Below are 72,089 nucleotides of genomic sequence, written 5' to 3'. Positions count from 1 at the left end.
GGCTTTGGAAATAGGCAACAGATGGAGGCTTGAGAAGTGTAGGGGGGGGTCTGTTGGAAATGGCTGAAGGAATGGCAAAAACAGAACATAGCAAAAAAATCAAACCAAAACAGCAGCAGCAGCAACAACAAAAACTATTGGCAAAGGCTAGAAATAGGTTTGGGAAATTATTAGTAGCAGGAAAAATAGCAGCCCATATTTTGTAATAGCAAAACACTTGGCAAACCTGTCACATGCGATTACATAGAAGCTAAAATTATACCTGATGAAATGCTAGCTCTGGCTAAGGAGACTTTTTGCCATAATGTTACAAGTGTCAGTTGGCTTCTTTTTCATGCATATATCAATGCATAGTAAGACAGACATGCTAAAGAGATGACTAGTTAGTTTATAAGAGGAAATTAGGCATGAAGTGGTGGACATTTAAGGGTTGGAAAACAAAATGACCACATTTCCAGATTTTCCAGGTCGAAAACTATTCTCAGCATGGTAAATAGCCTCAGGGAAAAAAAATCAAATCAAGATTATGGATATAAGACCTCTCTTAAAAAGTTTATTTTATCCAACTTATTTATTATTTATTTTGCAGATGGGGTCTCATCTGTTGTGGAGAGAAGAGAAAGGAAGGAACCAGTCAGGCAGGCAGGTAGGGTGGGTTCTCCGTTGAATTCTTTCAAACCAAAGAACAGCCTGCAGGCACAGATAAGAGAACTTGCTTGGAGGCTTGCCTAAGACATGCCCACACCCACAGAGATAAGAAAGTCTAGAGAGGTAACTTGCCCAAACATACCCTAAAATGGAAAATTCCATCCTCTGACATATGCACAGTAAGGGGAACAAAGCAACAATATGGAGTAACTCATGCTAAGGGCTAATGCTCATTGGGAGGATGGGGTGGAGCTACCAGAAATTTGCACGTTATGCAAATGAGACACACAGCCCTCTTCAGTTTTCTATAAAAGTCTTTGCATTCAACTGCAAAATGGCAACCCTCTTCTGGTTCCCGTCTCCACAGTGGAGAGCTTTCTTCTTTTGCTTATTAAACTTTCACTCCAACCTCACCCTTGGTGTCCATGCTCCTTAACTTTCTTGGTCATGAGACAAAGGACTCTGGGTACTCAGGCAATAAGACTGCTACACTGTGGTGCACTGGTGACACTGTCACACTGCCTAGGACGGAATGCAGTGGCAAAACCATAGCTCACTACAGACTCTACCTCTTGTGCTCAAGCAATCCTTCCACCTCATCCTCCTGAGTAGCTAGGACTAAGGCACATGCCACCATACCCCATTATTTATATTTTGTAAAGACAAGGTCTTGCTATATTACCCAAGCTGGTTTCAAACTCCTGACCTCAAGGGATCCTCTTACATTGGCCTCCCAAAGTACCAGGAGGCCTGTGAATGAACCATTGCACATAGTCCTCTTTTTAAGATCTCAGAAAAATCAAAAGTGATTTTTAGTAGACTCTCTCAGCTTGACAAATGGGCTTCTAGAAATTTTAAAAACATTATCCCATAGCATACTGACATGCCCAAATTAGAGTGAAGTTTATCTTTTTTTTTTTTTTTTTTTGAGACGGAGTCTCGCTCTGTCGCCCAGGCTGGAGTGCAGTGGCCGGATCTCAGCTCACTGCAAGCTCCGCCTCCCGGGTTTACGCCATTCTCCCGCCTCAGCCTCCCGAGTAGCTGGGACTACTACAGGCGCCCGCCACCTCGCCCGGCTAGTTTTTTGTATTTATTTTAGTAGAGACGGGGTTTCACCGTGTTAGCCAGGATGGTCTCGATCTCCTGACCTCGTGATCCGCCCGTCTCGGCCTCCCAAAGTGCTGGGATTACAGGCTTGAGCCACCGCGCCCGGCCGAAGTTTATCTTAAAAAAGAGTTACATATGTGAATCCCAGTCACACAAGAAATCATTAGAATTTTTCAGGTAGTTGTATCAGTTTGGATTAAAAAGAAGAGAGGTTAAAATAAAAAGAGATCTCTGGGACTTCATCTTTTCATATACAGCAAACTGGCTGACAAAATTACTCAGCTATTATATTTCTTAAAAATAAACTCTAAGGGAACTGAGCCAAGAGCCCACTGGGAAGAACCAAGGCCCATGGGCAACAATAGATTAGAAAACAACTTCAGAAGAGCAGAACCAGCCTTAATTAAGGAGCATTCCCTGCCCCCAAGTAAGGATTCCTAAAAACATAGGCTCAGTTAGATGTCAGAATCATTATGGACCAGTGATTGCTGTAAATTTCCAATTTATTGCCTTTCTAAACGAGAACATCTATTGTGGCTATACTGTTCCTGTTCCACTATTCTGTGCTGGATCTGTGGGGGAAGGAGGAGCAGATAACTTGTCTTTTTGTTCATGGGTCTCTGGATCAACAGAAGCTGATTGTATTAGAAGTCCTCACCCCATGGCTTCATATCTTTGGCATTAAGATTTCATTCAAGGTGGCAAACACTCATTGATATTTACTGTGATTCAGAGCAAGTGCTAAACTTTGCATCAGACACCAGGATCAAAAAACTACATCTGAGGATCATTTTCTGTTTTCAGATGTATTGTACAAAATCATAGTCTTTGAGCCTGAATGGACTCCAACCTAAAATCATTAGAGCCAGCCAGGTAGCTCATGCCTGCAATCCCGGAACTTTGGGAGGCCAGGCTGGGAGGATCTACAGAATTTTTTAAAACTGGCTCGTTGTGGTGGCATGCATCTACAACCCCAGCTACTTGGGAAGCTTAGGTGGGAGGATTGCTGGGGTCCAGGTGGTCGAAGCTACAATGAGCTGTGATTGCACCACTGTATTCCAGCTTGGGTGACAGAATGAGACCCTGTCTCAAAAAAAAAAAAAAAAAAGTCATTAGGACCAAATAGACTTCTCTGGACTTGGCTATGTGATTTTTTGGCTTTTCTTTCCTTTTAAATTTCTTTCTTTTTTTTTTTTTTTTTTTAAATTTTGGGGGTCTTTTTTTAGTTTGCTTTTGTTTTTTTGCTGGTGGAATACCAACAAATATGACATAAGCAGGAGAATAATAAGTACTTGTATATTTGAACTCCTTTTTGTTCAAATATATAATGGTCATGTTGTCTTGACCATTATGTGACGTCTGGTCTGGACTCATTAAAAGTGAAAGAACATGCTGAGACAATGTCCCAACTGTACCAGCCACCCTGGTGGGTCTCGGCACACAGAAAACCCACAGCTGAATGCCGCTTCGTGAGAAACTCAGGCAAGCCCCGCAGAACAACTGCCCAGCCAGCCCATAAAACTGAGAAAACAAAACCAAGTTAAAAAAAAAAAAAAACACAACTCATTATTTAAGATGACTAAGATATGAGATGGTATGTTATATAACAGACAAAAGAGTTCCTTATTCTACTTACCATCTCCCTTTGGCTCCTTGGAATGTAATCTTCATTTCTTAGTTTATTTTTCTTTTTTCCCCTATATTTTTCCAAGATTGATTTCATCTCCTTCTGTTATTTAGCTTTGATGGCAGGCCTTCTCTTCCCTGAGTTCTTTACTTCTGCTGAGTATTTTCCTTCTTAACTACCGTTGATAGTTTAAGATTCTTCATTTGATATTTTAAGATTTTTATTGGAATATCAAGTAACACATTTCTTTCTGCTTTCCGGCCACATTTTGCCTTAAGTGTGTTGTTTTGTTTCTTTATTTTTCTTTTGGTAGGGAAACTTTTATTGCTATTTTACACATTTTTCTTATAACATATTTGTATAGCTGTTAAACTGGTTCCTTTAATTTAGAATACCAATAAGTTAGATTCTCACTGGAACAGTTACTTTCAAGAGATAAGGGATAATGCAGGGAAGGGAAGGGTCACCCCTACTGGCTGCTACAGAAACAATCTCTTTTGTATATCTCTTTTATATATAAATAATTTCATTATATGAAGCCAGCATCATATAAATAAATTTTGGTATCAAAATCTGGCATAAATGCAATGAAGAAAAAAAACTTCAGGTGAATATCCCTAATGAACATAGATGCAAAAATTACTAACAAAATACTAGCAAACTGAATCCAGTAGCACATCAAAAACTCAATCCACCACAATCAAGTAGGCTGAGAACCAAACCAAGAACTCAATCTCATTTACAATAGCTACAAATAAAATGAAATATCTAGGAATCCATCTAACTAAGGAGGTGAAACATCTCTACAAGGAGAACTATAACATACTGCTGAAAGCAATCAGAGAGGACACAAATAGAAACATATTCCATGCTCATGGACTGGAAGAATCAATATTGTTAAAATGGCCATACGGCCCAAAGCACTTTACATATTCAATGTTATCACTATCAAAAGTTTCAGAGAATTAGAAACATCTATTCTAAATTTCATTTAGAACCAAAACAGTGCCCAAATAGCCACAAATTCTAAGTAAAAAGAATAAAGCTGGAGTCATCACATTACTTTACTTCAAACTATAAGGCTATAGTAACCAAAACATCATGGTACTGGTATGAAAACAGACATGTAGATCAATGAAATAGAATTGAGAACCCAGAAATAAACCCACACACATACAACCATCTGATCTCTGGTAAATTTGACAAAAAATAAGCAATGGGAAAAGGACTTCCTATTCAATAAATGGTGCTGAGATAACTGGTTAGCCATATGCAGAAGAATGAATTTGGACCACCACCTCTCACATTACACAGAAATTAACTACAGATGGATTAAAGACTTAAACATAAGTCCTCAAACTATAAAAATCCTAGAAGAAAACCTAGGTAATACCCTTTTTGACATAGGATTTGGTAAAGAATTTTTGGCTAAGTCCCCAAAAGGAATTGGAACAAAAATGAAAAAAGACAAGCAGGATCTAATTTAATTAAAGAGCTCCCGCACAGCAAAAGCTAATATCAACAGAGTAGACAAACAGCCTACAGTATGGGAGAAAATATATGCAAACTATGCACCTGATAAAGGCCTAATACCCAGAATCTACAAGAAACTTAAATCAATCAGCAAAAAACAAAAAATCAAATTAAAAACTGGGCAAAGGACATGAACAGACACATTTCAAAAGAAGATATACAAATGGCCAACAAACATAGAAAAACTGCTCATCACTAATAATCAGATAATTGCAAATCAAAACCACAATGAGATATCATTTTGCACCAGTCAGAATGGTGATTATTAAAGTGTGCCACCATTTTAAAATATTACTTTCTTAGGTCTCTATCATTAATCCTATGGTTCACTTATTGTTGTTAAATTCAATACCAGTTGTAGTCACTAAAATACACTGCTCCTGGATTTTAAATGAGCCATTAATTTACAATGTTTATATATTATTTTAATGATGTTGTTTGAGATCTGCTACTTCTTTTTCCATTTTGTGTAGCACAAAAATCTCATTTGATCAGCCTGGGCATGGTGGCTTGTGCCTGTAATCCCAGCAGTTTGGGAGGCTGAGACGGTTCGATCACTTGGGGCCAGGAGTTCGAGACCAACCTGGTCAACATGGCAAAACCCCATCTCTACTAAAATACAAAAACATTACCATGATCATTTCAGAAGCCTTCTCCTATCTTTTTTTGTTGTTGTTGTTTTTCCCTAATTCAATTCAACATACCAAACACTCATTGATACTTACTGTGATTCATAGCTTATGCTTTGCATCAGATACCAGAATAAAGCCTAATTAAAGTCATCTAGGACATCAGAGTCCAGAACTAAAATGTGACAGAGGTACATATATTTGCAAATAGGTGCAATGTCAGTTGAAAAATTCTCAGCCGCCAGGTATAAGAAAAGACTCTTGATCCATGTAAAATTATACAATTGGTGAATATTTGATAATAAACAAATTAAAACATAAGATTATACTCTGCATGACTGGAGAACATAGAATCACTAACATTGCATTATTTTGACGCCTAGTATGTCTTCTCATTGTTAGGAATCAATAAAAACATACCCTGTCTTTACAACTATGGTTATTAGCTTTGTTGTTAACAAGTATGTCTTAAGTTAGAAATACTGTTCATTTCTCATTTTTAATCAGAATCTTGGTGTATTAGGACATAAAAATGATGGTAGTTTTCACAAGGCAACTTTTCAGCAGAGGAAGCATAGAGCATATAAATCTAAAATATTGCTGTACTTTCTTCTATCTAAAAGAGGAAGAAGACAGTTTACATCTTTTCCATGAACTCCAACCTGGATTGTAAGAAGTTGAAATGTACTGATACTCAAGTTTCTGCAACACAAATTTTTATCTTGAAACAGTCTAGAAGATCTCTTACCACATTGCCAAGCCAAACAAATGAATATTGAAGTTTATTAAAACCACATGCCCTAGAAATTTTGGAGCTGTCTCTTGGGTCAGAATGAAGAAAGCTGAGTCAGCTCTTCCATGGTTGTTCAGAATCAGTGATATCCTTTCAAAACCATGTAGCAGGTACTGGAAGACTGGCAGCCACACTGTCCATGATTACTACACAACTGATAAAAACTATGGATGATTCTAAGGGCAGCAAGTCCCTGGTTTTAATATATCAAGAGGTCTTTTTGAAAACTGAACAGGCTGTTGAGATCTTTAAATTATGGAAAATATTCCTTGCCAACTAGACTCCAACTGGCAGAAAAATTTCATTTATTGGAGCACATATGGAGCAACTTCAGTTATTGACAGCAATGCAGTGTTATTATGTTGGAAGAAGAATGGAGTCATATAATTCACCTTGACTCACTGCTTCATATATCAGTATTCAGCGTGCACAAAATCTCTCCCATAGTCCTAGTAGAATTAGTGAGTAAGCCCATGCAGGTTGATGAGATTTATCAAAGCCAGGGTCTTAAATTACTGACTATTTACAGGCTTTTTTTTTTTTTTTTTTTTTTTTTTTTTAAGTCAAAACCCCATACTAAGTTACTCTCTACTACACAGAATTGTACTGGCTTCTTAGGGGAAAAAAATACTTAGAGTACTTCATTGAACTTCAGGAAATTTTTTTTTGCTTTTTTGTGAGTGAAGGGAAAGCCCATTTTCAGAACACTTATGAGAGAGAGAGATTTATTCATAGAAGCCTTGGAAGATATTTTTGGCCATATGAATGAGGCAGATCTTCTGAATCAAGGGCTTGAATTAACTATTTTGAAAGATACTAAAACTCTGTGAACAATTCTGGATAAACTGCCATTTTAGAAGAGGGGTTTAGATGCAAACAACTTTACAAACTTTGAAATGTGGGAGGAAGAACTTCTGAGGACTGGTGTCCGGAATAACTGAGCATGCAGATTTTTCTGCAGTCAAAAATCTGCAAAACATTTTACAAGTTTTAAAGGCAGTTCTGTTCAGACACCTTTTAAATTTCCTTTCTTACTATCAAATATTCCCATATTTTGCAGTATTTTAATTTTTTAAAAAATATTTAAGGCTTTAGATCCTTTGGAAATTATTTTGCTATATTATGTGAGGAAGGGATCTAATTTTCTTCGATATAGTAAATATTCTGTATTTTATTTGTGAGTACCTGCCTTTTTGTTTTCAGAGGCTTCTTTTAAAAATTACATATCAAGTTATTATATGGTAAAGGCATTTTACCACATAATGGTAAATTTCTGATAGGAAAGAACAGGAGGAAAGAAAGAAGGATAAAAGGAGAAACAGGAGAAAGGAAAGAAAGGGTGGATGAAGAAAGAAAAGAAAGAACATTGGAGGCATTATGCTAAGGGATTTTGCATAAACTGTATATAACTTTTTAAAATGAACCCAGTTTTATTTATTTTTATGAACATCTTTTACAAATTAAAAAAATGAAGTTCAGAAAAGTTATCAGCCAATTTGGGCAGAGATATGTAGGGAGACGTGCTCTAATAAATTATTATTGAAAACTAAACCATTGTGATGGGATATTGGATGTAACATATAGGCCTATGTATTTACTCTGATGTTAAAAAACCTTGAAATTTCATAGAAACAATGATTTAATATGAGCTTGTATTAACTCAAGTAAGTAACACAGAGTTAGTGCATCATTAAAAATACATTCAACGATTTCAGCTTTGCCCTTACTCATCTTGTCTTTGTTGCTATCCGTGGGTTATTGGATGCCTCTCTCTCAAAGACATTGGCTAAAGATATGCCCATCACCACCATAGTTCCCATAGCCTAGACCTGTAACCTTCTGGAGATTGAAGAACTGTCATTTCTTGGTGCTCTGATACCTCAATCTTTCAAATAAATATAGTCATGCTGATGGCATATTTTTAAAGAATCAAAGTTATCTCTCAAAATTTGTATTATTTTATTTGAAATAAAGTAAAATTTGTTGAAAATTTTTGTTTTTGAAAATTCATTAATTAAACCTTCAATAGTTGTTTAGTGAAACTTCATTAAACATCAACCATTATCTTTTTCCAAACTACTACTTAGACAAAGCTTCTTCAAGAATATTTTCTTCTCTCAGCCATGTGGAAAACACTCATTTGGGGAAAAAAGTCAAGAGTCTATCACTTCATTCAATATATATATTTGACTTTACATCGTATATGTAGATCTCCTATATGAAAATACTGGGTTATTTTATATATATATATATATATATTTTTTTTTTTTTTTTTTTTTTTGAGACGGAGTCTTGCACTGTTGCCTAGGCTGGAGTGCAGTGGCCGGATCTCAGCTCACTGTAACCTCCGCCTCCCGGGTTCACGCCATTCTCCTGCCTCAGCCTCCCGAGTAGCTGGGACCACAGGCACCCGCCACCTCGCCCGGCTAATTTTTTGTATTTTTAGTAAAGATGGGATTTCACCGTGTTAGCCAGGATGGTCTCGGCCTCCCAAAGTGCTGGGATTACAGGCTTGAGCCACCACGCCCGGCCTATTCTACATATTTTATTTGACATTTTTAAACAATGCTATATTAATATCATAAAAATATTTTATATAATCATTCAACAACAAAATTATCTATTTCTCATTATGAAAATTGAAAACCCATATGCAATAGATATAAAGGCATAATAAATCCATATCTACCTATCATCTAATTTCAATAATTATCAATATTTAGCCAATTGTGTTTTGTCTACATCCCCATCAGCCTTCCCACTCCCCACACTGGGCTCTTGGAAAGCAGATTCTAGGCATTATATTACCTCACTAGCAAATACTTCAGTATGTGTTTCTAAAAGATGACTTTTTTTGTTTTGTTTTTTGAGACAGAGACTTGCTCTGTCGCCCAGGCTGGAGTACAGTGGTGCAATCTCGGCTCACTGCAAGCTCCACCTCCCGGGTTCATGCCATTCTCCTGCCTCAGCCTCCCGAGTAGCTGGGACTATAGGCACCTGCCACCACGCTCGGCTAATTTTTTTGTATTTGTAGTAAAGATGGGGTTTCACCGTGTTAGCCAGGATGGTCTCGATCTCCTGACCTCCTGATCCGCCCACCTCGGCCTCCCAAAGCGCTGGGATTACAGGCATGAGCCACCGTGCACGGCCTAAAAGATGACCTTTTTAAAGGCACATGTCATAATGCTATTATCAGACCAGAATATTTAAAATAATTCCTTAACATAATAAAATGTCCAGTCAGTGAATAAATTTTCCTGATTGCCTCATAGTGATTGTTTTAGAGCTGGTTTGTTAAGTCAGTATCCAAAGTCTTAATATGGAACATGGTTGATTTTTTTCTTAAATCTCTTGTAATCAGCCCATCTTGTTTTATTTCTCCCCCCATCATTATTGTATAGCAGCATTTCAAAGAGTTCACCGTATTTTCACTCTGCAGATATAACACAATTTATTCAAACATTTCTTTATTATTGAGCATTTAGCTTATTTCCAACTTTTCTTCTATTAAACAATGTTTCAATGAATATGCATATAGATAAATATTTGAGCACACCTAGAATTATCCTATTAGGATAAATTCTTAGAAGTGGAATGCCTCATGGGTTTTTTTTTTTTAAGCTTTTGATACAGCTTGTCAAATTACTCTTCAAAATGATTGAACTAATTTACACTCCTACCAGCAGTATGAGCGTATCTATGCCCCTACACCCTCATCAACACTGCATAATATCTTCATTTTAAATATTTGCCAATTTGATAGACCAAAAAGATAGCTTGCTGTTTTAATTTGCATTTTTTGGATTGATAGTAAGAAAGAGTGCCCTGAATCTTTGAATCCTTGTTCAGTGCTTACTGAGGCCATAAAACCACTTTCTGATAAGTCCACAAAGGAGATATATGTTTAAAGGGTAAGGCCAGGAAAATGTAGACTTTCATTACCAGCCTTAAGCAGAAATTCTGGCACTGGTGAGACTATAAACCAAAGAGCTTTTTTTTAATATATCTTTATTTTCTTTGTTATAAGTTAAGTTTAGGTCCTTTTAAAAATAGTCTTTCCTTGGCCAGGCGTGGTGGCTCATGCCTGTAATCCTAGCACTTTGGGAGGCTGAGGCAGGTGGATCAGGAGGTCAGGAGATCGAGACCATCCTAACATGGCGAAACCCCGTCTCTACTAAAAATACAAAAAATTAGCCGGGCGTGGTGGTGGGCATCGGTAGTCCCAGCTACTCGGGAGGCTGAGGCAGGAGAATGGCGTCAATCCAGGAAGTGGAGCTTGCAGTGAGCCGAGATTGCGCCACTGCACTCCAGCCTGGGTGACAAGACTCCGTCTCAAAAAACAAATAAATCAAAACAAAAATAGTCTTTCCTTTACTTAGTCTCCCTAGAATGATGACACCTTCCAGTTGGGTTGCAGTTCTACACTCTGCATATTGCATCAGACACATCACTCCAAAAATGGATGGCTCCTAACTATCCTTTAATGTTTTTGTCACACACACCTTCCTCCTGCCCTCCCCATCCACACCCACACCCACACCACCCTCAGTATTATGGCCAAATTGTCATTTCCAATGTTCCAGCTCAGAAACAATGTTTCTCCTTCCCTAAGGTAGAAGTGGTCAGGAGTGGGAGTAAGATAGGATGGTACAGATTGTGGTAGGAAAGAACTGACTTCTACCAGAATATAGGATGTGCAGTCAACAGTAAGGCTAAACTTCTTGTCTGTATGTGCTCTGGTCATTAGGGTTTGTCTTTTGTGAAGCACCTGTTCATTTTCCTTGCCTATCAATGAATGATGAACAAATGAAAGGATGAATAATCACATTTTGGGTATAGTCTTTCAACCAGTTACAAATCAACCAAATTGCACTGTCTTTTAGCCCATATTTCATTCTCTTGTCAGCTTTTATTGCAAGATATATCCAGTTGGTAGCCATCCATTTTATGTCTTACTTCTTTCTCAAAATTCTTTAAGGCAACTCAGATAGTCAGAGTCTTATCTCTGGGTACTATTTAAATGACGCCAGGCAAGATCCTACTGGTCTAAACAGCAATACACCAAAGATCACAGAATTACTGACCATGGTTTTGCTTTCTTCAATGTTGTGTATATATAAAAGGGTTCCTCCTTTGGAGAATAACCTAACGGTATAGATCATCCACGTATATCCACTTCATTTCCCCTCATCCAAGCTCTCCCCCTACCAGTAATTTCCTTTCTGTTGGGTAATCAATCTCACTCCAAGGAGAACTGCAATAATAAAGCCCTTTATCCCATCTTTTCACAATTGACTTAAATATGAAACACTTTGTTGTTTCTTATAGTACTTAATTTGTTCAAGGAAGTAGTGTTCTGTAGAAAATGTAGACTTGAAATATTACTATGGGCTGGCAAATCATCTTTTTACACAAATCATATTGTACACTATCAACAGAATTTATATGATAGGTAGGTATGACAGATACGATTTTTATGGCCTATAGAACAACATTTCCTAAACTGAGCTCCACAGAGCCCTAGAACTCTTAGATTATTAATCTACATGCTCAAAACTGCTTTTTTATGGTGATATGTGTTTTGGAAATGTTTCTTGAATTTATTTCACTTAACATTTGTAATGTAAATAATACTAGTATATTAAACTCTGAGAAATTTTGCATTGAAGGAACCTCACCTCATTTAACCAGATTTTCCTACTTTAACTACAGAATTAAGTATTTTAAGTTTTAACTTCATTTGATTTTATTGGATTATGCATTAATATTTTCTGCAGAATTGTTTGGGACACACTAGTATAACATAAGTGAACATATTTGGAATGACATATGAGAAAATGTTCTAGACTCAGCATAGTTTTTTTTGTCATTTTTCTTACCTCCTTATTACTCTCCATGGAGAGTTTGGGATACAGCAATAAGGAGGTAAGAAAGCACAAGTGGGTGCCCTATCTTCCTTCATATCAAAGACCTTATGTCTCCTGGAACACAATTTGTTCTATAATACTCTGAAGTATTTTTACATGCTGTCTACTGTCTCTAAAACATTCTCCCTCAATTTCAACTGTAAATTCCCACCACATTCTTTAACACCCTAGATCATACGACAGTTATTCCACACAACTTGCCATGATACCAAAATATACTCTTTTCATCTTGGACACCATAGAATTAAATAGATCCCTTTATAATATTCTATCAACACTACATTCTCTACACATTTGTCTGTTTCCCACTCTAGACTATTTCTTATTTTTCCTGAAGTTCAGGGATCACATACTATTTTATACCAATTGACCAATGGCATGCCTCACCATAGAAGGTAATCCATGTCTGTTTTATAAGTTACATTTTGCTTACTTAAGAATTTTTTTTCACTGAGTTATATCATGTATTCTATTCTCCATGTTCGTCTCCTTGCACTATCTCAAGATTGCATTGTGCTGTCTTAATAGAAGGCAAAAATAGTTTCTTTTCTGTGAAAATGATGAAAAGCCTGTTTCCCTAAATGTCTGGGTCTTCTTTAAGTTGCGGGGTACATGTGCAGGATGTACAAGTTTGTTACACAGGTAAACGTGTGCTATGGTGGCTTGCTGTGCCTATCAACCCATCGCCTAGGTATTGAGCCCAACATGCATCAGCTATGTTTCCTAATGCTCTTCCTTTATCCTGCCCCCCAAACAGGGCCCAGTGTGTGTTGTTCCTCACCCTGTGTCCATGTGTTCTCATTGTTCAACTCCCGCTTATAAATGAGAACATGTGGTGTTTGGTTTTCTGTGCTTGCATTAGTTTGCTGAGGATAATGGCTTCCAGGTCTATTCATGTTCCTGGAGTTCCCAAAGTACAAGAACTCATTGCTTTTTATGGTTGCATAGTATTCCTTGGTGTATCTGCACCACCAATCAATTTGGATTGATTCCATGTCTTTGCTATTGTAAATAGTGCTGCAATTAACGTACGTGTGCATGTCTTCTGCACAACAAAATAAACTGTCATCCGAATGAACAGGGAACCTACAGAGTGGGAGAAATAAATTGCAATCTATCCAAATGTCTGGGTATTCTGTTAGGTTGGCTGTTATTGGAGCCAGGGAACTACGAACTCTCAGAATTAGAAGAGCTATTCAAGCCATGTAGTTCTTCTGCTCTTGTCTCTTCATTTATTGCAGTGCTTACTTGGATTTTTGTTGTCTTTTAAAGAAAATATTTTCAAATGTAAGTTTTATTGTGGATTTTTACATCCATAGAAATACATACAAACAACTATGAAACAAACTGACAATCACAAGTTCATGAACCTCAAGGTCTCTTCAAGATTACTGACACCATTTAGAAATTGTTCTCTATCTTTAATATTCGTTGAGGACTGAGGTCAGCAGTAAACCCAAGTGTGTTGGTGGGGATACTGTTAAATGTGGCTCTAACAGTAGTTTAAATCGTCTTCTGTTTTTAAGTTACTCCTTAATAAGGGATACTGCAAGCTGGAGAATGATGAAGAAAATTATCCAATGTACAGTCTTTTAGTCACCCTGTTATTAAGGGCTAATTTATCTGATAAGCCACAAGGAAATCAGTAGTTTTTGTTTAAGCATTTGAAAAAAACAATCTCTCTGCTATCATTATCAACTCAGATATTCAGAAATCTGAATCCCATCCAGAGAACCTCATTTTTAATGTTTCTATGTTTAATTTTAGGCATTGTACTTAAATAAAATGTCACATATCATGTGAATTATTTGCATTATGTCAGCCTGGAATCAACAACCAGATGCAAGAATTTCATGAAGTTAGAGTGAATGATACTCTTCAAGGGTACTGGGCATAATCTATGCTATATATTTTAATTTAATTTATTAATCTAGTATAATACTAATAGCTAATGCCCACTGTTTGTTCCCATGCATTAATTGATTCATCACTGCATTCAATTATACAGTAAAATAGGCACTGAACACTTATTATGGGCATGATGGTGTAAAAGGCACATGTTACTTACCAACCATCATCCTTAACGTTAAGGTTTCTGAGGTTCTGCAGAGGTCAAGGGCACATTAGTGGAAAATTTGTTCCCTGAGTTTATATGTAAGATACTGGTATGATCTCATTATGTGTTCCCACCCAAATCGCATCTTGAATTGTAATCCAAATTATAATCCCATGTTGCAGGAGGGACTTCTTGGGAAGTGACTGAATTATGGGGGCAGGTACCCTGTACTGTTCTCCTGATAGTGAGTTCTCACGAGATCTGATGGTTTTATGAGGGACTTTAACCCACTTCGCTTTACAGATCTCTCATTCTTCTCCATCCTGCTGCCATGTGAAGGAGGACATGTTTGCTTGCTCTTATGCCATGACTGTAGTTTTCTGGGGACTCCCCAGCCCTGTGGAACTGTCAGTCAATTAAAACTCTTTCCTGTATAAATTACCCAATCTTGGGTATTTCTTCATAGGAGCATGAGAAGGAATTAATGCATATACAAACACTGGATGATTGTATATCTGTATTGTCCAACAGGGTAGTGACTAGCCACAAGTCAATGTTGAATGCTTGAAATGTGGCTAGTTTTAATTGAGGTGAGTTGTACGTGTACAACATACATGTAATTCTGAAGACAGTGTAAAAATAGCATAAAGTAGGCCATTTCTAATTTTAAATGTTAAAATAAGGTTTGAGACATATTGAATTAAGTAAAACATTATCACAATTGATTGTCTTTCTTTCCTTTTCTCACGTGGCTATCAGACCATTTTTTAAACTCTTATTTTAGGTTTGAGGTTACATGCAAAGGTTTGTTACATAGGTAAATATGTATCATGGGGGTGTGTTGTACAGATTATTTCCTCACTCAGGTTTTAAGCCCAGAACCCAATAATCATCTTTTCTGCTCCTCTTCCTCTTCCCACCCTTCCCTTCAAGTAGACCCCAGTGTCTATTGTTTCCTCATATATATGGTTTGCATTATAGTGCTATTGGCCAGCAACTGTAGAGATTTGTATCCATAGCAGATATCGTGGGTTTGCTCACACGTCTATTCCTATGATATATTCCTATAATGTAAAAGCTAAAACTAAATCTACTATCTCTAAAATTTCTTGCAGCTGTGGTTTCAGAGATGATGTATCCCCATGAATCACAAGCACAAGCAAGAGGCTGAGATTAGGACTACAGAGGAGAAATACAGACTATGGACACCCACTTTTTTGGTCCAAATCATAAAAATAGTGACAGGGTTCTGAGCTAGCAGCTGCATCAATGGATTGCCAATCCCACAGGCAAATGTCCGGATTATGGCAGAATAATCAACCTCCTTCATGGCTCATTTCTATTGTATAACTCCAGGAATTACTTTTAGAATGTCCTTTTAGCCTTGTCAACAATTGTATAAGTCATTTAAGAACCTTTAAAAATCCTATGTCTTCTTAAATTAGCTAAAGTTGACTCTATTCTCTGCAAATTGAGCACTTCCCAAAGCAGCATTAGTGGAATAGGCATTATTCAACTAACACTAAATATGCAAGTTAAAGCACACATACATATAAATCACTTGTTAATATCTGTTTCTCTGTTGTCTCTTACAGGCACAGACAGGTACAGAAGAGCATTTAATAAGCACTGAATGCATTTATATAAAATAAAGAAATATAATCAAGCAAATGACCTGTTATAATTTTAGTATGACTTCTTTATTACTAAAGTTTAAGTCATGATCAAATAAACTCTCAAGTATTGCAAAAATCACATTATTTTCTATAATGTGTATACCGATATATTTTTTCTTAAGAAGTAAGTCATCAGCTGGGCTTTGAGTATGCTTCCTTATATCAGAAGTATAGTTTGTTGTCTCTTTCCATTTTAATGACTATACACATCGCCTTTGATATGACAGAACTAATTCAAACCTTTTAGAAATGGCGGCAGATTTACAGATAAGGACATGACCCTGATTTATCTACCTAAGGGCTTGGAACCTTGGTTTATCATTTAGTTCATGGCTTGGCACATTATCAAGAAAATCAGAAAATATTCTGTGAAAGTCCCATAAAGTTCTCATAAAGCTAAATCTAGCCTTGATCAAGCATTTGTAGGTGAAACAGAGGGCAAATGTGTTAAGTATGGAGCTGGACTGCTCTCCTGCTGGCCAAAGTCTAAGCCACAACTTCCTTGGGACCCTAAGTGCTGCAGGTCGAGAAAAGCACCAGACGATGCTGTACAATCAAAAACAACAATGCCAGCTCTGAAGGGTTGTCTAGTTTAATGTTCCCAGATAATTAGCTCTAAAAGAGGACTCTGAATTTTCTGTGCTTTTTCAGCATGTAAATTTTTAGCTTTCCAAATCAGTGGTAATCATACTAATAACTACTTTGTGAAAATGGAAGAGATGTACTTCTGTAACCACTTGCAGTCTCAGTCTGGCTACTTTTCTGCATAACTCTTTTCTATTTTTACCTACTATTCCAATTGTGATGTCATCGCCCCACTCCTCACACATTTACTGCCTACCCTCCATGAAGTAGAAAGAGTGAGCAGAAGAACTGCAAAAATGTCAGTGTGCAGATTTTCTTGCTTTTAAGAGGTCTGACTTTATAAAGGGGAAGAGCAACAGAGTGGCTAGAAGAAGATGCAGTATTAAGTGAGAGATTTTTGGTGAGTCCCTGAGTGTGAGTTCACATGCATGTACATGTTAAGATCAGAGATAAACAAGTACATAAGATTGATAAGAATGACCCAAAAGAAAGATAGTATGAAGATGCAGAAGAGAGGAAATGAAGCTTTGGGGAATTGAGTTTGACCACACTTAAGTCATTGTCCTCACCGTAGGCAATGCTGCTATAAGGCTCTGTTTAACTCAGAGAGATAAAACTTTATGAAACAGAATTTTATAAAAGCCGTTTATATCTACAGAGACCTAACTCAGCCCTTAGGCATGATTAATACTCCGGTGGACCTGACCCAAAGTGAAACCATGAAAGCCAATATGGTTCATATGTTGGAATGATTCATTCCTACAGGAAATAGAGGAATAAGGAGAATTATATAAATAAAATGATCAATCCAAAAGAGGAACTGGAAAGTTTAAAACTCATCTTTAGCTGCCAGTGGAGGCTATCTATTGATCTTAGCATATATAGCACTGATATCAATTAATCTGTTAATGGAGAGCAATACTTCTCTCTGATCTCATAGATCTAGTCCCTACCTGGATTCAATGAGGCTGTGAGAAAGCACCTCAGCTTTAATAGCAGCTCACAGAGGCATAACAACTGCCAGGAAAGTCCTCGGAGACCTCTCGCCTTATTGCCATTACTCATCCTGAGTAGACGGGCCGTGTGAAGCATCTCTTCTTTCATGGCAGATTTTAAAAGCATAATATTTTGATTTTGTTTTTTGGGGGGTTGTTTTTGACTCTCAACTCACACCTCATGTCCCTCTTTTGGGTCCTCTGGAGTCTTCACTAATCTCCAAAAGGTCAGCATACTGGGAAAACCTCCAGATCACTTTAAAATATCTATTCAATTAGGATTGCCCCACCCACCTCGTAACGACGGATATTTTATCCCTTTACAAACCAAAGTCCCATTCATTATTGCAGTGGCTTGAAACTGATGTTAGGAAGAAAGTAGTGTTTTGAAATCTTTTTGCAGTATGGCTGATTTTTAAGGAAATTTTGTCTGCCACTGGACATTCTCAGAGACTTGAACATTTTTGATTATAAATGCTGTAAAAGGGATTCCTATTCTTGGTGGGAGGTTGGACTAGACCCCTGAGGTCTTTTCAATCTCTAAAATTGGAAGTTATGAGTAACCTGTGGACCACTCAACTTTCTCAGTGTAATACATGTTTTTAAAGAGAAGGCTGAGATGATGAATATAGAGTTAGGTTTCAGGGGCCCATTCCCAGCTCAGAAACTGTTGGAGGGAAGACAGATCATATTTCTATTGCTATTTCCACACCTGACTTAACACCAGCCCCAGGAAGACAATAATATATCATCTTTTTACTCAGTCAGGGTCAGATAAAGTCTATAAAGTTCAACAAAATGCCAGAGCTATCGTCATTTTTCTCTTCTCAATGTACTACCCAAGTCTCTGGGATTTTGACTCAATTACAATATAATTTAGGGTCAGGAGAAGAGAACAGGACTGTTGTTAGTCCTGAAATTGGAATAGAGTTGTTCTATGAGATATTAGCAATTGTGGACAGTTAAACCATTTTAAGTTAACATGTCTATCTCCCTGGCGTTTAGCTGTTGGTAGAACGTGTTCTATTGTAGCAACAGCTGCAGCAGCTGTGAGGAAATCACAGCCACCAACCAACCACTGGATAAATCAAGGACCGAAACTGGGATGAAGAAGTAAGTACTGAACAGCTCTGGACTCAACAGGTGTCCTTAAGACGGACTAGAAGGAAGAAGGAGCAATGTTACAGAGGAAGTCACAAGAAAATGGGTAAGCCTTTACATAATCGCGCTAATAAGATTTCCTTCTTCAGAAAACATGTAATTTGCTTTCCTTTTCCAGACAAGGTACTTGAGATATCTTATCCATTATTATCCAAGGCCATTTCTTTAGCAGATGAGAAAGGACATATCTCAGTTTGACTCAAGATCACTCAACCCAGCATTATGAACAATTCCTTATGTTTTCTGAGCATAATTATTTCCTGTGGAGATGCAATAAGCAGCAGCTTTCAGAAATAACTCAGTCCTAACTCAAGCCTGCATGGGGTGGGTGATACTGGCGCTCTCCAGTGTAATTTGAAATTTAAAATAATCTCACTTGGGCCTGGATTTCTGTAACTATTATAAGAATGTATTTTGGTTCATGTGGCTTAGAATTTGAAAACTTGGTCAAGAGACTGGAAAATCTCAGAGAGAGTGTTCACACTTGGACCCTTCCCATTCTGTCTCACCAGTGAATTTCCTTATAGAAAGATATTAACAAGAATACAGAGCACTTAGAGTTGTATTGGGTTCTCCTAGAAACTGAGCAGGGGAGCCAGAGAGAAAGGTAGAGTGGGTCAGTAGGTGTAATATAGTAACTTGAATAAATGTGAAAACCTGTGAATGTTTTGGGTAGCATTTTTCCAGAGTGTGCTGGTGGAAATCCCACCTGAGAAAAATCAATCACATAAAACACATGAATAATAGCAGCATTTATAAATATCCTCTAGATTATTAGTAAAAATAACTCTATTGAGCAAGCTTAAAGGAGAAACAAAAGCAATATATTTCTTCAGTGAACAGAGAACCACTTAAGTGCCCAGTAAGGCCAGTGTACCTGGAATGCTGACTTCCTCCTTGGCTGATGCCTCTAGGATGGCCCCCCTGTGATCTGAATTCCTACCTTATTTTTCCTTTTCTCCTACTCCAACAAGATCAGTGTACTTTACTATCATAATCATGCATCAAGTAACAGGGCAAGGCCATGTGCAGAGGGGACCATCTCTGGCAGGTAGGATTGGCAGGAGGCACTGTACTTAAGCATGGACAAAAAATATTGCTAAAGTTTTTAGTGAAAATCGCACACTCTATACAACAATTTCTTTCTAATATGGATTGAGAATGTTGAAATGTAAGGGAATTTTCAGAACCACAGATAGTAAATTAGGTTGCTTAAATTTTGGCTAAGATTCTCAAAGATAATGGATATCTTCTGGCAGATTCACAGGCAGTATAGAAAATGATTTGTTTCACCCCTTCTAATGATCTATTAGTTCCATTCTCTATCTTTACAGTATGTACCTTCTTGAGATCTAAGACATTGTTTCTAACAGCCTAACAAATGTATTACAGCAAACATTAGGAGAAAACAAGATCAGGTATTTATGTTTTAAAGAAAATAAGTTTAAGGACTTTGCTCTTTTGTCATATTTCATCCAAAGCAGAGGTTGGAGTTAAGCTTTTTTCTTTTTGGTAGTCAGAGACATTTAGAATTAAACTCAGAATCTCTTTCAAGAACAGATTTGATTTCAAACATGCTGCACAGCCTCTATTTTATTAAATGTGATCTTGCAAGCACCTGCAAACTTCTGAAAAATTACTATACCTCAAATCTCCCAAATCCAGTGTGCCTTTACAAAAAGAGAGAGAGAGAGATTAAGGACACTCTAAGTACTACATTCCCAGCAAAACACATAAGAGTGAAAGAGCATCACCTAAAGCCAGTCTGGTCATGGTTGAATTGCCACCCCAAATTAGTATTCATGAGGGTCTCCCTGACAAATGGAGTTATTATCCACAGATGCTGTAAACATAAATCACGAGGATATCATCAATAATGTTGTATTCTCTTTGTCCTCATTGTGTTTACAGATCTTGCTTTGAACAGCACATAAATACTTGGAGCATATTGTGGGAAACATGCCACTCATCTTATTAGGTTTCTCTGGCTCCAAGCTCTGACGCTGATCATCCCGACAGTGTTTGCCAACAACAAAAGAAGCCTATTGATCACATTACTTCTCTCTTTGGCAGCCTTTCTGCCCACGATTACCTTGCATCACTTGCCTTAAGCCAAATGTCATGGAACAACTTACCAGGGATGTATCTATCTAATACAGCAAAATAAATTACTATGAGTATAATTAGAGGAAAATCTTTTGGTATTGTGAATTGTTTACAATTCATAATTTTATTTCTTGGCATTAATGAACAGTCAAAATCAAAACTTACTTTGGAAGCTCCAGATCCGTAAAATTGTACTCATTTACAATTTATTTTCTGAACAGTTTGCAGTGTCTCAAATATCTTGGAAACTGACCCATCAATCATTCTCAGAATCATTCTGTGTATGAACAGTTTTCTCTGCTGGTATTTTCATTCTATAACAGAGTATCTCTATTGAAGTTTCCTGATAATTTTTCATCTGTGTCATAGCCTTCATTTCTCTTTAACTTATTTTGGATACTATGAAAGGATACATTACTTTTTGTTTAAGTTGAAAATAATACTTTGCAGACTGAGAATTTAGGAATGTAACTAGGATATACATACTCAATGTGAAAAATAGAAAGGCTGTTGTGAGATTATTTGGCAGGGAAAATAATATTTGTATTGCAGTATTATAGAGCACAGGTGCTCACATGTAAAGACAGTCATTCCATAACTGGTCTTCCTGACACATTATATTCTTTATCCTGTTACCTATAATTTCGAGGGTGTTAGACTCTCCAGAGGAACTGGCTGTCTATATCTGTCTTAATATGGAGCAATTCTCCTTCACTGAAGCATATGCCATATTCGGCTGTTAGTGTGCACTTTCAGGTCTATATCCACCAAACACAAATCATGAAGAATGCAGGAACTCAGTCCTGTTTGTGGCTGATCTTTGCCTGATCCTTGTGGCCATCCTTGGGCACATCTTGAACCTTCGACTACTTTATCTGTTCTGTTTTGGTTGACTTGACTCTGCTACCTAGCTTAGTATTCAATCCAAGTATCTGTACTCAACTATCTACATACCCCCATGTGATGTCGTCTCTGAAAGAAAAAAAAAAAGGGTGGGCTTAATAGTATCAAACCAAGAGAAGTCTTCCTGACAGCAAGGGCTTTGATTGAAATCAGAAAATGAAGAGCTGTATTCCTATGTGCCATATTTAACTAAAAAGACTTAGTCACCTCAAAGTCATAAATATGGCAGAAATGAAAATCATGAAAGAAACTACTGCATAACCTGCTGAGTGCAAGCTGGAGGAGACACTCTGGGAAACATGGATCCCTTTGAACTCTCCTGGAAGCTACTGAGACTCCATACTCTAAAGACAAAATAGTTGCATTGGTGTCATTTTAGAAAAGACATAGCTAAGACATGTGTAAGCCTCTATGTTATTTAGTAAGTGCCTACTACGTGCTTGACAATTTTCCTTCATTATCTCATATTCACTGCTCAGATTTTTTCTTATGGCTTTAAACAAGTAAAGCAATTTCCCACTTGTTTTTCCTGATACTGTCTTTGAGCTCTTTCTCTTCCAAGAAGCCCTTTCTAAACTATCATGTCAGCCAGTTTGAACATTAATCATTTTGTTATTGATTCATATCTGATATATCTGGTCTGGACTCCCGGACCACTGCTTTCATATGGACTTTTTCTGTCAAAATCTGAGTCCATATTATTCATTGATTTATTAAATTTTTTATTAAGTTATTCCTTCATTTAGAAAATGAGAGATAAGCGTGAGCAAGACCATAACCTGGAATCTTTTAGTCAGCAACGAAAAATAATAAATTGTAGCATAATCTCTAGTATTATCATCTTTTTTCCTTTTCTTTGCAACCAGGGCTTCAGATCCTGAGGATGCAATAGTATCAAGACTGTAGCTCCAATCCTGAAAAGAATGTATACTACACTGTTCCCTGCAAAACTCAACTTTTTCAATCTACCTCCTTTTTTTTCCTAAGGATATTTGGTGAATAATTGAAATAATTGCAGAGATAGATATTGAAAGGCTTTTTGTAAATCCAGGGTATTATTGTCTCTATAATTAGGCCATGCACAGTACATAGAAATCTTGATTAGAGCATTGCTTTTTCAAAAGCTAATTAGCTTGCACAACAATCTGTTTCCTGGATGTGTTTTAGAGGATTGTTTCATATTTTCTTTTCACTCCTGTCTCCAGAGCAAATGAATTGAAGTGTCCTCAAAGGAAGACTCAGAGCCCTGAAGGGTAAAACCTGCTGAGTGAGGCTGATGAGGGGACATTTCCCTGAGGTGGCTTAGAATGAAGTATATAGAGTATATAGCTCCTGAGCTGAGGCACACAGATGACTAGGCTATGGGGGGCTGTTGGCTCGCCAGCGACTGTGTCAGAGGCAGGGAACCACCATGTTCCATGGTTTTACCTGCAGAATACCTTTGGGAATTTTCTGTCCAAAAAAAAAAAAGAAAAACCTTTTTATTTTGTTCAAATGTCTTAAATCCTCCTCTGATTTTTCAGGGACTCTGTGCCCCCATAGCATTTATTTTACTTATCTGGTGATTATTTGTTTGATATGTCTCTCTCCCCTTCTAGACAAGGATCTTGTTAAAGGAAGGGATTATTTCATTTTCCAATCTCTATGCCTAGTTGAAAGAAAACAAGAAAATATTTTGCTTGAATTTTAAGTCAGTAATCCTTGAACCGTCTGGATCTCAGACTCAGGTGAGTCTATTGATTCCTTCCTAAATGAAGTGCGTGTATTAAAAATTCATAAAATTGTAGGAAGCACATAGACTATTCTTGCTCCTCAAAACAGATACACTTACTCCAGAAGAATCGTTTTACTTTTTCTCCTCTGCTCTCATTCGGCAAAATAGTCATCAGATTCTGATACAAGCCAACCAATTGAAGGTAATCTTGGTCTTGCATTTGAGTTCCACTGTAGTACAGCAAAATCTTGTTGTGTTTTGTATCTCTTAAGAAAATGATCACTATTGTCTTCAGGTTGCAAATATTTACTTCTGAAATTCACAGGAAAAGAACACATGAGCTACTCCAGTACTCAGAGCCACTGTGTGAACCCCACACACGTATGTAGATAAATGTTGGATGTGAGCGTTTAAGACCATTGCTTAAATTCAAATCACTTCTGCATGAAATTCACCTTAGTAGCTTGAATCAATGTATTGCTATCGCACCACCAATGCACTCATCACAGACCTCTCCACTGTTAACACAGAATGATTCTCAACTGCTATTAAAGGTGGAGAATAATAACAAAGTCACTCAGTAGGCTTTTATCACAGTACATATACCCCATTTTCTTTTTTTTTTTTTTTTTTTTTTTTTTTTTTTTTTTTTGTTGAGACGGAGTCTCGCTCTGTCGCCCAGGCTGGAGTGCAGTGGCCGGATCTCAGCTCACTGCAAGCTCCGCCTCCCGGGTTTACGCCATTCTCTCGCCTCAGCCTCCCGAGTAGCTGGGACTACAGGCGCCCGCCATCTTGCCCGGCTAATTTTTTTTTGTATTTTTTTTTTTAGTAGAGACGGGGTTTCACCGTGTTAGCCAGGATGGTCTCGATCTCCTGACCTCGTGATCCGCCCGTCTCGGCCTCCCAAAGTGCTGGGATTACAGGCTTGAGCCACCGCGCCCGGCCCCCCATTTTCTTCTTCCATGAGAAAGGGACATTCAAGGAATGCGTATTGCTATATTGAAAGAAGTGACTTTCCAGGGCTAGGGAATACTGAGCTGTTTTCTTCAGATGGGTGGGCATTTATAACTAAAATAATTTCACAAAATTAAGTTACAGAAATTTATGGAGAACTTTATACATGCAAGGCATTATTCTTAGTCCTTTATTTTTATCATGCTTAGTACAATCATTTTATGACATAAATATAATTGTCTTCCATACTGGGCCAATAAGGAAACAGAACCTGAAAGCTCACACAGCAAAGTGGCAAACCCAGATGTCTCATCATGGAGCACGTGCTTGGAATCTTCATGCTACCCGAATCTCTGTGTAATGATTTCCCCACCCCCATCTTCAGGCAGGTGAGAATCACTATGATAGGATTCTAGCTTTGGAAAGTAGCAAAGCATCCATCCACCCCCAAGAAACAGCCCCATCTTCTGAAACTCCCAATTATCTTTCACCCTCCCTGCCCCCTCTGCCACTTCCTCAAACATTGCCCATGACTAGAAAATACAGATCCTCATTAAAGGCCATCCCTCCATCCTATTTGTACAAATTAAAACTAGCAGTGGCCCATGCAGTGAACTCAGTAGGATCCTAACTAATCATTTTTGCAAATTGAAAAATAGGCTTTTTCTTCATAAGCACCATCTGTACCCTCAGGACATTCTTATTAACACTTTCTGTCCCGGGCTATCCTTCTACTGAAAACTACTGAAATAAAGGTTGCAGAGTTTCCCATTGATCTGGCCCCTGAGACCTTTCTAAAGGGCTTCAGGCAACCAGAGGCTTATCTGGCCATTACAGCAACATGGTGAACCCTTGTAAGCTGTGTGCTACTATTTCCAAATTACAGATGAGCCTGCAAAGGCCCAGAGACTTGAAAATGATATGTCCATTCACCGAGTAAAGGTTTTGAGTGTTCACCACATATCAGGCATTATCCAAGGTTCTTCAGGTATGGCACTGAGCAAAACAGAGAAAACTCTGACTTCATGGAAAATAATTCCAGTGGAAAAAACCTTATGTCATAAATGGGGCTCCTTTCTCACCTAACACAGCTACAAAGAAGCAAAGGTTACCTCCTTCAAGTCCAGTCTCGTGCCAGAGTCTATGATCCTAACCACCATTTTATCCCATACATTGTCATGCAGCTGGCTAGTAGAAATGGATTCAGGACACATCTCCTGAATTTTGGTCCAGGTTTTCAACACAAGACTAACTTTCTGAGAGAAAAGACAAGCGTACCAATTTCTTTGGCTCTATCCAAAAAGGTTTTGTGTATTCTCCATTTTCCCATTTGAGTAGTGGCCAAGTGTGTTGAGCTTCTGGTCATATTAAGATATGGCTCAAATGCACTCTTGCCCTACTAAGTAACTGAGTGTCCCGGATAAGCCCAAACCCTCCAAGCCATTCTTAAATGGAGCCTCCACCTCACAAGTCTGTTTTAACTATTAAATTATGTATGTAAAATACTGGCAGTGTTTAGTAGAGAATAAGCACTCAAAATATTGTAATTATTACATTTCATATTAAGTGATAGATCTTTAGACTTCTCCAATGACTTCCTGTTCTCCAACTGCCTCCCCTTTTGTTTAAGAGAGGCTAGGACCACAAGGAAGCTGTGTCAACACCAGAACAAAGGGCTTCAGCCTCTACATCAGGGTGTCCAATCTTTTGGCTTCTCTGGGCCACATAGAAGAATTGTCTTGGGCTACACGTAAAATGCACTAACACTGATGATAGCTAATAAGTCAAAAATATCACAAAAAATCTCATAGCATTTTATTGAAGTTTACAAATTTGTTTTGGGTGGCATTCAAAGCTGCCCTGGAGTGCATGCAGCGCATGGGCCACAGGTTGGACAAGCTTCCTCTTTACAATACAGCAGCTAACTTCACTGATGATTCTGAGGAACACAAGGATCACCTGGAGGTCTGAAATTTCTACCCAGCAGCTCGTGCTACTGCTTAGGGTTCAACTACTCCATCATCAACTTTCACCATGTCTTCAAACCATGAGCAAAACCAATTGATTTGAATTTGATTAAATAAATTGATTCAGCAAAACTATTTTCGGAGATCTATTCTGTGAAGGACATAATGCTAAAGAAAGAAGAAGAAGAAGAAGGAGGAAGAAGAGGAGGAGGAAGAAGAAGAGGAGGAAGAAGAAGAGGAGGAAGAAGAAGAGGAAGAAGAGGAGGAGGAAGAAGAGGAGGAGGAAGAAGAGGAGGAGGAGGAAGAAGAGGAGGAGGAGGAAGAAGAGGAGGAGGAAGAAGAAGAAGAGGAGGAGGAGGAGGAAGAAGAAGAAAGAAGAAGAAAGAAGAAGAAAGAAGAAGAAAGAAGAAGAAGAAGAAGAAAGGTATGGTTTTTGGAGCATCTACTGTGTACCAGACACAATAACGTTGCTTCACCTTCACTATTTCATTGGATGCCAACAATATTCCTGCAATATAATTCTAATTCTGCAGATGAAGAAAACAGGGTTTAAGAGTGACAAGTCCTGGGTTCAAGATCACACAATAATAAGTAACATAACCTGGACTGAATCCTTAGACTATCCAACTACAAAGTCTCTAGGTTTTTCTTGCTTGTTTGAGATCTGGTAACTGATCTCTGATAAACTATTTCATATAGATACTTCTCTGCCACCCAAGCCAGGGCAGATATCAGCAGGGCATAGGATGCTGAGTTCAAAATAGACAAAGGTACTGAAGAAGCTCAGAAAATGAAAAAGGCAAACTTGCCTTTGACATCTTGGGAAGAGACCTGCAAATGTGCAAAATGCAAGTCTGGGAAAATGTATTTTGAGAATTACATGGAGCTTAGAACATTCTTCACTGTTTCTCACACCTCGGATTGTTGGGAATATTGACTCTTTCTCCGCCCCTTTTGTAAGGGGATGGTGAGTGGCAAATGCCACTGCTGTCCCACTCCATAGACCCTCAGCTTACCTGTCAGTCCACCTACACTCTGGGGGACTTTTCAAACATGCAAAGAGCTGCCTACTCCAAACACACACAGATCTCAGGTCCTCTGCTTGAGGGCCCTCTCTGAAGCCAGGACCTTGCAGTCCAGAGTGCTAGGAGAGTCCCCTCTCTAAAGGTAAGCCTTAATCAACAAGAGATGGAAATCCATACATGTGCATTTCAGTGCCTTGTTCCTTAGTGAGACAATACTGACAATACTGAATTTCAGTCTACGCAATTTTTCAGAGGATCCCCGGAGAGATGGAATCCTCATTGGTAACCTGCTTATTAAGGCACCCTTGATTGGCTTTGTACCCTGCCCTGTCACCTTTGCCCCTCCCTCATCTAGGGATTACCACTTAAAGAAAGTACCCGCTCTCAAGTTCTTGTCTCAGCATCTGATTTTGAGGCCAGCCTGCCTAAGACAAGGTGAGAGAGATTCCAGATTAAGGACATCTGCCATTTCTTTTGGTGACGTTATTAGAGAAGTTCCTATACTTAACACATCTAACTTTTCAAAATTTACAGCTTTACTATGTATTAACTCTGGCCAATTAAGCCGCCAACATCAACCCAGTTGCTGGTGGCACTGAGGCTAGTGCTGCCAGCAGGCAGTGAAAGAAATGTCACACCCTGCGCCTGTCCAGGAGAGGTTTATAGTCTGCAGGGAGAAAAGGGTGACTCTCGTGCTCCAATTAAAAAATAAAAAGACAGCATATAATCAGGTACAAGTCTAAGAGACAGCTGCTCTGCATGCTTGAAGACTTTAGAGACAGTAGGGAAGAATAGAGGCTCTAAATAATGCAAGTCTCTCCAGATGTGCCATAAGGGGGGTGTCCAGTGTTCTATGGTTTACAAGATGTAAATTGCCTCTGCTCTTCAGTTTCCATCAACTCCAGTCACAGCAAGTTAAGCACAGCAAACAGAGGCATGGGAAGTCAGGAAAAGATTAATGAAGCACACCCAATAAGAGTTTCAGATATCCTCAGGGGAGCTCAAACCCCCCTTCTACAGAAGGGAGCTGACATCCTGGGACACACAGGAAGCACCCCCCTCAGGCTGCCCCTGAGGGGCAGGACCACACGTCACACACCACACATCACACACACAGAGCCGCTGTGCAGGGCTGAAACCAAGTAAATCCCAAACTTTGCTCGGCCCAGATTTCCCAGTCGAGTTACATGGGATGTGACTTTGGTCTCTGACAAATTAATGGAAATGGGATTTATATTGAAAACACAACGATGAGCAAACGAGGAAACTCGCATTTGATTTAAGTCACATAGGCTGTGAATTGGTTGTGAATCTGGCTCTGTGGGCAAAAGGACTGAATGAAGAGGGTCAGGTGTCTGAGCTGATGTGTGAAGTTTTTAGGTTAGTTTTGATCCAGCGCTCATCAAATAATCTATAGTAGGATCCGGGTACAAAATAAAGTGTTTCACATTTCTACTCTAATTCTTGCAACAAACTCATCAAATAATTCTACATGCATTTGAGTTTAAAAAAAAAAAAAAACATGCTCAGAATGGTCAGAAAAGGCAGAGCCAAGACTTTAGATAGTCATCCCAGACTGGCTCCTAACCACTCTTCTAATTATAATCAGCAAATAAGTAACATTGGACATTTGTGCACATACATGTTAATGTGGATGTAAGCTTTGATACATGTAAAATGCATTCTACACACATACATTAATGTACATATCATAATACAGTTAGCTGATAGAAAAGTTAACTTTCTCATTTGTGAACTTGCACACTTTTGCTTAAAAATTCCTTGTCTATTGCAGGAGATATGGTTGTCCTCTTTCATGTTTGAAAAGTGAATGAATGAAAGATTTAAAGTTAACTTTCCTTTCCAATTCCAAGGCCTTTTCATTTCATTTGCACTAACCCAAATGCATACTCTTGTTCAAAGCACTATATGTTTGTCTCTCTTGCTGTGCTTTTTTGCAATTGCAGCAGTGTAACTCGGGCAACACTTCCAAGTAGCTATTGAATAAGTAAAAGGGATAACACTTCATAAAATTAATGAAGTTTTTTTTTGTGAGTTCCCTAAGTTTTCTTTTCTGCTACAAACATCTCTTATAAGGATGCTTATTTATACTGATTTTACCTTTTTTAAAAGCAGTTTCACATAGATTTTTGCACAATAGTGATGTAAAGTTGGTAGGGGATTATAATGCCCATTTATAGCTAGGAAAATTGAGACTCAAAGGATTCACAAATCATCTGAATACTACTCAGCCGGTACTGGAGGCGAGTCTTTACTTCACAATGTATGTATGTGTATGTATTTGTGGTTATGCATGTTTTAATGTTGGTCAATACACATTTTTTGAACACTCACAGTATACCAGGAAATGTATAGAGAAGCAATGCATGAGTTGTGGATTTTGCACTCAAAAATTAAGCAGAAAACCAGGTAAGAAATCATTATAGTCACCTGTATTGTAAGAGAGATGTAAATAAAGTGTGACAAGATTGTAGACAAGGGAGAGGCTAACAGTGCCTAGGGCTGAAAACTTAGGTAAATCTTTTTAGAGGTATTTTAGTTAGCCCTGGGAGAAGAAGATAATTTGTACAGGTAGAAAAATTAGGGAGAAAGAATTATATGCAAAGAACACCAGATAAGGACAATAAGGATATCTGGAAGACAGAGAGTGTTGTAAGATGGCTGGAGTCCAGAATGCAAGAAGGAAACTGTGAGGAGTAGCGATGGAAAGCAAAAGTGTGGCAATGTAACTAGTGCCTCTTAAAGGCATGCCAAAGAGTTCGGACTTTATTTTTTTTTTTATTTTTTTATTTTTTTTATTTTTTTTGAGGCGGAGTCTCGCTCTGTCGCCCGGACTGGAGTGCAGTGGCCAGATCTCAGCTCACTGCAAGCTCCGCCTCCCGGGTTTACGCCATTCTCCTGCCTCAGCCTCCCGAGTAGCTGGGACTACAGGCGCCCGCCACCTCGCCCGGCTAGTTTTTGTATTTTTAGTAGAGATGGGGTTTCACCGTGTTAGCCAGGATGGTCTCGATCTCCTGACCTCGTGATCCGCCCGTCTCGGCCTCCCAAAGTGCTGGGATTACAGGCTTGAGCCACCGCGCCCGGCCCGGACTTTATTTTACAGAAGTTGTAGAGGTTTTACAATTTCCAAGTGAAATGGAAAAAAAAAAATCCCATGAGAGGAGTAGAGAAGAAATTGGAATGGATTGGTGGAGATGTCATGAGTGACTGAGAAAATATCCCTTCCTCTGTGAATCATCCTTCCACTCCCCCAGGTGAGGGCAGTGCTTTGTCCTCAGAATCAACAGTACCTTGCCCTTGTGCCTAGAACAGCACTTAGTATATGTGTTTTAGGTTTCTTGTAGCTAGATCTGCCTTAATTTTGTCTTCCCACTTCCTCTGCTCCACACAAATCAAATAGAGAACAACTGGACAGAGTTTCTGCCATTCGCACACAATTAATCTTTATACCCAAGGATGCTGCACATTGATTGGCTCATGGTACGTGCTCAAATAAAGGTTTATTAGATTTCATTGAATGGAATCCACAGGCAAGGAGACAAGGACAGACGAAAATATCAATGAATTTTAGGTAGAATGAAAGTAAAAAAAAATCATGGCTGAGGGTCATTATTTTCTCAGTGTGATAGGAAGCAAGTCATCTGTTGTAGGGGAGAGAAACAAATGATGCAGATTTCTTAAGGAAGTCAGTAAAGGTTTGGCTTCAGAGGATACAAAAAGAAATCGAAAATAGAAAAGGGGGAAAGGGCATTTAAAATTGCTCTGTACATACATATGGGAAGAGAAAGCATTGCTGTAGGGTATTTACCTCTGATTTTATGACTTATTTCCAAAGAAGATGGTCTGATGGCCCCAGCTTGGGGATCTATCACATGCTCAGGTTCAAGGAGTCGAAAGATCTGAGGATTTTGGAGAAGGACTGGTTATAATATCATAAATGGATGGAGAAGAAGGGTAAGAGAATGTGGAGTGGAACATTCCACTAAGAAATTTTAAGAGATTGACTCCAGGAAAAAATGAAGAGTGTGAATACTCAGTAAATAAAGTAGAAAGACTGATTTTTAAGACAAGTGAAAAAGCAGATACTTGGGAGCCAAATAGACAGTGATTTTAACTCCAGATCTACTACCACGTATTAGCTGTGACCTGGCCTGAATTTACTAATCATTCAGAAGCTTAATTTTCACAAAAGCAAATAGCTACTATCACACGATTCGGAAACAGAAGTCTTCTGTGCTTCCAAGTCAGAGCTGAGAACAAAAGGATCCCAGGGAATCACCAAAAGTCGGAATCAGTGTGTCCAGGTAAGAAGTGCTTCTAATAGAAATGACAGGCACCAGCAAACCCGTCATTCACTGAAGTCGAAAGAAAGAATATCCAAGTATTGGTGAAGAGAGATCATTATCCCCTCCTTGGCTGAGGTGAGTATCCCCTGCTTGTACATCAGATCCTCCCATGCTGAGGTGGGCATCCTCTGCTTGTGTACATCAGACCCTACCTCCACAGTCCTTCACTCAGCTCAAGGCTCTGAGATGGTGGCATCTGTGAATTGCAACACCAGGATCCCTTGCCCTCTAGATTCTGGTTGTTTTCTGCCACTGTGAGACACCAGCAGGAAACTGAAGGGCAAAGAAGAGAGAGGTCAAAGTAGTTATCCCCCTGGCTGACTTCCTGCCAGGTCACTAGTTGCTAGTGACAGTGTTTCTACAACTAGACTTCCTACTGGGCAGAGCCTTCCATAGGTACAACTCTTTTTATTCACATCCCTGCTGAGTAAGGAGACTATAATGGACAATATCTAATATTTCTTTATTGATCAGTTGACTATCTTGCATATTCTTAAGGGCATCATTTTGAGGATCATTTTTTACTGCTCAAGGCACAAAAATCATAGAATATTTCATTGAAATGTACCTGCCAGGCTACATCAATTATTTCAATGTGGATGCGGATGTATATCGTGTGGTGTTGTATTATGTTGAACCAAATTGGGCATTTTTTGCCAAGACTTTCTCTTCATCCCAAAATGGGTATATAGCTAAAGGCAAAAGCAAAGCCACTGAACTGAAAGTTCTGTTTTATTTAATTCTGGTTAATTGAGGTTGTCAAAAATAAAACATCTTCCATGAAGTTCTGCCTAACAAAAATAATAGGAGTTACAAATAATGCCTGGAAAAAAGCAGCCTGCAGGACCTGGAGAATATCAAGCATTAAGTTTTCCTTGACTCTGAGACATATTTTAGAGAAGAAAATTCCCTGGGCTTCTGAGCTACTCTTGATGCCATTATGAGACCCTTCTGCACAGTAAGCACAGAGAATGCAGCCAGGACTTCCTGATGGTGCCTTTGTTCTAAGTGCAACTGCGGAAAGTGGGCCCAGCAAGCCCTTTGCAGCTCACCTCACAGTGGCTATAGTCTATAGTGCTAAGCAGCACACAGAAAGCCTAAAAATAAAATCTGTCACCTCCAAGTCTACTTTCCTATTCACATTTCACTCAGGTTAGTTTCCCACTGCTCTCTACTTGCTAAGGATGACAATGGCAGAGCAGTCATTAATTAGTTATTAATAAAAAGCATTTTATAATCTCTATCACAAATATCAAATATTCATCAGCTCTACACAGACAGCCAGATTCCTCTCTGGGAGCAGGCAGTGGCTGAGTTAGAGTTTACTTAACTTTTGAAACGGGAGAATAGTAATTATGATTTTTTTAAAAAATTATAATCATCTTTCGATAAAGCAATTTTTCAAATTATAAATCATATTTATGTGGAAGAGACTGGCTTAGATTGAGCTCTAAGCATTTATGTCTACCCTGATCCAACTACACACAAATCACATGAAAGAGTAGAAAATGTGCTTCTAAAATAAATGACTATCCCAGTGCTGTTAACAAACCAGAAAGTTTCAGGACTTCGTAAGAGATAGATGGCAAGCAGAATTGGATCTATGTAAAAGCAAACCCAGAGAAACTATAGCCAAACTCATAGAGGAATACTGTTGCAGAGCCGATGGCAGTTCTGAGGAACTTTAAACCCAGGCTTAATAGAATCCAGGGCAGTAAGGGAAGGATAGAACTTAAATAGTGGATGATTTGGAGAACTTGACAGCCAAGCCAGCTGGATTTTTCTGGATTGAGTGCAGCACAGGGATGCAGAGAGATTTCCACCTTTACCAAGGCAAGAAGAATGGTGCTCCAGGAACAGAGCATTGTCCCTGAAAGGTCCTAATCTCCAGAGAGGTGTCAGCATGAAAAGTAGTTGGGTGATCACTATCCACTATCTCTGGCAAGCTCCTCCTTCCCTTGGAGTCACTGAAGACAGACAAGGAATTTCAAAATTAACCCTCACTCATCATAAAAGCAGAAGTGAGAAGACAACCAGAGATGTCTTTTCCTGTATTTGGGGAGTAATTGACTCTATTTTTAAAATCTTTAGGGAATTCTTTTTGTTTCAATAGTGAAAAAAGTCTATATTCCTGAGTTCCCAATTTGACATACCTTTATACTAAAATAGCATCAAATTAAAGTGGAGATAATTGCTTTAATAGTTTGTATTAGCTATTGATACATAAAATAACAATGCATTTTTCTTGTATTTTAGTCTATAATCTAGCTGGTTACTTACTTTCAGTAAACACTTGTGTAGATACTAGATACTGTACACTTAAATACTAAAAAAACATTTGACCCATGGAGCACAGTGGCAGCTATTCAGGAGGCTGAGGCAGGAGGATTAGTTGAGGCAAGGAATTTGAGGTTGCAGTGAGCTATGATTGTGCCACTGCACTCCATGCTGGGTGACAGAGGGAGGCCTCTGTCTCTAAAACAAAAAACAAGGAAAAAACATTTTACCCAATGTTTGTGAAGTCACCCTTTCATTTAAAATCTGAATCAATTTCTAAAGTACAAAATGAATCAACAGAAATAATATAAATTATATCACACTTTTAAAGAGTTTTGTATTATAATGATCATTCTGCATGAAATTACCATCACAGGAAATTGTGAAAATTTGAGTATTCTTAGTCAAGCACAAAATATAACACACAACAACTATAAAGCTGAGATCCTTTTATGGTAATCAGATACTCATGAAGTCTACACAATTCAAATGCAAAGCAATACTCTTTAGCCGAGCTTTGAGAATTCTTGACAGTCATATTGGTGTACATTGGGGTATCACTATACATGACTTCCATAATCAGAGTCACGACACTCAGGCTAAGAAGCAGAATGTACACAGATACAAAGAAAATTAGTTACTGGGAAGATATAGCCAAGGGATTCACCTCAATTCTCCAATTATGCATACAAGGAAAAGTAGGTGGAAAGTCTGAGAGTGAAATTTAAGAGACATGAAGGAGAGATTCAGAAATTCCAGTTAAAGAGAACAGAAAATAGAATAAGAAAGCATCAAAAAATAACTGAAGAAAGATACAAATCTTCCGATTTAAAGGTCAAGCAAGATTTTTTTTAAAGATCATATGCAGATACTTCAATGTCTTGAAAATGAAGGTTTAGAGAAAGATATGCCAAGCAAAAGATAAGGGGAAAAAGGATGATATGATAGAGTTAGGCCGAGACGGGCGGATCACGAGGTCAGGAGATCGAGACCATCCCGGCTAACACGGTGAAACCCCGTCTCTACTAAAAATACAAAAACTAGCCGGGCGAGGTGGCCGGCGCCTGTAGTCCCAGCTACTCGGGAGGCTGAGGCAGGAGAATGGCGTAAACCCGGGAGGCGGAGCTTGCAGTGAGCTGAGATCTGGCCACTGCACTCCAGTCCGGGCGACAGAGCGAGACTCTGCCTCAAAAAAAAAAAAAAAAAAAAAAAAGGATGATATGATAGAGTTAAAATAAGTTTAAATAGAATGCAAAGGAATAGAGGGTTGTAAACTAGACAAAATAAAACATACAAATGGATTCACCCAAAAAGCTATAATATTTTAAGATATTTTAAAATTGCTATTATAGCTTTGAAATATTTAAAGCAATGTCATAAAAATACACAAAAAGAGAATGAGAAATCCATAATCAATACTAAAGAATTTAGTGTCATCTCCCTGTATTGGACAAAACAAATAGATAAATAAAAGTAAATAAGGGTATCAATAATTAAAACAACAGAATCGCAAATAGACAGTCTTACCCTGAAAATAAAGCGCCATACCCTGGCAAATGGAAAATAAACATTTCTTCGAATACACATGAAACATATTCTCATATATGATAGCTTAAAAAAGAGCTCAGTAAATTATAACCATATTCTTCAAGTGCAGGCCACCAAAAAAATATAAATTAAAATATATATTAGACTACCATAGAATCTATTAACTTGGGAAGTTTTACACTGTCTTTTAAATAACTATTGAGTTGAAAAGGCAATATAAAAAGCAATCTGGTTAGAAAGGGAGCTTCAAAACTCTATTTGTAAAGCACTTTAAGAAGGAGAAAAGTCTCTGCCTCTGTCAAATAGCAGGTTTGAAGACCCTGATGGGGTTTATGGGAATCTCTTTCCATCACATATGCTCTAAAACCAAACAAATAACCAAACAAAAAACTAACCTCTGATAATCAACTACTGACCAGCTTTGAAGAAAGGAACACTTTCATGCACTAATAAGACTTTACATTGTTAATTCTTTAAGAAGGGCAACTTTTTCGTACTGGTAATAATTGAAAGTGTGCATACCTTTTGATCTAACACTCTTTGGAAACTAACAAAAACAGTACTCACACGTGTATAAATATTTTATAATTAAGAATATTATTTACAGCACTACTTTTACTAGTCAATAGGAAACAAAGAACTAGAAATCAATGGAGAAATGGTTACATAAATGATGTTTAACCCCTTCTATGACATATGAGGCAGATTTTGTTCTATTTTATTAAATAAGGATAACTATATGTTTCAATGCGGAAGTAAATCCCAGACTTATTATCAAGTGAAAAATGCAAGTTTTATAATAGTGCGTATCATGTGAGCTCATTGAAAAGATGTGTATTTGTGTACATACAGATATTTAGAAAAACATAAGACGATGACATGATAGACATATTTAAAGGCATGGGGAAAATCCCCTGCACAATTTACAGTGAAATGTGAACATCTGAACTTCCTGACACGGGTATCTTAAGGAGAGTCTTAGGAAGCATTTTCATCTCTTGAATATTTAAGTAGTACCTGGACCTTAAACAGTGAAAAATGTATTGACATATTATAGTTGAATAAGCACACGAAATTATTACACTATAATAGTCAATTGGTATCCATGGGTTCCACATCTATTTGGAGTCAATCGATTGTGAATTGAAAATATTAAGAAATATGGATGGTTGCATCTGTACTGAACATGTACAGACATTTTTTCTTGTCATTACTCCTGAAACAATACAGTATAACAACTATTTACCCAGCATTTAGATTGTATTAGGCATTTTGAGTAACCTTGAGATGACTTAGAATATGAGATTATGTCACAGTTTATGCAAATACTACACCATTTTATACAAGGGACTTGAGAACCCATAGATTTTGCTATCACTGGGAGTCCTGGAAAATGCAAAGTAGCAAAAAAGCAGGAAAAAATCACCAAAATTACACAAAGTTTACTGGTAGCAAGCACAGTGCACCGTATGTATACTGTTTAATTTGAAAATTTTGAAATTAAGCACTGTGGTTCTATTTGTCCAGAGTCTCCGTCTTGCATATCTCACGTCAGAGGCCTGAATAGTGACAACTGATATTCAGAATAATGATAACAACGACTCGCAAGAGCATCGGGCAGAAAAGAAATACTCAATTTCTTCATTATACTCCACTTAATAAAGCATAGATTAAGACATTTTAAAAGACTTTCTGTGAAAGTTAATATGTACAAAATATTAGTGTATCTCTATTATCAAAAAAAGTTCAAGAATACCATTGAATTATTTCCATTTGTGCAGCAAACTTCTTCCCCAAGTCTCACACTTCAAACAAATAGCTCCAATTTAGTATCACCTTTCTTTCATTCAATAAGGAGTCCTCTTTCCCTCACATTCCACGTCCAATTCAAATTCCATGGCTCTTCTCTGAAAATATATTCTGAGCTGATCCTTTTCTTACCATATCTATTAAATGCCCCATAAAAAAACACCAATATTCTTCCAAGACTTCAGCCGTCGTCTCTGTAGTCTACTTTCTCCAAGATCTTTTCTTCATAAAGGACCCAGCCTTTATCCTGTTTGATTTTCCCCACATCAAGTAGCTTACCTGGTTTAAAGGTAACACAAGCACATGCTAGTTGTCAATCTAACTAAAAGGTAGGCTCTTTCAGACCAGGGATCTTGTCTTGTTCAGCACTTTGGTCTATATTGTGCCAAAAAGAGTGACACGCACATATAATATAATTCTGGAATTCAAAGAAAACCTTTATAAAACGAAAGAGCAAGAAATAAATTGCGGGGGAATTGCTTAAGAAGTTAAGGAGTGAAAGTAGCTTGGACTATGGTGATGATGGTAGAGAGAAAAGCAATCAAATGTAAAAGAGTTTGGAGGTAAAACAGTCAGAACTGCTGACAGATTGGATAGCAGGCATGAGGAAAGTGATAGTGATATGGTTTGGCTGTGTCCTCACCTAAATCTCATCTTGAATTGTAGCTCCCATAATCCCCACGAGTTGTGGGAAAGACCTGATAGGAAGTAATGGAATCATGAGGGTGGGTTTTTCCCATGCTGTTCTCATGATAGTGAATAAGTCTCAGGAGATCTGATGGTTTTGTAAAGGGCAGTCCCCTGTACTTACACTCTTTCTGCCATCATGGTAAGGTCATGTTTGCTTCCCTTTCCACTGTATTTGTAAGTTTCCTGAGGTCCCCACAGCCATGCTAAACTGTGAGTCAATTAAACCTCTTTCCTTTATAAATTATCCAGTGTCAGGTATGTCTTTAACAGCAGCATGATAACAGACTAATACAGAAGGTGTTAGGAACTGAGTATAAAAACGGGATAGATCATTGTGTCCTTGACTGAGATAGAATACACTGAAACGTGTCCAGGATGTGGAGATGGGAGACAGACAGGTAGTGGAAGGTGGAAGGTGACTTTCACAGTCAGTTTCTTTCCAGAGAGAAGACTGTTTTCTGGTAAGGTTTGTGCTTCTGGGAACATCTCATCAAACGTCCTGCCAGCGGGTTTAGTACTGGAATTTGAATATGGGCTTCTCTTTTCATCAACCAGCTGTGTTGCTGTCAGCTTTTATCTTGGGCTGGACACTTTGGAGCGTTTAACTGGAAGCGATGAAAGGTAAGTCAGGCATGACCAGGCTGCTGCCATAATACCCAGGAAGTCGTATATTGTTAACCCAATTTGAGAGCTGCTTTTTTTTTTTTTTAATGAATGTGTTTAAAGTACATTTATTTTCAAAACTCTGCCTATATTAAATTCTGTAATCCTGTTTCACACTTTCTGGCTGTGCTTTTTCTGTTTTGTTTTTGCCACTTTGCTCTTTCATCTGGCTCAGCCTTTGACCACATGGGCTATTTTTTTTAAAAATAATTTTCCATGGGATTTTGGAATGCAGACAAACATGTAATTCTCCTAGTTATGAGTTTCAGATTTTTTAAATGGCAGTCAAACCTATATTTAAGTAATTATCAGAATTAAAAATAAAACAATAACTTTGCATCTCCTGTTAGGAAGGATTACAAATTTAATATGCAACATTTTATTTCTCTGTTCATCATGTTCCAGCCCTACAACATAGTCATCAAGCTAGAAATATGGAAGGCATCACTGAGCCCTTCTTACCCATCTTACTCATCAGCCCATCTGTGAATTATTTAATTCTATTTTCACACCTGAATATTTCTCACATCTATCGTGTTTTCTGCTGTAATTACTCCCTTCTATCCCAAGTCTTTTTTATTCCTTACCCAGACTTTGACAATAGCCTTTCAACTAGTCTCCTTTTCTCTAGTACACCCTCTGAGAAGTAAACAGTGCTTCATGTTACATGAAAATTTTCCTTACCCTACATAAAACTCTTCAATGATGTCCTGTCACCTCAGAATAAAGTGTCTACTTCACAACATGGCACACACAGTCTTTGAAACTCACTCTTGCCCACTTTTCTGGTCCTGAGCTTCTTAGCTCCCACCTTGGATTTCTTTGACCCAGAAACAAGAAACTGTATATTTTCCCATAGCATATTATCTGATTATTATTATATATTCCTCCATATTGTCCTGCCGTCTTGAATAGCTACCCTTTCCACCTCCCTACATCTAGTGCTTGGACATAATTCATGATTTACATCTCATGTTGTCTTGAATGCCTGCTCCCATAGACCCATTAAGCCCCTGAACCAATAATTTGCCTTGCTTTGGTGCTACAACAAACCCGCATCATTATGTCCATCACTGACTTTGCCATATATTAGGTAATTATATTTTTATGTGTTTTTTCCAATACACTTCTAGCCCCTTGAGGGAAAGGACTATATTTTGCTATCTCTTTCTTATCAAAGTACTAAACAATATATATAATATATGTAACTTTCTAGCAATATATAAGTGCTCAATGCTATTAAATGTATTTTTGCTTCAAAACATGGCAAGACTTTATCTGAAAACTGTGATGTTTTTACAGCATAGGAAAATACTCTGCTGTGATTTTTTTGTTTCAGCTTCATTTGTTCTGCTTTTCTCTCTGTAGATCCATATTATTCACATACTAGCTCTCTGCTCTTTGCTCTCCCAGCTATTCTTTTCTTTCTTCATATTCATTCCCGTGACCTTTTCCTTCATTCCGACGTTTACCTATACAACACTGATTTGATGTTTTTGCAGTGGAAGTTCTGTGCTTTATTCTTTCTTACGTGGATTTAATTTTACTTTCTTTCCCCCAGGATCTGTTTAGTGGGTTTTTGTTTTCTTTAATTTTATCTGGAGAGAGACCACTTTGGTGGTAGAGACCAGCTGTTCTGTGTGACCTCTTGCCCTGGCCAAGCTTCAGTTATCTGTAAAATGGACACATTAAATGTGCCTCCCTCATGGGTTTGTTGTCAGGATTAAATTGAAAAAAATGTAAAAAGCACTTGAAACTAAGCACGTTATAACGTTGGAAGAAAGGACATACAACCCCACTGTTGATGTGTTCTTCCATTTAAACAAGAATCTAAATAGAGAAATACGTCCATCCCTTCTCCTCTCTATCTTTTTTTCCTCCCTTCCAGTTGCCTGAAGGATTGGTTAGGGATAAATTCTCATCCCCTTTTCTCTCTTCCTTTTGGAATTTCTTTGCCTACTTGAAGAGAGCAGACATGTTTTCTTGATTGCTCTTGGTCATAGTTTAAGTTCTTAATGTGTTACTCTGGTTTACTTACTGTTTTTTTCTACTACCTTTTCCTTGGTTCGAACTCAGGTGGAAAAAAAAAAGCAGTGCGTTTGTTGGCTCACCTTAAATTCCCAGTATCTGGTTTGTTAGGCTGGGCATCTTAAAAGAATTTGGAATGCATTGTGAGAGATAAAAATTATGTTTGGAGTTTGAGGCTTATGGCACCGTTGATGGGCATGGCTGTCAGCTGGGGAGGCGCTATGCTAGACAATGGCCACGTGGGAATTTTCCTTTATTTTTCACAATAGCTGTAATATATATTTAATACTTCAAGAGTAAATTCTGTAAATGCTTCTAAACTGAGTTTAATGCTTCAAAGAGTAAACTAGGCATTCCAAAATAAGAAGAAATGATGGTTTGTTTCATGGGAACATAACCCTACTTTCTATACCATGTTCAATATTTGTTGTCTTTATTGTGTTTTTTACGGTTCTTGCTGACATTTGAATAACAATGAGTAAAGATGATATCTCATATAGCGTACCTTGCTATATTGTTCTTTGGATATGCCTAACTTATAGTAGAGAATTTCTCTGAGCTTGAGGTAATCATTGATGATTTATGCCTTGCTGACATGCTGGGGAATGGCTTAATCCATGGAGAATGCCAGATGCTTGATGGAAAAGCTTCTGTAAACTTGTACACTTGTTTTTCACATGGCTCATCAATTTAGAAGGTTTTTAGCAGTGTTATGTAGTTTTAAGCCTTTCTTCTTTTTATTGATGCAATTCTCATACCATAAAATTTGTTTGATTCAATGCTTTTTGTGTATTCACAAAGTTGACCAATCCTTACCACTAATCCTAAAACATCTCCATCAGCCCAGAAAGAAGTCCTTGTACCTATTTGCAGTCATTCCTCATTCACCCTGTCCCCAGCTGTGACAACCACTAATCTACTTTCTGTCCCTATGTAGTTTCCTATTTTGGACATTTAATACAAATCAGATCATCCATTATGTGGTCTTGTGCCTTCTTTCACTTAGCATAATATTTTTAGGTTCATCTATGTTCTAGAATAAATCATGTCTTCATTCTTTATATGGCTGAATCATAATCAAATGTGTAGGTATACAATATTTTGTTTATCCATTCATCACACGTTTGAGGGAATTTTTGACCTTGGTTTGTCACTGCCAACTTTTTTTACCTAAGGACAAATGGTTGTTTCTGTAGCAGTGGAACTGTATGCACCAGCTTCTAAGCCAAGCTTGTCCAATCCATGGTCTGCTGGCCATATGTGGTCCAGGATGGCTTCCATTCAGCCCAAAACAAATATGTAAACTTTCTCAAAAGATTATGAGTTTGTGATTTTTATTTTTAGTTCATTAGCTATTATTAGTATTAGTGTATTTTATGTGTGGTCCAAGACAATTCTTCCAGTGTGGCTCAGAGAAGTCAAAAGATTGAACACTCCCACCTAAGCAAAGGAACATATTACTTAGCAAACTTGAGTAGGATGTACAGGTTCAGAAAAAGCACAGGGAACTAGGTAGATAATGGGAACCAGCCCAGTGCTGACAGGGCTGGTGGTCTATGAGGATACTAACAGGCAAACTTCTGGCTCCAGTGGGTCCAGGCAACCTCATGTAGCCTAACGGTCCTGGTGAAGCTTGACCTCAAACTATATAGATGCAGTGGGTCTGGTATTACAAGCTAGTTTGCACACATTTGCCTGCATTTATGTAACAAAGGTTTCTTCTTTTAACCAACAAAATAACTGAGCTTTTCATATGTTTCTGAAACTAGCGAGGTTCTAGCTATATATTGTTAGGATCAGAACTAGCTTAATAGTCCTAGACCAGTTGCCAAATTCCATTCTGCATCCAGGGCCAAGGAAAGATCATTAGTGGACTTTCTGTGTCTTTTACAGAGACTCAAAAGTCATGCCCAATAGCTAGTATCAAGTCAGCTCTGGTCTGGTTTAATATAGTATGTGTGAGAAGATTCCCTAAGAGATAGCTCAAGGGTCTTCAGGTCAAGGAAATTTATAGCAAGAGGCAGTGGAAAGAGTGTGGCATAGGATTACAGATGCTATGTCACTAGATACAGCCTGCCCTCAATTCTGTACTCCAAAATGAAAATAAAATTGAAGAAGTTGAGGCGGAGCAAGATGGCCGAATAGGAACAGCTCCAGTCTCCAACTCCCAGCGCGAGTAACACAGAAGACCGGTGATTTCTGCATTTTCAACTGAGGTACTGGGGTCATCTCTCTAGGGAGTGCCGGACAATCGGTGCTGGTCAGCTGCTGCAGCCTGACCAGCGTGAGCTGAAGCAGGGCGAGGCATCACCTCACCTGGAAGCGCAAGGGGGAAGGAAATCCGTTTTCCTAGCCAGGGGAACTGAGACACATAACACCTGGAAAATCGCGTAACTCCCACCCCAATACTGCGCTTTAAGGAAACAGGCACACCAGGAGAATATATCCCACACCTGGCCGGGAGGGTCCCACGCCCACGGAGCCTCCCTCACTGCTAACACAGCCGTCTGCGGGGATCTATCCGCAAGGCAGCAGCGAGGCTGGGGGAGGGGCGCCCGCCATTGCTGAGGCTTAAGTAGGTAAACAAAGCCGCTGGGAAGCTCGAACTGGGTGGAGCTCACAGCAGCTCAAGGAAACCTGCCTGTCTCTGTAGACTCCACCTCTGGGGACAGCCCACAGCTGAGGTCCAATAGGGAAAGCAGCGGGGGCGGTGCAGAGGCGAACGACTCTGTCTGACAGCTTTGGGGAGAGCCGTGGATCTCCCAACGCGGAGGTTGAGATCTGAGAACGGACAGACTGCCTGCTCAGGTGGGTCCCTGACCCCTGAGTAGCCTAGCTGGGAGACATCCCCCACTAGGGGCAGTCTGACACCCCACACCTCACAGGGTGGAGTCATCCCTGAGAGGAAACTTCCAAAGGAAGAATCAGACAGGTACACTCGCTGCTCAGCAATATTCTATCTTTGGCAACCTCTGCTGCTGATACCCAGGCAAACAGGGTCTGGAGTGGACCTCAAGCAATCTCCAACAGACCAACAGACAGTCCTTCTGACTGTCAGACGGAAAACTATCAAACAGGAAGGACACCTATACCAAAACCCCATCAGTACGTCACCATCATCAAAGACCAGAGACAGATAAAACCACAAAGATGGGGAAAAAGCAGGGCAGAAAAGCTGGAAATTCAAAAAATAAGAGCGCATCTCCCCCTGCAAAGGAGCGCAGCCCATCGCCAGCAACGGATCAAAGCTGGTCAGAGAATGACTTTGACGAGATGAGAGAAGAAGGCTTCAGTCCATCAAACTTCTCAGAGCTAAAGGAGGAATTACGTACCCAGCGCAAAGAAACTAAAAATCTTGAAAAAAAAGTGGAAGAATTGACAGCTAGACTAATTCATGCAGAGAAGATCATAAACGAAATGACAGAGATGAAAACCATGACACGAGAAATACGTGACAAATGCACAAGCTTCAGTAACCGACTCGATCAACTGGAAGAAAGAGTATCAGCGATTGAGGATCAAATGAATGAAATGAAGCGAGAAGAGAAACCAAAGGAAAAAAGAAGAAAAAGAAATGAACAAAGCCTGCAAGAAGTATGGGATTATGTAAAAAGACCAAATCTACGTCTGATTGGGGTGCCTGAAAGTGAGGGGGAAAATGGAACCAAGTTGGAAAACACTCTTCAGGATATCATCCAGGAGAACTTCCCCAACCTAGTAGGGCAGGCCAACATTCAAATTCAGGAAATACAGAGAACGCCACAAAGATACTCCTCCAGAAGAGCAACTCCAAGACACATAATTGCAAGATTCACCAAAGTTGAAATGAAGGAAAAAATCTTAAGGGCAGCCAGAGAGAAAGGTCGGGTTACCCACAAAGGGAAGCCCATCAGACTAACAGCAGATCTCTCGGCAGAAACTCTACAAGCCAGAAGAGAGTGGGGGCCAATATTCAACGTTCTTAAAGAAAAGAATTTTCAACCCAGAATTTCATATCCAGCCAAACTAAGTTTCATCAGTGAAGGAGAAATAAAATCCTTTACAGATAAGCAAATGCTTAGAGATTTTGTCACCACCAGGCCTGCCTTACAAGAGACCCTGAAGGAAGCCCTAAACATGGAAAGGAACAACCGGTACCAGCCATTGCAAAAACATGCCAAAATGTAAAGACCATCGAGGCTAGGAAGAAACTGCATCAACTAATGAGCAAAATAACCAGTTAATATCATAATGACAGGATCAAGTTCACACATAACAATATTAACCTTAAATGTAAATGGACTAAATGCTCCAATTAAAAGACACAGACTGGCAAACTGGATAAAGAGTCAAGACCCATCAGTCTGCTGTATTCAGGAGACCCATCTCACATGCAGAGACATACATAGGCTCAAAATAAAGGGATGGAGAAGATCTACCAAGCAAATGGAGAACAAAAAAAAGCAGGGGTTGCAATCCTAGTCTCTGATAAAACAGACTTTAAACCATCAAAGATCAAAAGAGACAAAGAAGGCCATTACATAATGGTAAAGGGATCAATTCAACAGGAAGAGCTAACTCTCCTAAATATATATGCACCCAATACAGGAGCACCCAGATTCATAAAGCAAGTCCTTAGAGACCTACAAAGAGACTTAGACTCCCATACAATAATAATGGGAGATTTCAACACTCCACTGTCAACATTAGACAGATCAACGAGACAGAAAGTTAACAAGGATATCCAGGAATTGAACTCATCTCTGCACCAAGCGGACCTAATAGACATCTATAGAACTCTCCACCCCAAATCAACAGAATATACATTCTTCTCAGCACCACATCGCACTTATTCCAAAATTGACCACATAATTGGAAGTAAAGCACTCCTCAGCAAATGTACAAGAACAGAAATTATAACAAACTGTCTCTCAGACCACAGTGCAATCAAACTAGAACTCAGGACTAAGAAACTCAATCAAAACCGCTCATCTACATGGAAACTGAATAACCTGCTCCTGAATGACTACTGGGTACATAACGAAATGAAAGCAGAAATAAAGATGTTCTTTGAAACCAATGAGAACAAAGATACAACATACCAGAATCTCTGGGACACATTTAAAGCAGTGTGTAGAGGGAAATTTATAGCACTAAATGCCCACAAGAGAAAGCAGGAAAGATCTAAAATTGACACTTTAACATCACAATTAAAAGAACTAGAGAGGCAAGAGCAAACACATTCAAAAGCTAGCAGAAGGCAAGAAATAACTAAGATCAGAGCAGAACTGAAGGAGATAGAGTCACAAAAAACCCTCCAAAAAATCAATGAATCCAGGAGTTGGTTTTTTGAAAAGATCAACAAAATTGACAGACCGCTAGCAAGACTAATAAAGAAGAAAAGAGAGAGGAATCAAATAGACGCAATAAAAAATGATAAAGGGGATATCACCACTGACCCCACAGAAATACAAACAACCATCAGAGAATACTATAAATGCCTCTACGCAAATCGACTAGAAAATCTAGAAGAAATGGATAATTCCTGGACACTTACACTCTCCCAAGACTGAACCAGGAAGAAGTTGAATCCCTGAATAGACCAATAACAGGCTCTGAAATTGAGGCAACAATTAATAGCCTACCCACGAAAAAAAGTCCAGGACCAGATGGATTCACAGCTGAATTCTACCAGAGGTACAAGGAGGAGCTGGTACCATTCCTTCTGAAACTATTCCAATCAATAGAAAAAGAGGGAATCCTCCCTAACTCATTTTATGAGGCCAACATCATCCTGATACCAAAGCCTGGCAGAGACACAACAAAAAAAGAGAATTTTAGACCAATATCCCTGATGAACATCGATGCAAAAATTCTCAATAAAATACTGGCAAACCGGATTCAGCAGCACATCAAAAAGCTTATCCACCATGATCAAGTGGGCTTCATCCCTGGGATGCAAGGCTGGTTCAACATTCGCAAATCAATAAATGTAATCCAGCATATAAACAGAACCAAAGACAAGAACCACATGATTATCTCAATAGATGCAGAAAAGGCTTTTGACAAAATTCAACAGCCCTTTATGCTAAAAACGCTCAATAAATTCGGTATTGATGGAACGTACCTCAAAATAATAAGAGCTATTTACGACAAACCCACAGCTAATATCATACTGAATGGGCAAAAACTGGAAAAATTCCCTTTGAAAACTGGCACAAGACAGGGATGCCCTCTCTCACCACTCCTATTCAACATAGTGTTGGAAGTTCTGGCTAGGGCAATCAGGCAAGAGAAAGAAATCAAGGGTATCCAGTTAGGAAAAGAAGAAGTCAAATTGTCCCTGTTTGCAGATGACATGATTGTATATTTAGAAAACCCCATCGTCTCAGCCCAAAATCTCCTTAAGCTGATAAGCAACTTCAGCAAAGTCTCAGGATACAAAATTAATGTGCAAAAATCACAAGCATTCTTATACACCAGTAACAGACAAGCAGAGAGCCAAGTCAGGAATGAACTTCCATTCACAATTGCTTCAAAGAGAATAAAATACCTAGGAATCCAGCTTACAAGGGATGTAAAGGACCTCTTCAAGGAGAACTACAAACCACTGCTCAGTGAAATCAAAGAGGACACAAACAAATGGAAGAACATACCATGCTCATGGATAGGAAGAATCAATATCGTGAAAATGGCCATACTGCCCAAGGTTATTTATAGATTCAATGCCATCCCCATCAAGCTACCAATGACTTTCTTCACAGAATTGGAAAAAACTGCTTTAAAGTTCATATGGAACCAAAAAAGAGCCCGCATTGCCAAGACAATCCTAGGTCAAAAGGACAAAGCTGGAGGCGTCACGCTACCTGACTTCAAACTATACTACAAGGCTACAGTAACCAAAACAGCATGGTACTGGTACCACAACAGAGAAATAGACCAGTGGAACAGAACAGAGTCCTCAGAAATAATACCACACATCTACAGCCATCTGATCTTTGACAAACCTGACAAAAACAAGAAATGGGGAAATGATTCCCTATTTAATAAATGGTGCTGGGAAAATTGGCTAGCCACAAGTAGAAAGCTGAAACTGGATCCTTTCCTTACCCCTTATACGAAAATTAATTCAAGATGGATTAGAGACTTAAATGTTAGACCTAATACCATAAAAACCCTAGAAGAAAATCTAGGTAGTACCATTCAGGACATAGGCATGGGCAAGGACTTCATGTCTAAAACACCAAAAGCAACGGCAGCAAAAGCCAAAATTGACAAATGGGATCTCATTAAACTAAAGAGCTTTTGCACAGCAAAAGAAACTACCATCAGAGTGAACAGGCAACCTACAGAATGGGAGAAAATTTTTGCAACCTACTCATCTGACAAAGGGCTAATATCCAGAATCTACAAAGAACTCAAACAAATATACAAGAAAAAAACAAACAACCCCATCAAAAAGTGGGGAAAGGATATGAACAGACATTTCTCAAAAGAAGACATCCATACAGCCAACAGACACATGAAAAAATGCTCGTCATCACTCGCCATCAGAGAAATGCAAATCAAAACCACAATGAGATACCATCTCACACCAGTTAGAATGGCAATCATTAAGAAGTCAGGAAACAATAGATGTTGGAGAGGATGTGGAGAAATAGGAACACTTTTACACTGTTGGTGGGATTGTAAACTAGTTCAACCATTATGGAAAACAGTATGGCGATTCCTCAAGGATCTAGAACTAGATGTACCATATGACCCAGCCATCCCACTACTGGGTATATACCCAAAGGATTATAAATTACTCTACTACAAAGACACATGCACACGTATGTTTATTGCGGCACTATTCACAATAGCAAAGACTTGGAATCAACCCAAATGTCCATCTGTGACAGACTGGATTAAGAAAATGTGGCACATATACACCATGGAATACTATGCAGCCATCAAAAAGGATGAGTTTGCGTCCTTTGTAGGGACATGGATGCAGCTGGAAACCATCATTCTTAGCAAACTATCACAAGAAGAGAAACCAAACACCGCATGTTCTCACTCATAGGTGGGAACTGAACAATGAGATCACTTGGACTCGGGAAGGGGAACATCACACACTGGGGCCTATCATGGGGAGGGGGGAGGAGGGAGGGATTGCATTGGGGAGTTATACATGATATAAACGTTATGCACATGTACCCTAGAACTTAAAGTATAATAAAAAATAAAAAAAAATAAAAAGAAAAAGAAAATAAAAAAAAAAGAAGAAAATAAAAAAAAAAAAAAAAAAAAAAAATTGAAGAAGTTTTGAATATATTAACTGAAAAACAAATGCACCTCGAATAAGCCCTGGTGACTGGAAATGCTATTATGGCAAATTTCTGACTTTACTATGAAGGTCTCAATACCTTAAATGCTACTTTCACAGAAAGGAGATATTAGGAGAATATGGTAAATACATAATACCAAAATCAGTTTCTACTGAGAATTTTTTTCCAGTTGAATTTACCACAGGACATAGATGAGCTAAAATTTGACGGATATATAAGGATCTCAGGAATTAGTCAGCAGCTGGTGATATTGAAGTTCCCTGAAAATCTCTTCAAGTGGCAGATCTAGTTATTCATGCAAGCATTGGTAGAGCAATTGGTAACAAGTGACCAGCATTAGCCAAAAGTAACCTCTTGTTAAAAAGTGTCTCCTTAGTTTTCCTATGAATTATAGGCAACTGAAATCAACTTTTTGACATCCTAGATGGTAGGAAACAGTGGGCCACCAAGGGCAGAAGGGAGGCAGGGTGTATTTGATTTAAAACACAAATGCTTTACTCAAATGGGTCCTAGAAAAATGTTTTACATTGAGATAATTGCGCTAGGAGGCAGGAATTAGCTTGTTTTCATAATTCTATTATTTGAGATCAATGTTATATTTTTATCTCCCACAATTTAAAAAGTGAAACATATAGGAGAATGGAATTGAACTAACACAAATCTGAAATAATCTAGGCTCTATCTAGTACACAAGAATTATTCTAACTCAAATTGAGCAGCATGATACATTTAGGAAAATACTACAATATTAATCATCAACACATAGTATCAATGTCAGGCACTGCACTAACAATCTGATTTATAGTCATTCATTTAATCCTCATACTAATATCAAGAATAAAATTTTCCTCATTTTATTGAGGAAACCAAAGCAGAGAAGCATTTAATATCTCATATATTATACCAATTAAGTGATAGAACAGATATGAAAACTCAGGTATCCTGACCCAAAACCCCATGTTCTTGTTCATTCTACCATACTCCTTTCTGTAGGATACATTTCAGAGTTAAATTTCTTTGGACTTGTTTCTCAATAGGAAAATTTTTTTTTAAAATTCCATCTTTATTTCGAGTTGTAAAATACAAAGGAGTTTAATATTTGAAATTAATTTCTTGCTCAGAATTTGATATTGAAAAGTATGTTCAAATTTTAAACACCTGTATGTAATTTCGGTCTTTATTATTCTGCAGAAACTCTGATAGACTATGTTGGGAAACCTAGTTATGTCTAGTTCGGATAGAAAAATTATAGAAATCAAGCTTTGTATACAGAATCGACTTTGACTTAATCAATTGGTGTGTGTCTCAGAAGCATTTTAGTGCCTTATGGGGACAAAATTTCTATTTCCCACTGATAAGCCCAGGAAAATATCCAAAGAACCATGTTTATTATTGGATGAGTGATATCATGAAGTATGAATATGACTTTCCCAACTGTTGACTTCTTCCTATAAGTGGAATGGTTACACCTCTGATTGCCTATGGGCATGATGGGGGTAACTGGGGAAAAAGTGTATTACTAAGGTTTACTCTCCTATGGAGAGTCACCAATACTTGTAACACCGGCCTCCTTCCAAGCCTTCAGTCACTCCTATCTTTTGTGAAGAGGAGGCATTCACCTTGCTTAGGTGTTAGGTTTAAGGAGTTTGGCATGCTCATCCTACTCTCTTCCTTTTGCAAGTTGTCTGTTTAGAACTACTATCCCCTTAACCCATTTATGCCTGAGGTTTCAATTTTTTGAATTTTTGCATGAGTGAAAAATCAAACCTTGGTGATGACCTTGAGCAGTAGGATATAAATAACTCCCACATGCTTAGCATTTCAATAATGAAACACTGGTCATAAGTGGGTTAATTGCTCCATGTTTCCAGGTCTTCCTGGGCCTGCACCGTTGACTAGGGAAGTCTAATTTTGAGATTCAGCATTAGTATTAGTACATCCTTGCCTGTAAGGGAAGCTACACCCTCAGTTATCAATTTTACCTGTAAGCAGCACAATATTTTGGCCTATTTGTATTAATATTAATACACACATTTATATATTTTAACAATGAACTCAAACTTGAATGGAGAAGGAGGGTATTATTTATTGGATCATCTCGAACTCCTCATAGTAATCAAACTAAATAGTGAACATGATTCTTAGTATCTGCCTTAGTCAGTTCAGTGGCTGTAACAAGGTATCATAGACTGTGTGGCTTATAAAGAACAGAAATTTATGCATCACAGTTCCGGAGGCTGGAAGTTCAAGATCAGGGTATCAGCATGATCAGGTTCTGGTGAGGGACTGCAGGTTGCAGACTGCTATCCTCTCCCCATGTCCTTACATACTGGAAGGTGCCGGAGAGCTCTCTTAGGTCACTTTCATAAAGGCACTCATCCCATTCATGAGGGAGGTAATTCACAACCTAATCGCTTCCCAAAAGCTCCACCTCCTAAATGCCATTGCATTGGAGGTTAGGATTTAAATCCAAAGGATACATTTTGAGAAGACACATTCAGTCCATTGCAGCATCATTGGTGTTGCTGGTGTCATTGGCATAGTTGTTATTATCATCATCTCAGCTGGAACCTTTCATCCCAGTCTGTTTCCTTTTCATTTCAGCCCATTCATTCCTCATAAAGTCATCTTTTGATTTCATGAACTTCTCATGTAGTTCTCATATTTTCACAGAATTAGCTTCATGAATAATGGTTTACAGAATGTTCTTATCTTTTACTTATAGTAATCTATACCAATGGTACCCCCTTTTACTTCTGCAACCTCATGTTCTTTTTCCATTATTTTTATATTTATAATAAAACCTGAACTTTGTTATAATCTTTGAGCAGTGTCAGTTTTATCTATCACCAGTGTTTGTCTTAGAATATGCAAACTGTGTTTAGTTCTGACCTAAAAGTGGACGATGAGGTGATGTGAGAACTTCTGGTGTGATTTCTAAGGAATTATTGGGAAGGAAAATTTAATGTGGCTCAGTTGGACTTGTATGGTATTGTCGCCACTCCAGAGAAACAGGATGGACCTCCATCCCAAATTTGCTTTGTATCTACACTGTTGATTCCACACTTGCAACAAGAGAATATAAAAAGATTTAACAGTCACATAAAAAGGCTTTCTAATGCAAGCAGAAAGCCCTCAAACAGATCTGAATATGACCTGAGAGCCAGAAAACGCCCCATACTTAGGCTCAAATTTTTCATTGTGGTTAGGGGCTTGGTCTTGAGTAAAGGTTCCCACACAAGGGAAAGGGATTATGTGATTTGAACCTCCCTCTGGAGACAAAGGAGGGATTGCCAGGGCTTTTTTTTTTTTTTTTTTAATTTTATTTATCAGCTTTCCCAGATATGGGGAAGAAGGGGAAAAAAAAAAAAAAGGATAAGGCTTTCAAACTGTCAGCAGTTGGGCATAAAAAAAAATGCAGCCAGACATTTTTTAACCAATGAGATTGTCCACTGTTTCCATGTTCTAACTTTTACATGGAAGATGTTCATCTTGCATACCGTAAAAGTAATTTTACTGTTTATTTAAGCATAATCCATGTAAGGTTATACTGATGAGATTCAAAAGCTGTCATCATCAAAACAACAGTCGAACAACAGAACTGGGTGAGGTGGAATTTTTGGACAGAAGTTATGCTTAAAACTCTATCTTATTTTGTGGGAAAGAAGACAGATATGGAATAGCTAAGGACTCATGTTTGAGATATATAAACTAAATAACTTTGTTAAAATGTAAGAATAATCATTAAACAATAGAAATAGCATGCACAACTTGCAAATCAATCTGGAGAAGAAAAATGAATGAAGAAAGTCAGTCAGGGAAACTGGAGGAAAAGGAGGAGGGATAAAAAGATAAATGGAGAATACAAGTAAGAGGACAGAAAAATAACAGATGTATGCAAAACAAATCCCCCACTTTGATTGTAATTTCATCTGTGAATAAACAAAATCTACTCAAAGGAGAAACTTATGTTGACAAGGAGACATGTCCAATGTTACTGACTGCATCGTTGTTTGTAATAGCCAAACATTCTAGCAAACTTAAATGCCCATAAGTGTGGAAGTGGATCAATAAATCACAGTATATGCATACCATGAAATACTGTGCAACAATTAAAATTAATGAACAAGATCTACATGTATAAATTAGATAGATTCCAGAAATAATGAAGGGTAAGAAGATAAACAGCTAGTAGAATGATGCATACATTATTGCCACCCTTAATTTGTTTTAATTAAGAGTTAATTTAAAAACCATAAATACTATATAGTTTTTAATGGATAGACTATGTGTCCTAGAAGTATAAAAAATACAAGCAGGAATAACGCACACATACTTCAGGATAATAGTTATCTCTGGTGGTGGGAGTGAAGAGAGAGAAGAAGGAAATTAGAAAATTCTTTAACAGGATTCCTAATATTTGGGGGCGTTTTTTGCATTTTTAATAACCAGAAGCAAATATGGCAGCAGGTTAAAGTAATTTGTACATGGATATTGTCATGTTACTCTCTATTTATTTACCCACAAGAAAACATTACATACTTGACCTTGTATAAATTTAAGATATTTTCTATAACACAAAAATATTTTTTAAATGTGAACAGGATGATAAAAGGCAAGAAGAGGGATGGTAAAGAGCCACTGGAGAAGGACATACAGGAAGTGAAATTGAAAGGGGGCAGCATGTGGTACCCTGGCCTTGATCACATGTTAAGGAATGGATCCAAGGAACTGGAAGAATTGGACTTCCACTGTAATGAGTGGAACTGAAAAGAAAAAGGGAATAGAAAGAGGCAGACATATTGACTTGGCTCATCTGTAGAATGAGAAGTTTCACATCCAATGAGTTCTATTTTCTAGATAAATCTGAAGCTCAGGTTGACTACTCGAAGACTGAGAAAGGTAACAGAATGTTGAGGCCAAGATGGTTAGAAATTTGAAGACAATAGAGAAAGTTTGAAATGGCTGCTGGGGGCAATGAGAATGAGAACTGAATGGGTAAACAAGCAGTTAGGTTTGTATGGTGCGCATGAGTGTAACCCTCTATTTTTTGCATTCCCAGTTGACCTGGGTGTAATTTGCTGAGCTGTTATCAGCAGCCCAGACTTGGACATAGAACTATACAAATTTCCACAGTTAGAATCAATCACAGTTGAGATTTTGCCAGTCATACATGATAATCACAAGTTAGTTTAGCATATTGACAAGAAAATAGCTAAAGTAGTAGATCAAGAACTTAATCTGGATAGAGAGGAAACTAAAAATATAAGAGGGAGGACAGAAAGACAATAGTAAAACAGAAAAATATAAACAAAAAAAATTTCACAAATCTCTCTTCTGAACAACCACTATAACACTTTGGTGTATTTCCCCTGAGTACTTAAAAGTTATGTGTATATATATGTATTTATATATATATATATATATAAAATATTACATAGGAAGAGAGAGAAAGACATAGATATATGTATGTGTACATATATACAAATACATATACTCACATATGTACCATATACATGTTAATTTTGTAAGTAAAAAAGAATATTATACTATAGCTAATACTTTATACCTTTTAAAATTGTATGTGACTATTCTTCCAAATTGATAAATATTCAACTAGCATTGATTTAATGAACATATAATATTGCATTTGAGGGAAGTAAAATAATTTATTTAATTCATGTTCTACAATAAAAATAATCTAAATTATCTAATGCATTTATGTTATCAGTTGTTTGATATCATTCAATGCTGTTTTAATAATTTGATATTCAATCTTTCATATATCTGAATTACTTTATTAGAATACATTTCTAAATGTAGAATTATATCAAAGGGCTAGCACATCTTAACTACAAATTGTGCTCTAGGAAGTTTTTAACGTATGTATAAACACATATATATATTTGGTATTTTCAAATATATATACACATATATATTTGTATTTTCAAATATATATATATATATATATATATAAAATATTACATAGGAAGAGAGAGAAAGACATAGATATATGTATGTGTACATATATACAAATACATATACTCACATATGTACCATATACATGTTAATTTTGTAAGTAAAAAAGAATATTATACTATAGCTAATACTTTATACCTTTTAAAATTGTATGTGACTATTCTTCCAAATTGATAAATATTCAACTAGCATTGATTTAATGAACATATAATATTGCATTTGAGGGAAGTAAAATAATTTATTTAATTCATGTTCTACAATAAAAATAATCTAAATTATCTAATGCATTTATGTTATCAGTTGTTTGATATCATTCAATGCTGTTTTAATAATTTGATATTCAATCTTTCATATATCTGAATTACTTTATTAGAATACATTTCTAAATGTAGAATTATATCAAAGGGCTAGCACATCTTAACTACAAATTGTGCTCTAGGAAGTTTTTAACGTATGTATAAACACATATATATATTTGGTATTTTCAAATATATATACACATATATATTTGGTATTTTCAAATATATATATATATATATATATATATTTGATAAGTTGCCTTTAAAAATTCTTTAGGACTCTCTAGGAGAGAAAGGTTTATAGTACCTCAGAGTACAAGTGCTGGGACCAATAAGTGACTTTTTCTCTCTTCCTTCAGAGACTGAGAGTCAGATATCATAAGGATACAATGAACACTGAACTGAACTTAATTCAGTTCCATAAATTCCAGTCTATTAAACATCCTGAGACTCAACACAACAAGAAACAATCAGTTTACATTTCCTCTCTTGGCTCAATTCTTTATTTTTGAGAATGATACAATATTCTTTCTGCTACCCAAGTCAATCACTTTATAGTTATTTTCCCTCCTGCCTGTCAACATCTAGTCAATTTTCTTGAGCACACAAGCCATTCATCTAGCAAAAATATATTGGGCTGACCACGCAACAAGCATTTTGCAAGGTTTGGGAAATAACGAGATGTTCAATTATACAAAATGTATACTCTCTCTTCAATATTTCTACAGAATTTATTATGTGTACTGCTCTTTCAACCTTAAGACACACAGGCTGTGGCAGGTAAATTAGGTTTCCCAGAAAACAGATTCCAAGATGGAGATTTGTGTTCAGGTGGTTTATTGGGGAGTGCTCTCAGGAAAAACAAGCATCACCAAGGGAGGAAAGTAAGACTGGGCACAGGGCTATGTTGAATGGTGATGCATTGCAACAGGGGTGCTCGCCAGTCCCAGAGAGAGAGAGCTCTATAGCTAGAATAGCCCTTCAGAGGTATACTCAATGGAGGCAAGGGGGCTGGGATTCTGCATCTCCCCATGGAGCAGTCATTCAATTTATATTGCCCCCAGAGAGATAGAGTAACTTTGAACAAGGCAACTACCTTAGGCCAAGGACAATTCTTGTGGAGTATTCATCTGTGAGCAATCAGAGGGCAACACTCTTGAGAAACCGATACCTAGACCCTAAAGAGACAGAATCTGAGAAGCCATGCTAACTTGGATTAGTGAGCTGAGCTCTGGTTCTTGGAGAACATCAGGAAAAACAGCTGTTAGGTGTAGGCTTAATACCTGGGTGATGGGTTGATCTGTGAAGCAAACTACCATGGCACACGTTTACTTATGTAACAAACCTGTGCATTCTGCACATGTACCTGGAATTTAAAATAAAAATTGATTTTCAAAAATGCTTTGGGCTCAAAATATAAAAAGAAACCACCATATATATGTAAGCAAAGAACTTGCTTATGTGCAAAGCTTGTATCATCAATTCAATTGTAAACACTTGACAGCTACAGAAGGTATGTTAAACTTCTGTTTACTCATAAGTCTATCATAATGTTTCATAAGTATTAGTTGCTCAATAATACCTGCTGTTTAATTTGACAAAATCCTGCCTCTTAGTTTTATGAAGCACTACCTGTCCCCACATTTACTTTCTCACCTATAGCTGCCATATTAGTCTAAGCATTCATAATTTCTTGCCTGGACTTTGCTTAAATCTTATAAATAATTCATTTTACCTCTTTGATAAAATCTCTCTGGCATAACACAAATATGGTAGACTGTATCTTTATGGTTAATCAGTGTGGTTACTGAAATTTAAACATAATATCTTATAGTGAAGCCATGTATTAAATATGAACTTTCTCCTCTTGTATGACCTACATATTTACATGGTTTGGTTTTATGCATCTTATGCAAGGCCCGTGTTCTCTAACCCTCTTTGTTTAGCACTGATGTACAAACATGTGGTCTTCTAGATGAATAGTTTACAATGTGCTTCATGTAAAGTCTCAAGGTAAAAGCTGAGAGACCAGATAAAGCTGAAGCAATAGATATTAGGGGCAACAGCCATACAAGTATTCTGGCCCAGGTCTGATCAAGAGGCATGGCCCTTAGGGACCAACCCTACTGCTTTTGTATAATTTTCTTCTTAAAATCGTAGTTCTTCATCTTTTCTCCCCAAAGATCAGAAGCCACAGCTGTGTCAGGTCTCTGTTAATAGGGAAGATGATACTTAGAAAACCCAAAGAGAGGTACATGTGCTACCATCCAGGAGGCAGATGAGTCAGGGTATGTGTGGAATCCAATGTACACTCTGAGTTGACTCTGCAAAAATTCAAAATTGTATCAATTTCTCTATGCTCCAAGCATTTACATGTTTGGAGACACAGCATATAAATTTTCCATCATCTGTTTGATCAATAAAATTGCTAAATTCATTGTATTTCTGTTTCTGTCTTTTTCTCATTTTATCTTCCTCCATTCATTATTTTAAGATACTCCTTGCCTATTAGGAACCAGAGACCAAATCAACTGCAGTACAATCAACATCTCAATGTTGACATCTATCCTTATTCATGATTATTTCAATTATACAGTAATTGAGACTCAAAGAGATTTTGGGTTTTACCAAAGGTCACATTTCTAGTAAGTTAAAGAAATGAAAAAGTATAGAATAGTTCATACTTTTGCCAATGCCCCATCCTGTCTGTCCACAGACATCTGGAAGGGAAATTATCTTTGTGGTCCAAAAAATATAAACGAAATATGTGCCCAGTCATTTGGTACTCTAGAGACCTGCTTTAGATCTGCCCATTCTAGAATCTGCCTGCTCCATCAGGGCAGAGGCCTGCTAAGTGTGTGTCCTTGTGTTGGCAGGTGAGAAAGAGGAAGCCCTATCTGGAACAAAGCAATGTAATAACAATATCAGACATGAATTACACCTTACACATGTTCCATTATAGATATCTGCCACAGACAGTGCGGACTTCTTAAAAAATATCACAAGTGGGTGACTGCTATTATACAAAGCTCTGTGAAATGGAATGACTAATCTATAAACATAAGCATGAGATTGAATAAAATATATATAAAGAAATATATACAATATTAATTTAGCATAGACAGTATCATATCCCATAGACCTTCTTGCACAATGCAGTGACACACCACTGTGTTATTAATGCTTTGGAAAAATTTATTTATTCTATTCCATTAGTGTATTTTAACAAACATTGCTCTGGGACAGTATGCCTGCCAATTTATGTTTATGAGACTGTCAACATAATTTACATGCAGACAAAAATATGATACAATATTGCCAATGCAGAATCGCCTCGTCAAGTGATATTGTCACAAAAAAAATGAAACAGTACCCCAGCTGAGGAACGAAGCATATTCATCACTGTTGGCTGCAGAGAATTTGAGGTGACACACTGAAATACATTTAATGCCTTTTTTTCATGCATCAAATGAATAAAAAGTGAATGAATGAGGTACTTCTGACTGCCATATACTGTGCAAAAGCAAACAGATTTCTTGTTTCCCTCAGAAAAAAATATAAAAATAATACATAGGTTCCCGAAATGTTGACAGAATTATATTTATTATTCATTTGGAAAACTGAGTATGCTACAAAAATCACAATAGTTCTAAAGTGTTTGGCTGCAATGATTGAGACTGTCATGGAAGGAGATGATGGCAAACTGAGAGTTCCTAATCCACGCAGGATGAAGAGCACCGGCAGTGTGGAATGATGGTAGATATTTGGCCTAGGACCTTGTGTTAAATAATACAAGAGATTTTAATAAGACTGCTTTTTCTAGAAGGTGAGTAATTAGATGTATGAACTTGTCTTTTCTCCACTTTGACAACTCCAAGGCTCTAAGGGCATGGTTTCTGGACACTGGTAGGTTCAAGTCCTGGTTTGAGCTGTATATAACTGAGCTTCAGTAGTATATGAATGCTTCAGTGAAAAGGTTTTCCAATTTTCCCTGTGCTGATGGCTTGTAAGCTCCAGAGATTTCACTGGCCAGGAGAACATCCAGCTTGGTTACAGGGAGGCCAACCAGGAAGAACACAGAGCTTTACCAGTCTTGAAGGATTTGTTCTCCAGGTACTACCTTTGCTCACTGATGAAAGGCGGTCTGTGCTGGAGGCATCTTCCTTGCTCTGGGCCATATCATCAAAGGTGAGCCAAGTATAACTATGGCCTGTCTGCCACAAGCCTGCTTGGTACCAAGGAACCAAGCACCCTTGCTCTCAACATAGTCCTCCTGTCTCATAGGACTTCCTAAAGTAAGAGCATAATGGCTCTAGTAAACTTCCTGTTGTTAGAACATATGTGCTTAGAAGTTATGTTTTTAAGAGGAGAAGAAAGAAATATCCTGGGTTCAAGAACAATGAAAGGAGTTCACGTTCAAGGTTCACAATCTGCATGGTGCTGGATTAGCAGCAAATTAAGGACCCTGAGTTCTTTCCTGAAACTTTAGTTTAACAAACAAATGTATGAGTAACAAAGAAGACTGGGGGAGCGCTTTGTGTAAGGGTAGGGAAAACATGCACAACTTGAGTCTGAAACCCTACTCTGCCACATACTCCACAAAAGACACTCTGATCCTTAGTATCTTCATACATAGAATAGGACTAATAATTACCTCGCAGTTTTGTTGTGACAATTAAATACGAAACAGTCGACCCACATGAAATGCCTAATGTTCAGCCATTTTCTATGTACCAAAAAAAAAACTGGCAATAGCATGTAATTCACCTAGCGTGGTCCCAAACATACAATAAATGCTTACTGGATACCAGTTTACTAAATATAACATGTTAAACATTGAAGAAGCTATGCAAAAGAAAAAAGTTAATGCATTAATATATTACTACTACTGCTACTACCACTATTACTACCACTAGCCTGCTGGTCTTTGTCAATGATATTTGAAATGGAATCTTAAATATAACATTCCAAATGTCTCAGTACCATGTAAGGCATGTGATGAAACATGAGATAGTCTATCTCAATATGAATTTAAATTTCTATAGCATATATATAGAACCTTGACTATTTATCTTTAGGCTCCATGAACATACAAATTTCTATGAGAAAACATTTTTCCTGAAATTGACCTCTACTTCAAGACATTGAAAACCCTGTTTAAGCTGATGCCTCCCATTAGGTAGAACGGAACTTGTCATTTTGCATTTTACACTCTCATTGACAGTATTGTCCAAACAGCAGCTGGCTTCTGCAATTCACACTGGAATTTTACTGCGAATTAATAGCTGGGCAGAATAAATGGTGGCAGGATGATGTGGGTGCCTAACACACCATTAGGGGTGAAGGCACAGACAGAGCTTCTGAGAGTGAGAGTTCCCAAGCCCAAATGCATATCCAATTCATTAGTTAAGGGGGAGAGGAAAAGGGCAGGGTATGAAGAAGAAAAGTAATGAAAGAAAGACACATCGAGACAGGGAGTAGATAGAAGAAGGAGCGATCATATAATGGAGAAAAATTACTGTAGAAGAATAGGATGATGCATACTTAAGAGTAGCCCACACCTGCTGGGTTTGAGCGAGGAAAGTGTGTGCATTAGGCACCAGTTGGAATGAATTATATGACACCTTTTCTTTGGCCAGAAAAATGTCTTTCTGACCCCAGCTGGTGATTGATTAGATGGTGCCCTGGAGAAAGAAGATGACTATATCTTGTCATTTTGATCTCTGCATTGAATATTACCATTTCTATCCTTACCAAAGATTTAAATCCATTTTAAAGAAACTGTATTCATCAATTTATCTGAATAACTTGTAGCCTAATGTATATGGGATAGTCTGGGGTGACAAAGGCAGAATTTAAAACAAAGAAAAAGTACTCTTTCATGCCCCACTGGAATGACAAATTAAATTATATTTCACCTTGTTTTAATTGCATGGAGTGATACACATATTGGTCAAAACCACTACTGAATTTGATAAATCATTGAGTCTGGAATTTTTCACTAAAAATGCAAATAGATTCAGATGATATGCTCCAAGCATATTTGCACCTAAATCAGAAAATTTATCATCTCCAGAAAGACCATTGAAATGTAGAGTCAGATATAAGCTCAGCTGAGATAATTATAGCATCAGATGCTAACTAAAAGCCAAATAAACTATGTAAAATAATATGAACTTTTTAAAGCCAATGCAAATATGCCAAAACTAAAAAATGTCTCTGAGTGACAGAACTTTTACACAGCCTTCACTATATCAGTCAATGGGCTTAGATTGTGGATTCCTATATTATCTGGTGCTCTGGCCTTAGTACAGAAAGTGGAATCACAAATGAGATATGCATTTCATTGTGGTCCTACCTACCACTCTATTGACGACTAGAATCAATGTGTTCCTAAATGAGAGTTTTGACACACAGACCAAAATGAGTTTATATAGAGATTTACATAAAATCTATGCTATAAAATTTTAAAATAAATTTATGTAAATACAAATTATTTAAAGAAAAATATTAAATTTATTGCATGTTAATATGTCAAAATATGTCAAAAATTGTGTGAAAATTGTGACTTTGTTCCCCGAGTGATTAAAGTTTGCCAAACAGGAGTTTAGATGAAGGCAGAAGTGGCTGTTGGCCAAATCTCCAGATGGTTCAAATCTAAGAGGGATGGAGCCAATGTCTGATAAGGGAGCCTTGATGGAGGGGGGAGCACTAGGCTGAAATTAACAAGAATAAATTAAAATAGTATGAATGTAATTTTTTATATTTTAGCTATGAAACAACGTCAGAACAAGCATGAGGTCATGGGGCCTCTCTTTACTACAATCGATACGAAAATAATTCATTAATATTATAAAGGTCTTGTCATTGTGCTGGTCTTCAGTGTATAAATTGCATTTGTCTAACTTTCTACTTTCACCTTCTATCAGTGTAGCTCAATACGAGTCAAGAACTTCCTAGAAGCATAATTTAGGATCTAAATAGAAGAACATAATGAAGAGAAGGGCAGTGTTTTTCCTACTCCAAAAAGACAGGAAAATAAAATCAAGCCCTGTCATTTCAATCATTTGTTTGATATTGGTGGTAAAATAAAATGTTTTTAGTTCCCCATCCTTTTATAACATGGAATCTTTTGTCCTATACTTCTATCTCTCTTTTTGTCTGTGTAATCTTGGAATTTATAAATATGTCATTTTTAATATATCATTGATTTGACAATGTATTTTAAGACTTAGACTTAGTTTTTTAAACTAGTTACAAAATTTTTTTACTTTTATTGGAAATGGGTTTTCTTCCACCTCTTTATGTTGTAACATCTGCATTTCTTACTTTTGGCTTCTACGTCTTCTTCATCTCCTTATCAGAAGGCTATATCTTCAAGAGCGTGTGTATGTGCACACAGGTACCTGTATGTTTTGAGTGTACCTGGCTGATGGAAGATCTGAGCTTTTGCATATCTAAAAATGTTTTCCTATACCTTTCTATATAAAGCAAAAATCAAGAAGTCTGGGTAAAATAATCTCAATTTACAAAAATGTTTCTTCAAAATCCTATCAAGTCTCATGTATTATTATCTGACTATTGGTGTTAAAGAGCAAAAATTCAATAATTTTGTTACTTTAAGACACTATATTTCTAGTTTTGTCTTTTTCCCACTAATGAATTCAAATTTTGGTTAATAAGTTTGTAGGTATTTTAGCTGATCATGCCTGTAATGTTGTGAGACTCTTCAGTCTACGTAGGTCTTTCTTTAGTTGAAAAAAGTATGTTTGTATTTTGCCCTCCCTGCTACCTGTTTGGTAATTAATTAGTTTTATCTTGTGTTGCCATTCCCTGCCTACCATATTTATCACGTTTTAATTTTTTTTTAATTTTGTTACCCTATGGCTTTGTACTTTAAGATTTTTTTTGACGGAGTCTCATTCTGTCACCCAGGCTGGAGTGCAGTGGTGCCATCTTTGCTCACTGCAACCTCTGCCTCCCAGGTTGAAGTCATTCTGGTGCCCAAGCCTCCTAAGAAGCTGGGATTACAGGTGCATGCCATTATGCCAGGCTAATTTTTGTATTTTTTTTTTTTTTTTTTTTTTTTAGTAGAGACGAGGTTTAACCATGTTGGCCAGGCTGGTCTCGAACTCCTGACCTCAAGTGATCTGCCTGCGTCAGCCTCTCAAAGTGCTGGGATTACAGGCGTGAGCCACTGTCCCAAACCTCATTTTGAGATATCTAAATTGTTTTTTCTACATGACAGGTTAAATTGCTGCGTCATCACACCTACCTCTTCTGCCTCATGACCCTCTTTGTGCTCTCAGACTTCTTGAGAATCTCCCTCATCTCTCTTTTCATAAGACGTTACCTGTTACCTCTCCAGCACATCACATTACTCCCCCTCCTTATAGTTTTAATTTCTGTTTTATAAAGAGTAATCTTTCACTCTAAGAAGAAAGACAGTTTCCTACAATTTTCTTCTGGAACTTAGAATACAATATCTTCAGAAATCTTCCCTAGCTTCTCCTGTGTCTGAAATTGTTTATTTTGGCCGCATAAAGAACCTTCCTCACCCACACAATTTCTCCTCTTCTCATCCTTGAGCCAGTCAAGAATAATTCACAGCCATTATTTGTCAACAGAATATGCAGCTTGTCTCCTTTCACCAAATTTATCATTGCCTATTCTCTATCAAAGGAAAGGAACTACTACCATTGCAATTGTATTAAAATTTTTTTTAAAATTAGAAAAAATTAAGAACACTTAGGGATTGTATTAGTCCGTTTTTTAAACTGCTATAAAGACCTTCCCAAGACTGGTTAATTTATAAAGGAAAGAGGTTTAATTGACTCACAGTTCACCATAGCTGGGGAGGCCTCAGGAAACTTACAATCATGGCAGAAGGCTGAACGGGAAACAAGACACCTCCTTCGCAAGGTAAAAGGAGGCAGTGCCAAGCAAAGGGAGAGAGCCCCTTATAAAACCATCAGATCTCGTGAGAACTCACTCACTATCACGAGAACAGCATGGAAGAAACTGCCCCCACGATTCAGCTACCTCCACCTGGTCTCTCTCTTGACACGTGGGGATTTTGGGGATTACAATTCAAGATGAGACTCAGGTGGGAACACAAAGCCTAACCATCTCAAGGATCAACCTTGATACATCTTTCTTGCTATATTCTCGTACATTAGCAAGTCCTGTGCGTTTAACTCTGTAAATATATCATTAATATCTTCACTTCTGTCCTGCCATCATAATAATCTAAGGCACCATGATTTCTTATTTGAACTGTCTAGATAGTCTCCTAATTTGTTTTTCTATATCTACTCTTCTCTTGCCCAAAACGACCTTTTAAAACTGCAAATGAATTTATGGCTCCCCAGGTGAAAATTCTTCAAGAACTTGCCATTGTTCTTAGAATGAAAAATCAATTAACTTCACATCATCTACAGGATTCTTTATATTCTAGCACTTGCTCCAATCACCAGACCCATCTGGTGCTCTCCCTGTCTGAGCTTTTCCCAGTCTCCTAAATAGAACCTGTTCCTTTCTGCCACAGGATCTTTGCATTTAGAGTTTCTTCTGCCAGGAAGCTCCCTACCTGCACCCTATACAAAACACTTTGTTAACACACAAACTCCAGTCTGTCAGTTCAAATGACATACTTCGGGGAAGACACTTCCTTGAGATTCTAGATAAGAATCAATGCCCCTCTCACCTATTCCTAGACTACACTTTCGTTTTCCCTTATAGTACATTTCACAGTGTCAACTATACTCCTGCCATTATTTCACTGTCAGTGTCTTTCATCTCATTAAAAACCGTATGCCATAGTGACTGTTTCTGTTTCAATCAACATTTGTTGAATTCATTATTGAATCTCTGTGTCCTCTTCTCAAAGATACATTAGGAAAACAGGTGAAAGTGCAGAATTCCTGATTCAATCCCTTATTTCAAGTAGGCTTTTAGCAAATTCTTGCATTCTCTATTGAAATGGCATCTGATGTTTAAAAAATTGCAATTCCTGCCGTACATTAGAAACAAGGTTCTTCAGCCTTGCCCACTATGACTTATATCTAAGGATTCACGTCCAGAATGTTGGCTCCACCAGGTTACTGCCCCAGACCCAGTCAACTTTGGATCTAGCTGAGACTTATATCAAAAGTCACCTCCCTGCTATTGATAAACTGGCCTCTTCAATTCACTGCATTATATCTCCCTGTTTTATTTTATTCTTCATAACTAATAATTTATTGGTATTATTTGTCTGGCTCCTCCACAAATTTCTTTAGCATAAGGAACCTACCTCTGTTGTTTCCACTGCATTCAATCACAAAGTACAACTGGAGAAAACCAGACTAGAATGAGAGATAATAGGATCATCATAACATCATCAACAAAACCTGGCTTAATTTGAAGCTGCTTTGTGCTCTCTTTGCTTTCCTCTAACCATGCTAATATTAACAAAGAGACGCCCTTTTCCAATGCATTCATACCATCCTACACAGACCCAGACCATGGGCCCAAGCTAAGATATATTCATGGAATTATGTTTGCAAGGTGATGAAAATGACAAGAAGCGGGAGACTTTCTCTGATCTATTCATGTATTTTTCCCTTCAAGGCACCAGGGGAGGCAGAAGAGCAGGAGAGGTGACACCTGACCAGAAAGAGTATGGCGCTGCAGCCTGGGCAACCTGTCATGGAAAGGTACTATAGCTGCAGGTCTCAGAGCTCTCCAGAATCACTCTCATGAACATGTTTGGGAAAGAAGTTATGAAATAGAGGCAAGAGTGTGTTACAGATAGGAGTCTTTTTGGGGGAACAATAAGATTGTCCTCTTCTTAGAAATAGCTCTTCTGGCCATGATCCCTTCTTTCTCCTACCAGAACTGCTTAATTCCATTGCCTGAGCCTTCTAGCCTGCAGATTATCCATCATGTGACTAAGAATGAGATGACATCTGTACAGATACATGATTTGCCTCTCAGCTGTTTAGCTGTTTCTACAGGAAGCCTGAGCCGTTAAGGTATTCTCAGGGCAGGAATGACCTAGAAGAGATGGAATATAAGCTCAAGACAATAAGATGGGGGCCTGGTCAAACACCCTTCCTTATGGGAACTAGGAATCTTGGTTATAGCCCACGTTTTTCCTTCTTCTCCAAACCCAGGTGATGGTTTTGGTTTAAGAGGCTCATCTATGAGAATTCTGTATCAAAATTATTGCAGGGAGAATAGACCTCTTCCATTACCTAGAACAAAAGTTAGTACTTTCTCCTATTTCTTCTTTTTTCTTTCTTTTGTACTTCCTATTACTTTTGGTGCTGTAGAAAGATTTCTCTGTCCAAAAAGATGTGAAATATTCCAGACATATTGCACCAAGGTTGTGTGTAGCACAAAATCAACTTGCCTTGAGCTTCTCTGATATATAGCCAGTGTTTTAATGTTCCCATTTATGCCGATCCGTAATACATCTTCATAGTGTTGGCTTAATCACAAATGACAAGGGTGGAAAATGTAATAAAGACAGGGGCACATTAATCTACTTTGTATGAAAATGTGGAAAGGTAATCCAATTTTGAACTGCTTGCTCTTACAAAATATATAAAAGTTTGTACAATTTCTGCATCTTAGTTGGGGAGATGGTGGTTAATCCTAAAGAGGTACATTTCAGGTAGAGTCCTCGGTCCCTTACATATAAGCACAGAGGTAGTGGCCCATACTGAGAAATAAAGGTGGGGACTCTGGGGAGTGAGTTGCCTGATGGAAGCCTGTATATCAGGCAATATTCAGGAATGTCCATTCCTTGTGGGTCTTAGACAGATATTCCAATGTTAGGGATGTTGTTGTGTCTTCCCCTACACAGCCCCTAAGGCTAGTTCATATGAAAAGTAATTCTGCCTCTGCTCCCTAAAGACAAGCTGGAGTTCATATGGTGAAAAATCCATAGAAGGGAGGTAGACTCAGCTAGAAAGTGTGTTTCTAGCAGGGGAGTTGGTGTGAGGGAGAGAATAGTTACAATGAAGTCAGGCTTGTCTTAAACCACAACTGATGTCATTCCAATCACTGTGTGTGCCTGCACTTGTGCATGGCATGCATGAATGTTGATGCATCTGCAGTGCTCTCACCTAGCAGACAAGCATAAGAGAAATGTGAGCTCTGGACTTAAAGAGCGCTGAGTGTTAATATCATCTTCTACTTGCTCTATGACATGGCCAGTAGTCCAACTCCTCTGAATCCCAGTTTCTTTATCAGTAAAATAGATATTGTACTAGTTATCTCTTAGGATTAGTAGAAATACAGGACCCAGCAATTCTATTCTTAGGTATCTACCCAAGAGAAATAAAAACAAAACATAGGCAAAATGTGTACAAAAACTTGTACATGGATGTTCATAGCAACATTATTCACTATAGATAAGAGGTAGAAACAACCCAAATGTCTATCAACTGACAAATGCATAAACAAAATGTGGCTTATTATTGAAATAAACAATGGAAAATTATTCAGCCATTAAAAGGAATGAAGTACTGATGCATGCTACAGCATGAATTTGCCTTTAAAACATTACACTAAGTGAAAGAATCTTGTCACAAAAGACCACATATATGATCCCTTTGTATGAAATGTCCAGAAAACAGAAAGATGTAGTGACAAATGAGATTCATGGCTGTCCTAAATTTTTTTCAGTAAAAGCAACTTTCCTTCCTGTTTAAGGAGGTTCATTTTTTCTTTCTTACGAACTTATAATGGTTTTCCTGCCACGTTCTTGCCTTACAAAGGGCTTCTGAGTCTCCTCAGGACATATCTCCACCAAGGTTTTTCTCTTCCTCAGCTATAACCAGTATCATCCTAGCAAGTGACTCCCAGAAGATGAGGTTCACAAAGAGACCTATAAAAAATTACAGTACACACCAAAATAATCGCATGATTTTTCCAATTTATATCAATAGAATCCATGTGTGTGGGAATAGATCTTAAGGCTGTTGGATAATGATGAAAGGAATATAATATTGGACTGAGGATCTGGGAACAATCCTGCTAGCTTATTTGCTGAGCTGACTAAAACTGGACATGAAATTGACATAAATTATGTTAAATGGAAATGCTAAAAATCCCCTGGCATATTGTAAAGGAAAATATCTATTGGCTTAGGAAAACTAGAACGCTAGAGTAGATTTTATTATGTAAAAACATGCCCTGTTAGTGTATCCCTAGAGGACACATTCTTCACCAGTGCTTTGAAAAATATGTTGATGAGCAGTCCCCTTGCATCCTTGAAGAAATCTGTGATAGATCCATTAAGTACATGAGGATCGACAGAGGAAATTATTGCCATTGAAACTAAGCTCCCCAAAGCCACTAGGGTTGATGGGCTCCAAGAGTGGCAGGGCCAAGTGATCATCACCAAGATCAAGGTGTTAGTGGGTGTTTTAACCAACTGCAGAGTCAAAGCAGTGATCAGCTTTATTTTTGGTAAGCTGATAATGGGGTCCCTAGAACTGAAATCAATGGGCAGACTATTAAAATCTTACTTGATATGTCTTAGTAAAAATCTCTAGGTCTGAGAAGCAAAGTCTGACTTGAATGAGTACAAAATAGAGTCATGGCCCATCAACCAATTCCCAGTTTGGGGCCAAATCACAGGTGCATTACCTCTTGAATGATGGGGCAGCTGAGCCCCCTCGAGGAAAGATGCTGCCACATTGCCAAAATTTATACTGCAAGTCTTTCTCTTAACCTTTCCCAAAAGAACTTGTGGCTTAGCTATTTACCAGGAGGAAATTGCACTGGAGAAAAGAAACTAATCACACTTTGCAGAGATTACTGAAACAGGTATGAACTTACTTTAATTCCCAGATACCCAGAACACTGCTTTGGTCCACTAATCAGAATAGCGAGGAAGGTAGAATGATTAATGGAACTTCGCTGAGCTCTGACTTGCAGTGGACCCAATGGGTCACCAATCACACCCTGTGTTTATTTCCCCTGTTTTAGAGTACATAATTAGCATAGGTATATCCAGCATCTAGCAGAATCCCCACATTGGCTCTCTAACCTGTGGAATATGGGCTATTACTATAGGAAAAGCCAAGTGAAAATGATTATCACAATCTCCTCCTGCCAAAATAGTAAACCAAATTTAATACCACATTCCTGGAGGAACTGCAGAGATTAATATCACTATCAAGGATTGAAAGATGCAGAAGTGGCGATGCCTTCTGTGTCCCCACTCCACTTGCCTATGCAAAAGACCAATTAATCTTGGAGAATGACAGTGGATTACTGAAAATTTAATCTTGTGGTAACTTCAACTGTGTATGTTGCTTTATTGTTGGGGCAAATCAACACATCCCCTGGTAACCTGTATGTAGCAGTTGATCTCATAAATGCTTGTTGTCTATACTTAATAGTAGAGACCGTCAAAAACAGTGACCTTTAGCTGATAAGGCCAACAATAAACTTTGCTAGTCTGCCCAGGACTAACCTCCCAGCCCTATGTCATAATCTTGTTCTTGTGGTCTCTGATAGCCTTTCTCTTCCATAGTACATGATGCAGGTCTATTATATTATTACTAGGAGCTGGTAGTATAGAGGGAATAAGTGATAGTCTTTCTCTGATCTCAGACCAGGCAGCTATTTTAGCTTCTAACATCAGAGTTTATCAGATTCTAGCCACGTGAAGAATTACTAGCTTCATAGCTTTGGGCCAAGACACAGTCTTAATGAGACTTATTTTCCTTATACAGAAAAATGAAGATACTAACCGTCCTTCCCTCGGAGTAGTTGAGAAAATTAAATGAGATAATGAATGCAGATACCTAATGATTGCTAAGTAAATGTTGGTTATTTATCTTGGAAGTAGATGTGTTCCAGAAGATAGGAAATAAATCCTACAAAAATTCAGGAACCTGCCACCTCAATGAAATTTTTAGGTGTCTAGTGGTCTGCGGTATATCAATATACACCTTCTGAGAAGAATAAGTTGTGCCTCCTGCCCCTCTTACCATTAATTAAGGATTACAATGCTTATGTGTCTTTTTGGATTTTGGAGGTCACATATACTTTGAGCATGCTATTCCATTCGTCAAGCAACCTAAGAAGCTGCCAGCACAAAGGCCCAGAACAAGAAAGACTGCAACAGATATAGGGAGCCATGCAAGCTCCTCTGCCACTTAGTCCATGAGACCTGGAAGATCGTATAGTGCTTGAAGTGTCTGTGGCAGATAAGAATGCTGTAAAGAGTCTTTGTCAGACTTCTATGTGTGAACTTTAGCACAGAGCCTTGGGATTTAGAAGCAAAGCTTTGCCATACACTGCAGATAACTGTTCTCCTTTTAAAAAGCAACTTCTGGCTTGCTACTTACCCTTAGTGAGGACTATTTAACCATGGGCCACTAAGTTACCATGCAATCTGAGCAACCAATCATGAACTTGATGTTTTCTGACCCACACAGTCATCAGTGTTGGTATGCAGAGCAGCATTCGTTCATCAAATGGAAATGGTATAAAGATTAGGCTTAAGCAGATCTTTGCTATCATTGGAGATACATTTACCCGGGATACAGATTTGCCTTCCTCACTACCTACAAGACTTTTTCCAAATTCACCATCCTTATTTGTCATTATGGCATCACACATAGCATTGCTTTTGACTAAGGAACTCATTTGAGAGCAAATAAACTGTGGCATTGGCTCATTCTTATGAACTCCATAAGAGTTACCTTATTCTTTATCACCCTGAAGTAGCCAACCCAAAGGAACAGTGGAGTGACTTTATTTTTCTTAATTTTTTATTGTTATAAAATATAAAAAACAAGAAAATTATCATTTTAACCATTTTTAACTATACAGTTTAGTGGTAATAAGTACATTCATATTATTGTGCAATCATCACCAAAAACCATCTCAAGAACTCTTTTCATCTTGCAAAACTGAAACACTATACCCATTAAACAATAACTCCCTATTCCATCCCACCCCAAAAAGCCCTGCAATCATCATTCTATTTTCTGTCTCTATGATTTTGAGTATTCTAAGTACCTCATATTAATAGAATCATTCAGTATTTGTATTTTTGTGATTGGCTTGTTTTATTTACCATAATGTCTTCAAAGTTCATCTATGTTGTCAGAATATTTTTCATTTTAAAGCTGAATAATAGTCCATTGCATGTATATATCACATTTGGCTGAGCCATTCGTCTATTGATGAATGGTTAGATTGCGTCTATCTTAGCTATTATGAAGAGACGTCTAAAAATATCTCATAGCAATCCCACTTTCAATTCTTTTGGATAGCTGTACCGAGGGCTGAATTGCTGTATCAGATGGCAATTCTATTTTTTAATTTCTTTGAGAAAACACAACACTGTTTTCCACACAGCTGTACCATTTTACATTCCCACTAATGGTACACAAGGATTCCAGTTCATTAATATCCTCACTAGTACTTGTGTTTTTTTGTTTTTTCGATAGTAGCCTTCCTCATAGGTATGAAGTATGAAGTGGTATCTCATTGTAGTTCTGACTTGCATTTTCCTAATAATTAGGGATGTTGAGTGTTTTTTCATATGTTTATTGGCCATTTGTATAACTTCTTTGCAGAAATGTTTATTCAAGTTATTTGCTCATTTTTTAATAAGGTTGTTTGCTTCTTGTTGAATGCTGAAAGTTTTCTATATATTCTTAATATTAATCCCTTAGCAAATACATAATTAAAAATATTT

At 37.8% G+C, this 72,089-nt stretch overlaps 1 long non-coding RNA gene across 1 annotated transcript; it reads left to right on the top strand.

Moving 5' to 3' along the window:
• Window positions 1-38,243: 38,243 nt before the first annotated feature.
• On the top strand, window positions 38,244-67,875 carry LOC117063020. The gene is made up of 3 exons (XR_004428671.1): window positions 38,244-38,271; window positions 38,541-38,718; window positions 65,987-67,875. It is a non-coding gene; the product is annotated as an uncharacterized LOC117063020 (long non-coding RNA).
• The last annotated feature ends 4,214 nt before the right edge of the window (window positions 67,876-72,089 follow it).

The sequence above is a fragment of the Trachypithecus francoisi genome, unplaced genomic scaffold (assembly GCF_009764315.1).
Source record: "Trachypithecus francoisi isolate TF-2019V2 unplaced genomic scaffold, Tfra_2.0 Lachesis_group17, whole genome shotgun sequence".
Taxonomy (NCBI): Eukaryota; Metazoa; Chordata; class Mammalia; order Primates; family Cercopithecidae; genus Trachypithecus; species Trachypithecus francoisi.
This window is presented reverse-complemented; position numbering and strand designations above follow the sequence as displayed.